The 72,089-nt window shown below is 38.4% G+C and overlaps 2 protein-coding genes across 2 annotated transcripts; one reads left to right on the top strand and one right to left on the bottom strand.

The window, feature by feature from the left end:
• Positions 1–15,278: 15,278 nt before the first annotated feature.
• On the top strand, positions 15,279–17,214 carry LOC149815386 (stem-specific protein TSJT1-like). The gene is made up of 5 exons (XM_089990343.1): positions 15,279–15,626; positions 15,805–16,045; positions 16,225–16,345; positions 16,543–16,652; positions 16,823–17,214. Exons 1-5 carry the CDS (start codon positions 15,424–15,426, stop codon positions 16,856–16,858), a joined length of 711 nt encoding a protein of 236 aa, XP_089846469.1. The 5' UTR covers positions 15,279–15,423; the 3' UTR covers positions 16,859–17,214.
• A 17,434-nt stretch (positions 17,215–34,648) lies between these two features.
• Positions 34,649–68,526, bottom strand: LOC149815385 (RING/U-box superfamily protein). Its single transcript, XM_089989303.1, has 8 exons — positions 68,434–68,526; positions 65,204–65,288; positions 62,441–62,532; positions 38,320–38,399; positions 38,137–38,192; positions 37,895–38,007; positions 36,917–36,978; positions 34,649–34,993 (listed from the first exon to the last, which is right to left on the bottom strand). The coding sequence occupies exons 2-8, from the start codon at positions 65,283–65,285 to the stop codon at positions 34,708–34,710; spliced, it is 771 nt and encodes a 256-aa protein (XP_089845429.1). The 5' UTR covers positions 65,286–65,288; positions 68,434–68,526; the 3' UTR covers positions 34,649–34,707.
• Between the last annotated feature and the right edge of the window lie 3,563 nt (positions 68,527–72,089).

Below are 72,089 nucleotides of genomic sequence, written 5' to 3'. Positions count from 1 at the left end.
ACCAAACTCGCCACAATAATCTCCATTTTTTTTGTGTCGTACAATCCTGGGACCAACAAGAGGTCCCAAATAACGGAGTACGGACGAGTTTGAACAGGTGGCGCACCCCAAGTTTGAAAAAATAAGTCTAGAACGATCGGGCAGAGCCAAAATAGGTGAGTCGTGTCCTCTACAGCCTTCTCGCAAAGAACGCACATGCTTGGAAATTGAATTCCCCGTTTCCTGACATTAATTTGGGTTTGAACACGATCCAGAGCCACAAGCCATGCCAAAGCTTTTGCCCTTGGAACTGGCCCCTTACCCCACATACAATCACTGGGAAACCAATCCATCCCGGACGGCAACAAGGAATGGTAAACTTGCTTAATGGAGAACCTATCTCCGCTCGCCATGGCCCAGTGAAGCCACGGCAGGCCATGGACCGGCCTAAGATCTCTGCCACTGAAGGATCGAAGTGTCTTCCATCTTTCATAGAGCAATGATCATTCATAGCCCAAAGTGTCACCGTCATAACTTGATACTGGCTAGTGCTTTCGGTTGGTTACTAGTGCATCCACAAATTTTGGGTTGTGACAAAATCGATCACTTGCTCACTAAGAATGATTGGTGGCTGTGAGTGAACTAACAATAACATTCATGAGAAGCTTTCCTTTCCTTTTCTTTTGGCTTCCACAATTCCATATTTAGTTTTGTTGTGATTGATCAACTTGACTCTGTGCTGGCAAATAATTAACGCTCAAGGATCTTTTTCAAGCGCATAGCTAGGTTGCAGGTGGGCCACAACAATTCTGTGATTTATGGGCATTATTAAGAGCATGTTTTCTCAATTATCATGTTTGGTATGATCGAGCGAGCACTGATGGTTCTCTAGAGAGAGAGAGAACATTCACCATTCAACATTACCAAAATACATCCAACAGAATATTGGATGGGAGAGACAAAAGAGAAACATAAGAGCAAAACAACCACAATCTAGATGGTGATTGTGCATAGATCAGAGTACAAGCCGATCAGCCTCTCCCCCCTACTATGTAACTTAAGAGCCAGATACACATCAGACATGACCCGTTGTCGAAGCCTTCCGAAATCGAATTTGATGTCCCTGAAAAAGATGTCGTTTCTTTCGGTCCATATGACCCACCATGCTGAAAGCAACCAAACTCGCCACAATAATCTCCATTTTTTTTGTGTCGTACAATCCTGGGACCAACAAGAGGTCCCAAATAACGGAGTACGGACGAGTTTGAACAGGTGGTGCACCCCAAGTTTGAAAAAATAAGTCTAGAACGATCGGGCAGAGCCAAAATAGGTGAGTCGTGTCCTCTACAGCCTTCTCGCAAAGAACGCACATGCTTGGAAATTGAATTCCCCGTTTCCTGACATTAATTTGGGTTTGAACACGATCCAGAGCCACAAGCCATGCCAAAGCTTTTGCCCTTGGAACTGGCCCCTTACCCCACATACAATCACTGGGAAACCAATCCATCCCGGACGGCAACAAGGAATGGTAAACTTGCTTAATGGAGAACCTATCTCCGCTCGCCATGGCCCAGTGAAGCCACGGCAGGCCATGGACCGGCCTAAGATCTCTGCCACTGAAGGATCGAAGTGTCTTCCATCTTTCATAGAGCAATGATCATTCATAGCCCAAAGTGTCACCGTCATAACTTGATACTGGCTAGTGCTTTCGGTTGGTTACTAGTGCATCCACAAATTTTGGGCTGTGACAAAATCGATCACTTGCTCACTAAGAATGATTGGTGGCTGTGAGTGAACTAACAATAACATTCATGAGAAGCTTTCCTTTCCTTTTCTTTTGGCTTCCACAATTCCATATTTAGTTTTGTTGTGATTGATCAACTTGACTCTGTGCTGGCAAATAATTAACGCTCAAGGATCTTTTTCAAGCGCATAGCTAGGTTGCAGGTGGGCCACAACAATTCTGTGATTTATGGGCATTATTAAGAGCATGTTTTCTCAATTATCATGTTTGGTATGATCGAGCGAGCACTGATGGTTCTCTAGAGAGAGAGAGAACATTCACCATTCAACATTACCAAAATACATCCAACAGAATATTGGATGGGAGAGACAAAAGAGAAACATAAGAGCAAAACAACCACAATCTAGATGGTGATTGTGCATAGATCAGAGTACAAGCCGATCAGCCTCTCCCCCCTACTATGTAACTTAAGAGCCAGATACACATCAGACATGACCTGTTGTCGAAGCCTTCCGAAATCGAATTTGATGTCCCTGAAAAAGATGTCGTTTCTTTCGGTCCATATGACCCACCATGCTGAAAGCAACCAAACTCGCCACAATAATCTCCATTTTTTTTGTGTCGTACAATCCTGGGACCAACAAGAGGTCCCAAATAACGGAGTACGGACGAGTTTGAACAGGTGGCGCACCCCAAGTTTGAAAAAATAAGTCTAGAACGATCGGGCAGAGCCAAAATAGGTGAGTCGTGTCCTCTACAGCCTTCTCGCAAAGAACGCACATGCTTGGAAATTGAATTCCCCGTTTCCTGACATTAATTTGGGTTTGAACACGATCCAGAGCCACAAGCCATGCCAAAGCTTTTGCCCTTGGAACTGGCCCCTTACCCCACATACAATCACTGGGAAACCAATCCATCCCGGACGGCAACAAGGAATGGTAAACTTGCTTAATGGAGAACCTATCTCCGCTCGCCATGGCCCAGTGAAGCCACGGCAGGCCATGGACCGGCCTAAGATCTCTGCCACTGAAGGATCGAAGTGTCTTCCATCTTTCATAGAGCAATGATCATTCATAGCCCAAAGTGTCACCGTCATAACTTGATACTGGCTAGTGCTTTCGGTTGGTTACTAGTGCATCCACAAATTTTGGGCTGTGACAAAATCGATCACTTGCTCACTAAGAATGATTGGTGGCTGTGAGTGAACTAACAATAACATTCATGAGAAGCTTTCCTTTCCTTTTCTTTTGGCTTCCACAATTCCATATTTAGTTTTGTTGTGATTGATCAACTTGACTCTGTGCTGGCAAATAATTAACGCTCAAGGATCTTTTTCAAGCGCATAGCTAGGTTGCAGGTGGGCCACAACAATTCTGTGATTTATGGGCATTATTAAGAGCATGTTTTCTCAATTATCATGTTTGGTATGATCGAGCGAGCACTGATGGTTCTCTAGAGAGAGAGAGAACATTCACCATTCAACATTACCAAAATACATCCAACAGAATATTGGATGGGAGAGACAAAAGAGAAACATAAGAGCAAAACAACCACAATCTAGATGGTGATTGTGCATAGATCAGAGTACAAGTCGATCAGCCTCTCCACCCTACTATGTAACTTAAGAGCCAGATACACATCAGACATGACCCGTTGTCGAAGCCTTCCGAAATTGAATTTGATGTCCCTGAAAAAGATGTCGTTTCTTTCGGTCCATATGACCCACCATGCTGAAAGCAACCAAACTCGCCACAATAATCTCCATTTTTTTTGTGTCGTACAATCCTGGGACCAACAAGAGGTCCCAAATAACGGAGTACGGACGAGTTTGAACAGGTGGCGCACCCCAAGTTTGAAAAAATAAGTCTAGAACGATCGGGCAGAGCCAAAATAGGTGAGTCGTGTCCTCTACAGCCTTCTCGCAAAGAACGCACATGCTTGGAAATTGAATTCCCCGTTTCCTGACATTAATTTGGGTTTGAACACGATCCAGAGCCACAAGCCATGCCAAAGCTTTTGCCCTTGGAACTGGACCCTTACCCCACATACAATCACTGGGAAACCAATCCATCCCGGACGGCAACAAGGAATGGTAAACTTGCTTAATGGAGAACCTATCTCCGCTCGCCATGGCCCAGTGAAGCCACGGCAGGCCATGGACCGGCCTAAGATCTCTGCCACTGAAGGATCGAAGTGTCTTCCATCTTTCATAGAGCAATGATCATTCATAGCCCAAAGTGTCACCGTCATAACTTGATACTGGCTAGTGCTTTCGGTTGGTTACTAGTGCATCCACAAATTTTGGGCTGTGACAAAATCGATCACTTGCTCACTAAGAATGATTGGTGGTTGTGAGTGAACTAACAATAACATTCATGAGAAGCTTTCCTTTCCTTTTCTTTTCTTTTGGCTTCCACAATTCCATATTTAGTTTTGTTGTGATTGATCAACTTGACTCTGTGCTGGCAAATAATTAATGCTCAAGGATCTTTTTCAACCGCATAGCTAGGCTGCAGGTGGGCGACAACAATTCTGTGATTTATGGGCATTATTAAGAGCATGTTTTCTCAATTATCATGTTTGGTATGATCGAGCAAGCACTGATGGTTCTCTAGAGAGAGAGAGAACATTCACCATTCAACATTACCAAAATACATCCAACAGAATATTGGATGGGAGAGACAAAAGAGAAACATAAGAGCAAAACAACCACAATCTAGATGGTGATTGTGCATAGATCAGAGTACAAGCCGATCAGCCTCTCCCCCCTACTATGTAACTTAAGAGCCAGATACACATCAGACATGACCCGTTGTCGAAGCCTTCCGAAATCGAATTTGATGTCCCTGAAAAAGATGTCGTTTCTTTCGGTCCATATGACCCACCATGCTGAAAGCAACCAAACTCGCCACAATAATCTCCATTTTTTTGTGTCGTACAATCCTGGGACCAACAAGAGGTCCCAAATAACGGAGTACGGACGAGTTTGAACAGGTGGCGCACCCCAAGTTTGAAAAAATAAGTCTAGAACGATAGGGCAGAGCCAAAATAGGTGAGTCGTGTCCTCTACAGCCTTCTCGCAAAGAACGCACATGCTTGGAAATTGAATTCCCCGTTTCCTGACATTAATTTGGGTTTGAACACGATCCAGAGCCACAAGCCATGCCAAAGCTTTTGTCCTTAGAACTGGCCCCTTACCCCACATACAATCACTAGGAAACCAATCCATCCCGGACGGCAACAAGGAATGGTAAACTTGCTTAATGGAGAACCTATCTCCGCTCGCCATGGCCCAGTGAAGCCACGACAGGCCATGGACCGGCCTAAGATCTCTGCCACTGAAGGATCGAAGTGTCTTCCATCTTTCATAGAGCAATGATCATTCATAGCCCAAAGTGTCACCGTCATAACTTGATACTGGCTAGTGCTTTCGGTTGGTTACTAGTGCATCCACAAATTTTGGGCTGTGACAAAATCGATCACTTGCTCACTAAGAATGATTGGTGGTTGTGAGTGAACTAACAATAACATTCATGAGAAGCTTTCCTTTCCTTTTCTTTTCTTTTGGCTTCCACAATTCCATATTTAGTTTTGTTGTGATTGATCAACTTGACTCTGTGCTGGCAAATAATTAACGCTCAAGGATCTTTTTCAAGCGCATAGCTAGGCTGCAGGTGGGCCACAACAATTCTGTGATTTATGGGCATTATTAAGAGCATGTTTTCTCAATTATCATGTTTGGTATGATCGAGCGAGCACTGATGGTTCTCTAGAGAGAGAGAGAACATTCACCATTCAACATTACCAAAATACATCCAACAGAATATTGGATGGGAGAGACAAAAGAGAAACATAAGAGCAAAACAACCACAATCTAGATGGTGATTGTGCATAGATCAGAGTACAAGCCGATCAGCCTCTCCCCCCTACTATGTAACTTAAGAGCCAGATACACATCAGACATGACCCGTTGTCGAAGCCTTCCGAAATCGAATTTGATGTCCCTGAAAAAGATGTCGTTTCTTTCGGTCCATATGACCCACCATGCTGAAAGCAACCAAACTCGCCACAATAATCTCCATTTTTTTTGTGTCGTACAATCCTGGGACCAACAAGAGGTCCCAAATAACGGAGTACGGACGAGTTTGAACAGGTGGCGCACCCCAAGTTTGAAAAAATAAGTCTAGAACGATCGGGCAGAGCCAAAATAGGTGAGTCGTGTCCTCTACAGCCTTCTCGCAAAGAACGCACATGCTTGAAAATTGAATTCCCCGTTTCCTGACATTAATTTGGGTTTGAACACGATCCAGAGTCACAAAACATGCCAAAGCTTTTGCCCTTGGAACTGGCCCCTTACCCCACATACAATCACTGGGAAACCAGTTCATCCCGGACGGCAACAAGGAATGGTAAACTTGCTTAATGGAGAACCTATCTCCGCTCGCCATGGCCCAGTGAAGCCACGACAGGCCATGGACCGGCCTAAGATCTCTGCCACTGAAGGATCGAAGTGTCTTCCATCTTTCATAGAGCAATGATCATTCATAGCCCAAAGTGTCACCGTCATAACTTGATACTGGCTAGTGCTTTCGGTTGGTTACTAGTGCATCCACAAATTTTGGGCTGTGACAAAATCGATCACTTGCTCACTAAGAATGATTGGTGGTTGTGAGTGAACTAACAATAACATTCATGAGAAGCTTTCCTTTCCTTTTCTTTTCTTTTGGCTTCCACAATTCCATATTTAGTTTTGTTGTGATTGATCAACTTGACTCTGTGCTGGCAAATAATTAACGCTCAAGGATCTTTTTCAAGCGCATAGCCAGGCTGCAGGTGGGCCACAACAATTCTGTGATTTATGGGCATTATTAAGAGCATGTTTTCTCAATTATCATGTTTGGTATGATCGAGCGAGCACTGATGGTTCTCTAGAGAGAGAGAGAGAGACCATCATCTCCATTCAACTGTTAAAAGCACAAATAATGCTAAAAGCAAAATGAAAGTAGGTGTGGCTTTTTTGTGTAACCAAAGCCTTTTTAAAAAATCTGAGCCACAGAGAATTCTAATCCTTCTTAACCACTCACATGGCCGTCGCACCAATTTTCGAGAATATGAATAAAAAGAAGATTATGTCAATGTCTTCCAAACCCAGAACCCACCACTGGATGCAAAAGTCTCATGAAGCGGTCCCCAATTTCTCGATTCTGTGGGTCACGTACCATGTTTTGAACACCAATACCATGGGCTGTCCACGTTGCCCACATTCATTGGTTTTCCCTTCCATTTTTCTTGCTTCGAACAAGTGGGTGTGTTTCCATTAAAATATAGGAAATTGTGTGTTTGGTACAAAGTAAACTTTAGACCTGGGCCCGTGCAGAGTCTAACCCTGATAATATCATGTCTACTCGGTAGGTTTGGCGTGTACAGGATGAGGGCTATTTGAAAATGTATCCATTATTTTATGTGTGGGTGACATATCGCCTTGGTGTTTTTTTTTTTTAAAAAGGCAAGCTAGGGTTAAGCAGACCCTACCGGTTATACAACTATATACCATTAGGGTTTTGAACTTGCAACATTCCAACACAAGGTGACGTTCACTAGCTGCTCGTACCAGACAAGCGGAGCCAGCCCCCGCCCCTTGGTATCCTCAGAGAAAGAGAGTCGTGAAGCCCTTGTAAGCATGATGGTGTTGTGCCTCTGTGTTTTGGATTTAGGTTTTCATAAACTGTTATGTGTCGACACAAGGAGTCTGGGCGTAGTGGGATTAGGCCTAAGTCCGTTGATGGGCAGTCAAGGTTCAAAACCCATGGGTGTCACCACCTGCGAGCTTGGCGACTCCTTGGGGTGGAAGCCCTCAGAGTTTTAACATGAACAGAGACCGTAAATATGGTACGCTGAGCCGGCGGGGCTAGGACTCTGCACCTGGGGTCATTTATGCAAGTAAAAAAACTGTTATGCATCTTTTGGTAGCCTTTCTATCATCAATTTTTTTTTCTACCATTTTCATGCCTTCACGTGAGTTTTGATTAATTAACTTCCACTCAACGTTTACAGCTTGAAAGCGAGTAATATTTCACCGTTTTTTGTGGTGGTGGTGGTGGTGGTGGGTGGTGGGTGGTGGATATGAATTTAATCATGGAACTCATCTGGCCATTTAGGTTGTCAATCACATGGTGAATATTCTTCTCTCTATTATTGAGAGGGAACAATTAGGTTAGGGCCATGGGGAGCAGTTGTGCTTGCCACTACGGACTAGACACGAATTTCATTTGGAAAACAGTAATACACACACATATACCAAGTACCAACCATGGTTAAGAACCCAACGGAACCATGGTTCATCCTTTTGTGATAAATAAAAGACCGCACAGTTAACCATGCCATGCAACCAAGAACATTATCATAATCATAATAATAATCATCATCATTAGGGGTGCCACTGGGTCGACCATTGGACCCATTGCTTGAGATCCGGACCCATTTGTGAAGCTGGTATTGGGTCTGAGTCAGATCCAATTGGACCTACCAAACACAAAACCATACCCTAGTCCTATAAAAGTAACGTAAACTAAAGCTGAACCAGATGCAGTAAAATATTAAAAATTCTTTATACATTTTACATTTTAAAATGCAGAACTTAATTAGGACTTGGGTTGGACCCGGTCTGGTATGTGTATGCTCGCAAGTATGATTTGGATAATTAATTAGATCCCTTTCTTTGTCACAAAACCCTTGGCATATCAGCTCTGATAACACGGGCCAGGATTGGGTCACTCATACCTAGGGGTGTCAACGGGTTGTGTTTGGTTCGAACCTAGGTGGAATGAGACTTGGACCTGGTTTTCGGGTATGGTATCGGGTCTGGACCCGGGTTTAATCAGGTCCACTATAAAAAAAAAAAAAACCATACCCTGACCCGATAATAACTACATGAACCAGACTCTGGCCATACTCGGTACAACCATATTTTTTTTTATCATTTTTACATTGAAAATTTGTGGGTCTTAATCTGAACTCAGGTCAGGTCCGGGTCTTGTATAAAATTTCACAAACTATACACAGGTTCATGTGTTAATCAGACCTTTGGGTCCGGACCCAAGTCTTATTATTTATCACCATACCCAGGACCTATAGGGTTTGGTTCGGGTTGGGTCCGGGTCATACCCCAACCCATTCACTAATCATGACACTGTAAATGTAATCACCATGTTTTAGGGAGCATAGCAATTCCAACGTGCAACTCACTCATCTTTCTCTTCTTTTTCAACAGAGAAAGCTGACGTTAGGTTGACCCCTACCAGTTATATATACAATCATTTGGGGTTTTAACTTGCAACATTCCAACAACAGATGACTCTTCTCATCTTAGGAAACAATATTGGATGAAGAAATAATTTGATGTTAGACCTCGATAGCTCAACTTTTCTTTTCCTCTTGGCTTGTGAATCAGACCACAGATGATATCATAATTGATTATACCTTTTTTTTTGGCAACCTTTGTTATTCTTTCTCCAAGCTTTTGTTATCTTAAGAAGCAAAAGGTTTAAATAGTGGCTAAGGTTTTGCGACAGGGATCCTTTGAGGGATCTTGCTCCACTATATCTTCATTAAATATGGTCTTCAAACTACCATCGATTAAGGATTACATATATAGACGCTTTGTGATGTCCAAACTTATTGCACAAAGCACTTCTCTCATTGGCCCTATCAAGTTTAGCGATCTTGAGAGCGCTAAAAGGTGTGTAGGCCTAGAAAGATTGAAATTGAGATGCTAAATGTGAACTCTCCAAATAATCTGCAGTGTTCCAAGGAGAGGCCGGATCTCAAGATGTGCTTAGTCTTCAATTATAATCTCCATCTTGTTGGATTTTTAATTATTAATTAATGAATGAGTGAGCATATCTTCTCATGTAATCACCATCTCATCACTTAAAATCTTTAAGCGTGATTCTTTCCATCTTGACATCAATGACAGTTAATTCGTAATTATACTTTTCTTTCAAAAAAAAACAAAGTGACGTGCACTAATTAAATGCTTCTGCCAGAGAAGCTAAGCCCCGCCACACACACACACACACACACACACACACACACATTGGTCACTCATCTTTCTCTTCTTTAAAACAAAAAAAAAATGCCCAATAGGGCCATATGGGAGATGTATTCAAAAGACATGTTGCATGACAATTCCAACGTAATTTAATTTGATCAATTAAGTAGGGATTCCATCACCCATACTCACTGGCGCCTGATGCTATAGGGAGTGGCCCTGGGAATTACTATATATGGATCCCCAATGTCCAATACGTCTTATTCTTAATTTCCCCTTTTCTTTTTCTTTTTTTTATCATGTCCTTATGTATCCAAAGGGGAATATCCCCAACTTCAGCCTTGCGTAGCATGATGTCTCCCTCAAACTATATGGATAACCAAAGCCCACCAACTTTTTCTTTTTTCTTCATGATGACCTCACACGGCCACCCACAGAGACTGGACTATACTGTGCAAAGGATGAGAGGTCCAGCCCACATATTCCCACTGCCGGCTGCTGTCGTGATGACAAATATTGTGATATTTTTTTGTTTTTCGATAGGCAAATATTATGATTTTTCCATCAAAAAGGTTTATCTAAAATTAAAACTGTACAATTAATTAAAATGATCAAAACATCTTTAAATTTTAGAATTTGACATTTTTTTTTACTAGGTCAAGTGACAACAGCACTGATTCCTAAAGCCCTTAAGGTGCCCACTAGGAAGTACTTGTTGCAGCAAAGGACGCCCACTACGGATTTCGAACTGCAGATGCCTCATGTGATCAGGTGGCAAAACTATGGTTGCTCTTATCCACGGCCAGCCCTTGTGGAGATAGTCACTTTTGGGGGCTGAAAAAGTTACTGTTATTTTTCTAATTCAAGTATATGATATTTTTTTATTTTTAAAACTTATTTAGCTTTTTGTTTTCTTGTAAAATAAAAAACCAATTCTACTTAAAAGATAATAATGTATTTTAAAAAATACTATTACTTTTAAGAGTATTTTTGGTCATTTTAATCTATTGAGCACAGTTAACATTAATATGTGTAAGATGAATCCTTTCAAAAGTAACTTGAACATGATGAGCTATTTTAGTAAATATTTTAAATCATCATGAATTTTATTTTAAATGAACATATCATGATATATGCATAATTTATCCGAAAAATTGCAGGAAAAAAGTTGACTTGATTTATTTTCAGATGATTCTAGTGTTTGTTCTTTTTTGGTATTTTGAATCCTCAATAGTATCCGTTTTTGTCAAGGTTCCACACCACACATACAAGAAAGATGGAAGTTTTGAAAATTTTCAAAAAAAAAAAAATCATGGCTGATGAGTTGCTTTTGTGGAGTACCTTTGTCACTATCGCTTCTAGCTGCGAGGGTGATCTCCTGGGGGATGGTTTGGGTAATACGTTCATTTGCAACTAGCTATGCTCATCAGGTAGGAGCAGATTGTGCACGCTACCATGTGATGAGACATTGCAACTTCGAAACCCTCTGGTATATGGGTGGTTGAATAACTGGTAAGGGTCTGCCTAACCCCAGCTTGAATTTTGAAACTGGGTCTGGCTTCATAAGCTGCTGCACATCTGTTTGGCTTAAGGGTGCAACTGGAGTGGGTCTTATCAAACTTGATTTCAAATTGGGTCTAAAAGTTAGACCCAAATCCAACCCAATCTTATTTGGTTTCAGGTATGATTAGAAATTGTGGCCCATATTGGTTAACAGGTTTGATCAAGTATGTATCAGTTTGGGCCATCAATAGATATGTTTTTTTAATCAGGTTCAAGAATTAGACTCAGATCCAACCCATTTTAATTCAGGTCCGGGTTCAGGTCTGTGCATGGCAGAAAAATGTAGAATCCATATAGGTTAACGGGTTTGGGTTTCAGCTCGGATCTTGCTATGATCGGTATTTTAGACCTAATTACCCACCATTTAGAAAAATATGTGAACTAATAGAATCAGCTATTAGAAGATTATATGCTAAAAAATAAGAAGTTTATTAAGTATTCTAAATAATGCCAAAAATGTAAATATATATAAAAATAATATCTTGATACCAACCAATCATTTCAAGTTTAAATAAAAAGCATCAATTATATATTGTATTAAAAAATGGGTTCGGGTTCTAATAGTGGGTCGGGTTTTAATGGGTTCAGTTTAGGTCGGTTTATGTATATATCGGTTAAAGAATTAAACGGGTTCAGGTCCGGTCTAATTGTACATTACGTAGAACCATTTGGGTGATCACGTATAAATTGTGAGCCGGTCCAAACGGGTTTGAGTCATCATTTACAATACCCAAGACTTGACCCGTTTTTGTTAAGGGTCTACATTTTAGACTCGACCCAGACCCTTGAGTCTACTAAAATTGGGTCATGTTGGGTACAAACGGTTCGGAATGTTGGGTGAGGTCGTGTATAACCGACCCAGTTACACCCTGCTGTGTCCGTCTTACATACGTGGGCTTATGGAACCTTGATTTGGAGCCTAAACTTTGTTTGGCAAAAACCTGAAAACTGATTCACACGCAATTCCATATTCTAACATAATTGGATGATACTGGATCGTTATACCTGAGTTCGATCCGCAGGGTATCATAACCTCATCTTGTGGTGTGGTGTTTAGACTTAGAGCTGGTGCCCTTAAAACCATTTCTGATAACAAGGAAATTCTTTAATTGAATGCAACAATTGAACGTTGTTTATTCCATGCACTTAGTGGTGTGGGAATGGGGCCTCGCCTTGTTTGGACCGGGGATGGAGGAGGGAACTTGCACTTTTCCCCGTCCCCGATCTTTCTTTAAAGATGGCAGTGCACCGAGGGAAGACGGGGCTTAGCCTCGTCCCGTTTGAACCAGGAATGGAGCAAAGATGAAAGTTAAAATCAAAACCCGTGAAGGGATGGAGGGTAGAATTTTGAGAGGGGACTAAGGTGAAGACCTTGTCACCCTGGTCCATTGCCATCCCTAAGCAGGGCCATGATAATCAATTTAAAGTCAACAGTCAAATAATGCTTGAATCTTGGACCAGGCCAGCCAGCTAAACCATTCAACTCCAAACCCAACTGGCCAAATTTATGTAAAAGGGTCAGACTCGGGTCTGATCTAGGCATTACCGAGTCCAACTAAACTGGATCTAGCTTAATTGGATTTAGAGTCACATTGGATGAGATTAAATCAAATACTGATGCAACTCACTTAAATTAAAACCTGGTAGTTGCATTCGGATCTTAATCAAATTTCAACTCATATTTTGATGCAAAACTTAATGTCGAGTCAGAATCCGAGTATTAATCGGGTTCGCCAATTCGGCTATTGGATTTGGATTTGGATTTGGATTCGGGTTGAATGTTGAATTATATCAGACCCGTTGACATCCCTAGGCCGAAACTCCAAGATAAGATCCAACCTTGAAGGGGTGCCATTTCAGACTCCCGATTCCAATGTGATTGGATGACCTCAAGTAAGGTCCTTTTCAGTGTTTTGAGGGCGTCTTATTATTAGCTCCTCTATCGTATCGAGGGCATCAATCTTTGGAATTTGGATCCTTTTTTTTTTGTGCCTGTGCGTGCCTGTATTTCAATCATTCAAAGGCTGAAAAGATCAGGTGCAATATGATTGTTTACTAAGCACCTAATCACCCTCCATCTTGGGTTAGGCTTCTCAGTCGTGGGGCCCAAGGCCCGATGCAGGGCAATGAGGTGGTTAATGCACAAATTTTGTGCCATGTGATTGCACCATATCGTTTTGCTTCTATCTTCTCTAACAGCGGTCCCAAGAGAAAGAGTGGAGCGAACAAATGGGAAAAGGGCCGCCCACAGAAAAGAAAGTAAATCAGGGGGCTGGCCTTTGGAAGTTTTGAGTGAAAGGGGTCCCACCCCCCCCCCTCTGATATTTAAAAGGACATTCGATTCCTTTTCCCCCACGAAAGAGGATCGGGGTGTCAACCAAACTCTATAAGGTCCGGATATGGTAATAATTAAGAAGACTCGATTAAGATCCGAGTTCAGACCCGAAGGTTCGATTAATATATAGACGCGTTTGTGAAATTTTTATATCAGACCTGGACTCGACTCGGGTTCTGATTAAGACCTACAATTTTCAATGTAAAAATGATAAAAAATATGGTTTAATGGGTATGGTCCGGTTATGATTTTTTTTATAGTGAACCTGATTAGACCCGAGTTCAATCCTGATACCATACCCAAAAATCTGGTTCAAGTCTGATTCCACTAGGTTCTAACCAAACCTGACCTGTTGACACCCTTAATCACACATAAGGGGGTTCCTTTCCCCTTAAAATGACCAACACATCCCAAATCCCATATTCTAGAAAATCGATAAGATACTTAGCTGAATAGGTTATTTTTAATAAATATAAAAAAATAGCTTAAATTTGTTTTTCAATATTTTTATTATTATTTTAATAGTTTTAACACGTGTCACATTTTTAATTGACACGTAATGTTTTTTAACCAATTCGATGCATTTGAGTATCGGTATCGGCTGATACACCTGAATTGTTGGCCAAATAGTACAGGTCTGATTGACATACTGGCAACATTGCTCTAGTAGATTGATAAAAAAGCCTGCTAGTGTGTGGTGCCCCCAGCACCCATTTACTTGGTGGTTTAGACTTTGGAGGCTACCAACCATCCTCCATTGCGGATTGGATACCCGACCTTACTAGATCCGTTTTGTTGGACCATGGAGGCACACACAAAGATTAGGCCATGTAAATACTAATTGGACTTGTAATCTTATAATAGACCCTCCGGAATCCAAGAAGTTGGGTCGTATCGTAACAAGATCCGAATCTGAAGTGATTTGCCAGATCACTTTATCTGCTCTACACTTCACTACTTATGTTGTGGCAGAGCAAGGATAGATCGGTCTATTTGTGTCAGAGTTGAGGGTTTTTAATTAAAAAAAAAAAAGTTGCAGTTTGCAGCGCAAGCGTGGGACCCAGTGGAAGAGACAGAGTGCGTTGGAGCCACGTCAGATGTCTCTCATCCTTATCCGATCTGATCGTGTTTTTAGGTTCATAAATGTAAATAAAATATAAAAGGAAAAACACTTGTAAGTAAATGACGAAAGCAGCCTTATTAGCAGTTTCAACTTTTCAAAACCAGATGTGTTTTAGACTGAAATATGCACATACTATTTACTATGGTTACCCAAGTACTTAAATTCCAATAATTGAAGATAAAAGTAGGTTTGAATTATTATAAAAAAAAATCGGGTATGTTTTTTTTGTCAATAACCTTATCATTATTGAGAAGAGTAGAGAGCCCCCCCTCTTGGAAGTTGGAAGACAAGAGCTAGTCTAGGTTGGTCCTTAAGGGATATTTTCGTCATAAAATAAAATTTTTGGTGGCGTTGGGGTTCGAACTTGCGACGTCCCAACATAACACTCTGCAATAAAATTACAATTTTTTTTTCTGTGACGGAAAAATCGAAGTTATATTTTTTTGTTTCGCTATAAATAGGGAGCAAGGGTGGTTCCTTCTTTCCACTTCGTGTTCGTATTGGTATTGTGTGGGGGTGTTGCTCAGTCTGCGTTTGCTCTTTCGTTTTTTGTTGGTGGGGGGGGGGGACTGGAATTAGAATTATAGAGAGAGGGAAGGGGTTGTTGGTGGTGGTAGATATAGAAAAAGATGTTGGGCGTGTTCAGCAGCTCGATCGTGACGGCCCCCGACGAGTTGGCGGCGGCGGGCAGCCGGACTCCGTCGCCCAAGACGACGGCGTCTCTGCTCGTCGACCGGTTCTTGCGCAACTCCCTCGACGCCGTGTCCCTCCGTCCTGGTAGCGAGGCGTACTTGGCCTACACCCATCACAACCAGGATCCCCTCAGGCCCAGGTACATTCAAACACCTCTTTCTTTTTTTCAAAGAAAATACCACCACCCCTCCAAAGAGCAGAGCAGGTGATCTTCCAAATCACGGATCTTTGGGGAGGGATCATGGTTGATGATTTTATTGGTTCGTTATTATTATTATCATTATCAAGAAATTAAGAAAGAAAAGGGGATATCTTAGGGTGTTCGCGTGCAAGGACGAGATATTCTGCCTGTTCTCGGGGGCGCTGGACAACCTGGCGAGCCTGAGGCAGCAGTACGGGCTGGCAAAGAACGTGAACGAGGCGCTGCTGGTTATCGAGGCCTACAAGGCGCTGCGGGACAGGGCCCCCTACCCTCCCAGCCACGTCGTCGGCCACCTCTCCGGCGACTTCGCCTTCATCGTCTTCGACCACACCACCTCTGCCGTCTTCGTTGCTTCGGTACGTGGTTCCGAGTTCGAATCCCCAACAGTTACCATCTCTTTGAATCTCTCGATCCATCAACGGGGCCGCTATTGCTTGGTCATCGTTTGAGATTCGACCTACTTGTCCTCGTCATATCTAATTTTTACTTTGTTATTGATCATTTCATAAATATTAAAACACGGGTGATTGAACAGGACCAAAACGGCAAGGTTCCCTTGTATTGGGGAATCACGGCAGATGGATTCCTGGCCTTTGCTGACGACTCGGAGCTTCTCAGGGGCTCTTGTGGCAAATCTATCGCTTCTTTCCCTGAAGGTAATCATCATCATCATCGTCTGTCTGTAGATCCATCACATGTATGTATATGAATGATATGATGGTATTGGAGGAACCCATCAAAATCACCAACATGGTGTTGATGGTGATGGGATACTAAGAATGGTTGGTATGACTCTTAGTGGCCCCCGCAGTTGAAAAGAACGAATGAATGGTCTGTGACTTTTTTTGTGTAGGTTGTTTCTTCTCAACACGATGGGGAGACTTGAAGAGCTATGAGCACCCCAAGAACAAGGTCACATGCGTGCCCGCAACAGAGGAGGACATAATGGGCGCCACTTTCACGGTAACCCAATTTCAATCTCCTTTCATAATTCCTTTTAATACACTTACCTAACGTATACCTACTAGTCTCTCATTTTTGCCTCTTTTTGTCAACATATATCTATCGCTAAGCGTGATCTTGTTCGTGTTGTTAATATTTTCTGTCTTCCTTTTTCTTTTTTCCTTTCCCAGGTCGAAAGAGCGCCAGTGTTTGCAGCCATGAAATAAATGATACACCTTTAAATTGATCGATCCCCTGCATCGTCCATCAGGAAGTGAGTGGGTGCATGCATGTGGGGACAGCGGGTGGTTTGTGGTTGTATTGTAGATTGGGTCCTCATGTATCATGATGGCATGGTTCCCACCATTGTAGATATAGTTTGCATAAAGTTGTCCCGAGCAACATCTCTCCTCTCTCTCTCTGGTTGCTGAAAACCATACATCTTGTCCGATCATCTCTGTTGTTTATTTCTCTTTTTTTTTTTTTTTTGCTTGAAGATATGGATGGTTTGGCTAGACCACTATCCATGGCAATGGCGTTCCTGAGTTCCTGAAAATAAGAAGAATACGAAAGCTTAACAAAACATTTCTTCTCTTGTACTTTGAGAATGCAACTTTACCATTTTTACAAATGCCTAAAATCCAGGAGGGAATTACAAAGTTCCGACGTCTACTTCGTTCAATTGTGCTTCTGCGGAGGGTGATATGTATCCTTTTCCATACGGACTAAACATCTAAAATATATGTTGGGCGTGGTTGAAACGCCCATCTCAAAAAGAATACTGAAATTAATTTCTGATGATTTGATGAAATAATAGTGGAGACCCTATTCAGGTCTGGGAAGGATGGAATCTCTCACTGGCGCATGCTAACTTACAATCATGTCTGACCCTTGGATCAAATCTGCCACAGAAAGACAGGAAAATCATGGTTCATTGAAATATAAGCTCGGAGTTTGCATTAATACGAGTAGAGTGGGGATTATGCTGCCCTTTTTTTAATTATGTCACCTTAGGACCCTCCAAATAGGAAGCAGGTTATATGTTCCCCCTTGAAGAGGGGGGTTAGCTACATCTCATGTTCGGGGGCTTAAAGAGCACCACTTATGTAGGCATGTGCGTCTCGTATCCCCATGTCAGCATTAATTAGCGTTGGAGTTTGATGCGATTGCAAAGACTTAAGTACCCTTTGTTGGGTCAAACCACCACGTTGGTGGTGGTTACCCACTATGTGGGTAATGCTTCCCCACATGAAGTGTTCCTTCCGTTAAACCTGCAATCGGAGGGAACGGTTACTCAACCGTTCCCATTTTGTGTTTATAAAAGGGTCTCATGAGCAACCCTTTCAATGAGCGCAATACAGAAATTAGGAGGGAAGAGGTCGACTTACCGTCCGCATATAGTGGCATGCGCTTGTGGTGGCTGCGGACAGGCTAAGTTGAAGAACGCCCTTCTCCGTTAACGTCCTCCGCCCTCCGTCAATGGCAGCCTCAGGTACGTTGTCTACTTTTTTGTTTTGTTTTTGCAGGGCCACCACCATACAGGGAGTCAGGATAGTTTGTCGTCGTCGGAAAACCCCTGTCGAACCCGACATTGGGTTATGGGCCCACACCCCGCTTCCGCACGGGGTGTGCTCCGGTTTGACCAGCAACGCAGGTCACCGTGGGGTGACCCTGCTACTGGTCACCGGCGCCTGTCGCTGGCACCGGCGACTGTCGTCGTTGGGCGACAAATTGATAAAAAAAAAAAAATCTTACCTCTGTTTTGGGGGTTTCTTGTCGGCGAGGACCCCGCCGGTGCTTCACTCCACATCCGCCAGTTAAAGCTCGACTGGGACCGTCGCCGGCGACTATTGAGTCGCCGGATTTCTGAAACATTCACTGGCGGATGAATGGCAGCTTTCGCCGGAGAAGGAGCGCCATCAAGCGGCGGCGTTGGTCGCCGGCGGACGGCGGCATTGATCGTCGGCAGGCGCCGGCGTTGATCGTCGTCAGGTGGTGGTGTTGATCGCCGGCAGGCGGCGACGGCGGTGAGTGAAACTGCGAAATAGGGTTTTTTGAAAAACCCTAATTCGTATTTCATGTGTTTTATTGGGATCCATTTATCGGATCCGGTATGCCCCGGGTCTGACCCGGATCAAGGAACCCTGGGTCAGACCCGGATCCGGTAAGTACTGGGTCCGACCCGGATAAGGGTATTAACCGGGTCTGACCCGGATCCAGACCGTACCGAGTCCGATCCGGATAACCCCGGGTCTGACCCGGATCCAGACCATACCGGGTTAGACCCGGATCCAGACCATATCGGGTCAAACCCGGATCCAGACCATATCGGGTCTGACCCAGATTCAGACCATACCGGGTCTGACCCGGATCCAGACCATACCGGGTCCGACCCGGATCTGGATAACCCCGGGTCTGACCCGGATCCAGTTAGCAGTCGGGTCTGACCCGGATCCGGTCAGTATCGGGTCTGACCCGGATCCAGTTGCCACCGGGTCCGACCCGGATCCAGTTAGCAGTCGGGTCTGACCCGGATCCAGGAGGGTCCAGGCACTATTTGGCCTGAACCGGATCAAGGACTGACTCAGTCCCCTTCCGGAACCGGTTCGGAGCCATTTTTGGCCGGTTCCTTCCAGTTTTTCACTGGTTCTGAGATGCTAAGACTCTGTTTTCTTAAATATAAGAAAATACAGGGGTTTTGGCATACGGTTATAGGGTTTTAATAAACTTTTGTTCATATTTGACCCGGTTCATAAGGTTCAGAACCGGTTCGGACCCTTGGATGACCGGTTCGGGGCTATTTCAGACCGGTTCAGAGTGCTTTAAGATCGGTTCGTAGAATATATGACAGGTTCATTCAGTTTTAGAACCATTTCGAGGGTCATATGTCTAGTCCATTCGGTTTACGGACTATTTTAAGCTATTATATTATATTGGCATTAAGGATAATCAGATAACTTATTGTATTCATGTCACCAAAGTGACTGAATACACGTATGTTGTCAAAATGTTATACTATCATATGGTTTTAGTCAATATTAATGTTGTACTTATATTCATTAAACGATAGACGACCCAAAGGTAGTTTTATCGTGTTTGGAATTTAAGTATGGTAGAATAAGGTAAATATGTCAAGATACATCACACACGAGTATCCAAAGGTACCTTGTGTTGATGGTCTATCTTCACAAGAACCTTAGTTTTACCGAATATGGTCGGTAGGCGAAGTGGTTTCGCGTGTCGGAGCTCCTACCAAAGTAGGACTCTGATGACCCCCTTCACTTGCCTAGAAAGAAGCATATCAAGGGCCTTTATTATTTTGTTTTTTCCACTAAAGTTTTAGTCTCGTATGAATGTTTCCTGATACGTGTCTTTTGTCATGCAGTTTCTAGTTCTGTGATTTTAGATGGCTCTAGCTCTATACATTTTCTAGATGGATCCAATTTTAGTGATTGGAAAGAAACTGTTTTATTTGCATTAGGGTATATGGATTTAGATCTGGCCCTAAGGATAGATGAACCCGCTGCCCTCACTGATCAGAGTACTGCTGATCAAAAGATTGCTTTTGAGAAGTGGGAGCGCTCGAATAGGCTTAGCTTGCTGCTTTTGCAATCTAAAGTAGCTAAGAACATTCGAAGTGCTATCCCACAATGCAGAACAGTGAGGGAATTCATAAATGCCATTGAAGCACAGTTTGTGAGTTTAAACAAGGCCAGAGCCAGTACCCTGATATCAAAACTGATATCTATGAAATATACTAGAGGGGGAAACATTCGCTAGCACATTTTGAAAATGAGAAACATAGTGTCTCAGCTGAATGACATGAAGCTCACCATCTCTGATTCTTTCCTAGTGCATTTAGTCCTAACATCCTTACTTTTGGAATACGGACCTTTCAAAATCTCGTACAACACACATAATGATGAATAGACATTTAATGAACTCATGTCCAAGTGTGTTGAAGAAGAAGAGAGGATGAAAGGTGAGAAGGTGCAGAGTGAACATATGGCTTCTCATACGTCCAAAGTAGTACCAAGGAAGAATGCATTTAAGAGAAATGCTAGGAAGAAGCCAACTGGGGATAAGTCATCCCAAGATAAGCAATCCAACTCTGCTCCCATAAAGTGCTTCTTTTGCAAGAAGAAGGGACACATAAAGGAAGATTGCATAAAGTACAAGAAGTGGTTGGAAAAGAGAGGTAATTTGTCATTTGTTTCTCATGAATGTAATTTATTACAAATTCCTGAAAATAGCTGGTGGATTGATTCTGGTGCTACTGTTCATATTTCCAACTGTCTACAGTTGTTCCTGAGCAGAAGGGAACCAACAATGCATGAGAAAAGCATCTATTCGGGAAACAAGATGCGTTCACATGTGAAGGGTGTTGGAACCTGCAAGATTACTCTAGATACGGGCGTAGTTTTAGATCTTCATGATGTCTTTTATATTCCATCGTATAGTAGAAACTTAATTTCAATTTCAAAGTTGGATAAATTTGGATATTGTTTTAAGTTTAAAAATTCTAAATTGTTCATATTCAGAAATTCAATTGAAATTGTTTCTGCATCAGTTTATGATAGTTTATATAGATTGAATGTGAAGATCCAAACTCAGGAGTCTTTGACTTCTGAATATGCATTAGTTGGAAATAAACGTAGCATGATGAATGATAAATCTTACATGCTTTGGCATCGAAGGTTGGGTCATATCTCTGAAAAGAGAATAAAGAGACTGGTAAATGAAGGGATCTTGTAATCTCTAGATTTTACTGACAATGACCTATGTGTCGATTGCATAAAGTCTAAGCATACAAACACATATAAAGAAGGTGTCAAACGCAGTAGTGAGATATTAGAAATAGTCCATACGGATGTATGTGGATCGTTTTCCCCCTGTTACACAGGCGAAAAATATTTCGTCACCATTATTGATGACTATTCTCGGTATATGTATCTCTACTTGATTTTCGAAAAATCTGATGTTTTTCAGATGTTTAAAGAATTTAAGAAAGAAGTAGAGAAACAAACCGATAAGGTTATTAAAATAGTCAGGTCTGATAGAGGTGGCGAATATTATGGTAGATTTATTGAGATGGGGCAAAGGGAAGGACCATTAGCACGATTTCTTAAAGAGTAAGGCATTGTGCCTCAATATACCATGCCTGGTAGTGCCTATCAGAATGGTGTAGCTGAAAGGAGAAATCGTACGCTTAAAGAAATGGTCAGGGCTATGTTGAATTATTCAACACTTCCCATAAAGTTGTGGGGTGAAGCCTTAAGAACTGCTGTGCATATTTTGAATAATGTTCCTACAAAATCTGTGCCTAAAACTCCTTACGAGTTGTGGACAGGTAGGAAACCATCAATGTCTTATATGCACATATGGGGATGTCCTGCAGAGGCTAAACTGTATAACCCCCACATTAAAGCCTTTGATCCAAGAACAACCAGTGGATATTTCATTGGTTATCCAGAAAGATCAAAAGGGTACAAGTTTTATTGCCATCTCACTCACCACAGATTGTTGAAACGGATAAGGCTAAATTCCTAAAAGTTGGTTCAGTAGGATTAAGTGCACTTCAAAGCATTGGTTTTGAGGAAATACAGGATTCAGTTTCATCACCTGTTAAGGAAACATCGAAAGATACCACATTGTTATTCCTAATGATGGTGTGGTTGATCATTCGATTGTTAATGCACAAATCCAAAGTGAACCTATTGTAGACAATGCGAAAGAGCACGAACAGGATGATCAGGTTCCATCTGAGCCTGAGGAACAACCTGTTTGGAGATCCACAAGGATTAGGAGATCTGCCATACATCCTGATTATGTGATGTACCTTCAGGAGCCTGGTGATTTCATAGATATGGATGATGACCCGTTGACTTTTATGGAAGCTGTTGAAAGCAAACAATCTTTACACTGGATTGAAGCCATGAAAGAAGAGTTAGACTCTATGGCTAAAAATCAAGTGTGGGATCTTGTCACGTTACCTAAAGGAGTAAAGCCCGTAGGGTGTAAATAGGTCTTTAAGACCAAGAAAGACTCCAAAGGTAACATAGAGAGACATAAAGCAAGATTGGTTGCTAAAGGATTCACCCAGATGGAGGGCATTGACTATAATGAGACATTCTCTCATGTTTCAACTAAGGAGTCAATGCGGATTATTTTGGCCCTCGTAGCTCATTATGATTTAGAGCTACATCAGATGGATGTGAAAACAATGTTCCTCAACGAGGATTTGAATGAAGAGGTATACATGGAACAATCTCTTGGTTTCTCTGAAAATGATCGTTTGGTTTGTAAGCTTAACAAATCAATATATAGACTTAAACAGGCCTCCCGAGAGTGGTATATTAAATTTTCCCAAGTCATTGTGACTTTCGGGTTTACAGAAACGTTATTGATCAATGTATATACCTTAAGGAAAGTGGGAGTAAGTTCATTATATTGATGTTGTATGTGGATGACATCTTACTTGCAACCAACGATATAAAGTTGCTTTCAGAGACAAAACAGTTTCTTGCATCACATTTTGATATGAAAGATATGGGTGAGGCTGCTTACGTTCTTGGCATTGAGATTCGTCGAGATCGAGCAAAAGGGTTTCTAGGCCTCTCCCAAAGATCCTATATAGAAAAGGTGTTAAAGCGATATGGGATGGAGAATTGTTCTCCTACTGCTACACCCATATCAAAAGGTGACAAGCTGAGCCTAAAGGATTATCCACAGAACGATATTGACAAAGCACAGATGAGTGCTTATCCATATGCATCAGTTGTTGGCAGCTTGCAGTATGCGCAAACATGTTCTCATCCAAATATTTCTTTTGCAGTAGGGGTACTTGGCAGATTTCAGTCTAATCCAGGTTTACCTCATTGGAAGGCTGCCAAGAAAGTCTTGCGGTATTTGCAAGGGACAAAAGACTATATGTTAATGTATCATAAAGTTGACCACCTCGAGGTCATTGGCTACTCAGATGCGGATTTAGGAGGATGCCTTGATAGTAGAAAGTCTACTACTGGGTATGTCTTCTTACTTGCTGAGGGAGCAATCTCTTGGAGGAGTGGAAAGCAGACGACCACTGTTGCCCACACCATGGAGGCAGAATTCATTGCATTGTACGAGACTACTTCGCAGGCTATATGGTTAAAGAACTTCATATCACAGTTAACGGTGGTCGATTCCATTGGGAAGCCACTGAAGGTCTACTGTGATAATGAAGCTGTGGTGTCCTTTTCGAACAACAACAAAAGTACTACGTCATGCAAGCATATGGAATTGAAGTATTTTGTTGTTAAAGAAAGGACGGAGAATCATTTAGTACATATTGTCAATATTGGTACCAAAGAGATGATCGCTGATCCTCTTACTAAAGGGCTAGCACCGGGATTATATTCCGAATATGTAATGAGGATGGGATTGTTAAACTCTTTTTGACATATGCATATAAATAAAGTGATCATTTTCAGTCTTTTGATTCTCATTATGGTTGTTGTTAATCTCCTAAGGATTAGAGATTCAACTAAGGACCTTTAGAATAGAATATAAAGGTCATTCTATTCATCAAGTTATTCCCATAAGGTTTTCTGGTTAAAGGGTTTATCGTCGGAACAAGTGGGAGAATGTTGGGTTAAACCACCACGTTGGTGGTGGTTACCCACGATGTGGGTAACGTTTCCCCACATGAAGTGTTCCTTCTGTTAAACCTGCAATCAGAGGGAACGGTTACTCAACCGTTCCCATTTTGTGTTTATAAAAGGGTCTCATGAGCAACCCTTTCAATGAGCGCAATACAGAAATTAGGAGGGAAGAGGTCGACTTACCGTCCGCATACAGTGGCCTGCGCTTGTGGTGGCTGCGGACAGGCTAAGTTGAAGAACGCCCTTCTCCGTTAACGTCCTCCGTCCTCCGTCAATGGCAGCCTCAGGTACGCTGTCTACTTTTTTATTTTGTTTTTGCAGGGCCACCGCCATACAGGGAGTCAGGATAGTTTGCCGTCGCCGGAAAACCTCTGTCGAACCCGACACCCTCTCCTCCATTGGTGCAAAAAAAATGGCGATTCTAGAAAAGAAGTGGTTGTAAAGACTTAAGTGCCCCGAAGATGATTATTTAAGACTCAGTCTCTGTACTGTAATATTATCCGAGAAAGAAATCGCCCTTGGAGGAGGTCATGAACATCAACCCTCTCACTCTCTCTCTCTTCTCTTTCTACTTTTGTGCACATCCAGCAGAAGATCCTACATTGCTCCATCAAGCACCGACTGACCTGCACATTGACTGTTCTGGAGCTTGATTCAGAGTTTTTACCCTTACAGGAGGAGGGTTTGGGGGCTCCTCCCAGCATGGGTAGCATCATTCAACTAAATGAGTTGTGGATCCTGATTCAGAGTTTTTATTCTTACAGGAGGGGAGTTTGGGGGTTCCTCCCAGCGTGGGTAGCATAGTTTTTGCCCTTACAGGAGGGGGGTTTGGGGGCTCTTCCCAGCATGGGTAGCATCATTCAATTTGATGAGATGTGGAGCCTGATTCAGAGTTTTTTCCCTTACAGAAGGGGGGTTTGGGGGCTAACTCCTCCAAGTGTGAGTAGCATAGTTTTTGCCCTTACAGAAGGGGGGTATGGGGGCTCTTCCCAGCATGGGTAGCATCATTCAACTTGATGCACTGCAGAATTATCCGAGAAAGGAATCCCCCCTGGAGAAGGCCATGAACATCAACCCTCTCTCTCTCCCTTCTCTTTCTACTTTTGTGCACATCTAGCAGACAATCCTACATTGCTCCATCAAGCATCGACTGACCTGCACACTAACTGTAGCATGGTTCAACTTGATGAGTTGTGGAGCCTGATTCAGAGATTTTGCCCTTACATGAGGGGGGTTTGGGGGCTTCCCCCGGCGCAATAAAGTGTTTTGTTTAATCATGGTGCTCATGTTTCCTTCGGTTGTTTCTTGCTAAAGGTTTTTGTAACACCCTTTCTCACGATTTTTCTATTTTTTTCTGGTTTGAAGATGGTGACTTCTGAAAGTTATTGTTCAATTTCAGGAAATGAACCTGTTACAGAACCTGAAATTCTGTAACCAATTCCGGTTTTTAACAGATTTGAAATATCAAATGAGTTTATAAAGTTATAAAAATTTTCAAATATAAACTAGCTAAGTAAATAAAGAAAACCCTTTTTACATATTTGAAAAATGATCTCTCGTTGGAAAGATATGACTCTTGCAAAATGAACAAAAAACCTGAGTAACTCAAACGATATAGAGTGTGACAGGGTCTTGGTTATTGACCAAAAACAGGTATGAAATGACCATAAAAATTTGTAAAAATTGGCAAAAATAAACTAGACTCAATAACGAAGATGCCGCTTTTTATGGATCGAAAATTCGATCTCTGGTTAGGGAGATACCCCCCCGACAAGTTGGTCTTGCTTCAAATAGCGATTTACGCGTGACGGCTTACTGAATAACACTACATATAGCGATTTGTAGTGTATTTCATGAGTCACTAAAGTGATTTGTGGTGTTGTTCAGTAAATAGTTATGTGTAAATCGCTATTGTGACTTATAGTATTTTCAGTAAATCGTTGTGCGATTTACGGTGTAAATCACTACCTAAATTAGGACCAACTTGTCGGGGGCATATCTCCCTAACCAGAGATCGGCTTTCAAATCCGTAAAAAGCGGTGTCTTTCTTATTGAGTGTAGTTTATTCTTGTCAATTTTTAGCAATTTTTATGGTCATTTGTTTTCTCATTTTGATTAAAAAGTAGACCCCTATTATTCTGCATTATTTAAGTTGCACATATTTTTAGTTCATTTTGCGAGAGTCATATCTCTCCAATGAAATATTATTTTCCAAATCTGTAAAAAGGCTTTTCTTTTTTTATGTGTCTAGTTTATATCTAGAATTTTTTATAACTGTTTATACATATTTGATATTTTAAATTTGTTAAAATTCAGGACTAGATACAAATTAATCTTATTTAACCATGATTAAACAAAATAGTTCCAGTTTTTTATATATTTGAAATATCAAATAAATATATAAAGTTATAAAAATTTTCAGATATAAACTAGATAAATAAAGCAAAAAACTCTTTTTACAGATTTGAAAAATGATCTCCCGTTGGGGAGATATAACTCTTGCAAAATGAACTAAAAACATGAGCAACTCAAACGATATAGAGTGTGACACGGTCTTGGTTTTCAACCAAAAATACGTATAAAATTACCATAAAAATTGCTGAAAATTGATATGAATAAACTAGACTCAATAAGAATAACACCGTTTTTTACGGATTTGAAATCTGATCTCCGGTTAGAGAGATACGCCCTCGACAAGTTGGTCTTGATTCAAATAGTGATTTACGCGTGACGGCTATAGCGATTTGTAGAGTTATTCAGTAAGTCGTCACGCGTAAATCGCTATTTGAATCAAGACCAACTTGTCGGGGACATATCTCCCTAACCGGAGATCGGCTTTCAAATCCGTAAAAAGCGGTGTCTTTCTTATTGAGTGTAGTTTATTCTTGTCAATTTTTAGCATTTTTTATGGTCATTTGTTTTCTCATTTTGATTAAAAAGTAGACCCCTATTATTCTGCATTATTTAAGTTGCACATATTTTTAGTTCATTTTGCGAGAGTCATATCTCTCCAATGAAATATTATTTTCCAAATCTGTAAAAAGGCTTTTCTTTTTTTATGTGTCTAGTTTATATCTAGAATTTTTTATAACTGTTTATACATATTTGATATTTTAAATTTGTTAAAATTCAGGACTGGATACAAATTAATCTTATTTAACCATGATTAAACAAAATAGTTCAAGTTTTTTATATATTTGAAATATCAAATAAATATATAAAGTTATAAAAATTTTCAGATATACACTAGATAAATAAAGCAAAAAACTCTTTTTACAGATTTGAAAAATGATCTCCCGTTGGGGAGATATAACTCTTGCAAAATGAACTAAAAACATGAGCAACTCAAACGATATAGAGTGTGACACGGTCTTGGTTTTCAACCAAAAATACGTATAAAATTACCATAAAAATTGCTGAAAATTGATATGAATAAACTAGACTCAATAAGAATAACACCGTTTTTTACGGATTTGAAATCTGATCTCCGGTTAGAGAGATACGCCCTCGACAAGTTGGTCTTGATTCAAATAGTGATTTACGCGTGACGGCTATAGCGATTTGTAGAGTTATTCAGTAAGTCGTCAAGCGTAAATCGCTATTTGAATCAAGACCAACTTGTCGGGGACATATCTCCCTAACCGAAGATCGGATTTCAAATCCGTAAAAAGCGGTGTCTTTCTTATTGAGTTTAGTTTATTCCTGTCAATTTTCAGCAATTTTTATGGTCATTTGTTTTCTCATTTTTATTAAAAACCATACCCCTATTATTCTGCATTATTTAAGTTGCATATATTTTTAGTTCATTTTGCGAGAGTCATATCTCCCCAATGAAATATCATTTTCCAAATATGTAAAAAGGGTTTTTTTTATTTGTCTAGTTTATATCTGGAAATTTTTATATTTGTTTATACATATTTGATATTTTAAATTTGTTAAAATTTAGGACTGGTTATAAATTAATCTTATTTAACCATGATTAAACAAAATAGTTTCGGTTTTTTATATATTTGAAATATCAAATAAATATATAAAGTTATAAAAAATTTTAGATATAAACTAGACAAATGAAGCAAAAAAACCCTTTTTACAGATTTGAAAAATGATCTCCCGTTGGGGAGATATGACTCTTGCAAAATGAACTAAAAACATGAGTAACTCAAACGATATACAGTGTGATAGGGACTTGGTTTTCGACCAAAAATAACTATGAAATGACAATAAAAATTGCTAAAAATTGACATCAATAAACTAGACTCAATAAGAAAGACACCGCTTTTTACGGATTTGAAATCCGATCTCTGGTTAGGGAGATACGCCCACGACAAGTTGGTCTTGATTCAAATAGCGATTTACGCGTGACGGCTATAGCGATTTTTAGTGTTAATCGCTATAGCCATCATGCGTAAATCGCTATTTGAATCAAGACCAACTTGTTGGGGGCGTATCTCCCTAACCGGAGATCGAATTTCAAATCTGTAAAAAGCGGTGTCTTTCTTATTGAGTCTAGTTTATTCCTGTCAATTTTCAGTAATTTTTATAGTCATTTCATACCTATTTTTGGTCGAAAGCCAAGACCCTATCACACTCTATATCGTTTGAGTTACTCATGTTTTTAGTTCATTTTGCAAGAGTCATATCTCCTCAACGGAAGATCATTTTTCAAATCTGTAAAAAACGTTTTTTTGCTTTATTTGTCTAATTTATATCTGAATTTTTTTATAACTTTATATATTTATTTGATATTTCAAATATATAAAAAACCAGAACTATTTTGTTTAATCATGGTTAAATAAGATTAATCTGTAACCAGTCCTGAATTTTAACAAATTTAAAATATCAAATATGTATAAACAATTATAAATTTTAACAAGTTGGTCCTAATTCGGGTAGCGATTTACAGCGATTTGCTTACTGAATAACACTATAAATCGTTATAGCGATTTGCGGAAGACACTACCAATCGCTATAGTGAGATTCAAAAACACTATAAATCGCTATAGCGATTTGCGAAAGACCAACTTGTCACCCTGTTGTAGTGACATGGTTGTGGTTTTTGACTCAAAATTTGGTATCGTCAACTTAGGATTTAATCACCTTTTATTAGAATGGTGCTTGTGTCATTCGTGTTTCATTATAGTGTTATTGAAAATAAAAATAAAAATGCAACATATTGATTATGAAAAATGAAAAATTAAACTACATGCTCATTCATTCTAATCTAAGCATAAAGTAAACTTCTCATTAATTGATTTATTACAACATTTGAATTGATACAACAATTAAAAAAGAAATAACAAAAATAGAAAATCCTGCAAAATGAGCAAACTTGTTAGAAATAAGTGTAGGCCTTTATGGATTTTTCCTCAATTATTGAAAAATTGAAGAATACATCCAAAATTAGTCTTTCATGCCTCAGAGATAAAGAAAATTAATCAAAATAAACATATATGATGCATGATTTTGTGAAAGCATTTAAAAGATCATTTTTAGATAGATGGGAGTCTTAAACAACCGAAGTTTAGCTTAAAATGAATTCATGGACTCACAGCTCAGCAAGGAAGCACTCCTATTTTACAAAATATCAAAATCATTTCTGAAACTAGAGTTATAATCAAAACATCAGAGCATTAATTTCAGAAACAGAAAATTGGATTTTAACAGACAGGTTTCAGTAAACTGGATGTTGCAGAGGTTAAACAGACCTGATTTCTCTCAAATTTGAGGGAGAAGTTGCTTAACTCAATCAAAAAACCAATCCAATTTAAAGAATTGAAAAATCGATTTTGGTTTGAAAATGGCAACTTCGAGAAGTCACTGTTTCCAAACAGGAAATGAACCTGTTACAGAATTTAAAATTCTGTAACCAGTCTCGGTTTTTAACAGGTTTGAAATATCAAATGAGCATAAAAAGTTATGAAATTTTCTAGATATAAATTAAACACATAGAGGAAGAAAACTCTTTTTACGGATTTGGAAAATGATTTCTCATTAGAGAGATATGACTCTTACAAAATAAACTAAAAATTGTGTCATTCAAATAAGGCAAACTGATAGGGGTCCGGTTTTTTATCCAAATGGGGTATCAAATGACCATAAAAATCGCTGAAAATTTACAGGAATAAACTAGATTTCATAACAAAGACACCACTTTTTACGGATTTGAAATCGGATTTTTGGTTAGAGAGATATGACCCTGAAAAGTTGGTTCTAATTTTGGTAGCAATATACAGCGATTTGTATCGCAAATCGCTGTAGTGTTTAGCGGAAAACACTACAAATCGCTATAGCGAGGTCCAACAATACTATAAATCACTGTGGGTCTCGTTAGAGACCCGAAAACACTATAAATCATAGTTAAAAGACCGGGCAACATTATAAATCGTTGTAGGGGTTGTTGGAGACCTGAAAATACTACAAATTGTAGTTAAAACACCGGACAACACTATAAATTGTTGTAGGGGTCGTTGGAGACCTGAAAATACTATAAATCGTTGTTAAAAAACCGGACAACACTATAAATCATTATAGGGGTCGTTGGATACCCGAAAATACTACAAATCGTAGTAGGGATACATTAGAGACTCAAAAAAATCATAACAATGATTTGCTGAAGAATATTGTCAATCAAATAGCGATTTGTTGAAGGAGGGCTACAACAGTCATGATATGAGGGCCAAAATCAGAACATTTACAAAATCTGGATACAGGGTTCTGGTATTAAATCAAAATAAAATAACAATTGATCATGAAAATTTCTAAAAATTTACAAAGATAAACTAGATACATAAACAAAGAGAACCCGTTTTACAAAATTGAAAAAAGATCTCTCATTAGGGAAATAAAATTCTGACAAAATGGATCAAAATCTGAGTCGTTAAAATGACACAGGGTGACAGGGTTGTGGTTTTTTACCCAAAACTGGTATGAAAACACCATAGAAATCGCTGAAATTTGGTATGGACAAACTAGATTCAATTTAGAAAACAACCCTTTTTACGGATCGAAAAGATCATCCTTGGTTAGGGAGTAATCACTCCCGCAAGTTGGTCCTGATTCTGCTAAAATCCTGACGGTGCAAAATAATAGGTTCTGAAACTCAATTTTTAAAGTGAGACAAACAAACTCAGAATGATCTGATTTTTGGTGGATAGCATGAAGACATATGCATGAAGTTGCAGTAAAAAAAATTCAGATCGAAATGAGCTTCGATTACATATAAATCGATGGATTTAAAATATACTAGAATTAAAAGTATAATCTAAAAAGCAACTGAAAATGATAAGAGCCAATTGCACATTGAAAAAGAAATAACATGTTCCAATGAATCCGAGAAACATCTTTGTATTCTCTTATACATATCAACTCTTCAAGTTGAACGATGCTACAGTCAGTGTGCAGGTCAGTCTGTATTTTTTGGAGCAATGTAGGATCGTTTGTTGGATATGCACAGAAGTAGAGAGAGAAGGGAGAGAGAGTGAGAGGGTTGATGTTCATGGCCTTCTCCAGGGAGAACTCTTTGCCTCCCTTGATTTCTTTTCTAGAAAGAGAGAGAGGGTTTTATAGTGTTTTACGGAGAAATAAGAAAAAGACTTTGAAGAGTCAACATCATCCTCGACTTTCTGGATGGAGGACATGTTTGTCCTTTTTTTGAACGGAGAAAGAAGAAGAAGACTTTGAAGATTCAACATCATCCTCGATTTTCTGAATGGAAGACATGTTTGTCCTTTTTTGAACTGTTTGTTTTTTCTTTTTTGAATGAAGGGCATTTTTGTCATTTTCTCAAACCATCACTTTATAAGAAGAATAGCAAGAAAGGGTACTTAAGTCTTTGCAACAACACCAAAGTCCGATGCAAAGTTATGTCAACATACACGGGAATACGAGCCCCATGTGCTTGTATACGTGGTGCTCATTCAAAGCCCCGAACACAGACGTGGGATTCAGTGAATCATCGGGGGGGGGAACATACACCACCCTCTCCTCCAAATATCACAGTTTTAGGTGTTTTTTGTTAAATATGAACCGTTAGATTGTTTATCATGGCATATTTATTAAAAAATAGACTTTATTTTGAATTCATTTGACGTAAGAAAGTAAAGTGAATATTTTATCATCAAATTTTAGTACAATATCAACCATTGATTTTTTAAACCTCTTTAAAATACACATCTGAGTATGAGTATAAAATAATCAAAAACATGTTTCCTATTGAGTAAACAATGATAACACACGGTTCAGATCTAGCATAAAACACCTAAAATTATGATTTTTTAAAGGTTCTAACGGGAGCAGCATAATCCCCGCTCTCATAAAATCAGCAGGTGTACGAACTCTTTATTCTGAAATAAAGCCATTTAGACAAGTCTGAAGCCTTGGATCAATTTTTCTCTCTGGAAAATTGACTCAAATTTGAGTGGAATATACGCTCGATGTATTCATTGATGTAGGCCAGTCTACACCTAACAAGCAAGTGTACCAGCACTTCGTTTGAAAGGAAGCTATGTAAGTAAAAATGGACACAGCCCCAAAGGAGTTGCCATACTGGGGTTGGGCCTTAGCTGCCAGACGGGTGGTCAGAGTTCGATTCCTGCAGACACCCCCATTCCCCAAGCCAACATTCATCATAGGCCCTGGTGGTGAGGGTCCTAGCCTTATAGTTTTAAGCCATTGGCTATGTCAGGCTGATCCAGCGTGACCAGGTCTTTGATACCAAATGTGATTTCTTTGAGCAATAAATCAAAAAAAAAAAAGTGGAAATGGATGAGCAGCATGTCTTTGAACAATCTGTCATTTTCCTCTTCTTTAAGCCAATCCATCCTGAAAGAGATCTACAGATATCTTAAGTCTTAACTGATGATCTCTTGTGTGCCCTTTGCCGAGCACACAACAGCATTCCACTGGCTCCACAGCAACAGAATGCAGGCCCTACTGAACATGTTGTCATGTGATCAACAGGGAAACATAAAGGAAACGCTATCATCTGATTGGCCCAGGGCATACGAGAGATCAGTTAAGATATTCCTGGATCTTAGGCTCAAACTTCAATCTACCAACCGGGGCTCCGCTTATCTGGTAGGAGCAGCTAGTAGTGCACGTCACCTTCTGTTGGGACGTTGCAGGTTCAAAACCCAAAGGAACAGCTGTATAACTGGTAGGGGTCTGCCTAACCCCAGCTTGCCTTTAAAAAAAAAAAACTTCAATCTGCCCAGACCACACCATACCTTGATTTCTTATTTTGATTTCATTTATTGCGCATTTAATTTTGTTGTCCTGACGAGTTCTGAATGTGGACAATTTCTTAACTTGGGATCCAGAGATCTCTTAATTGACACCTTATGTGGCCCAGCCGATCACATGGCCGCATTGCACTCATCTTGAGTGGGGCTTGCATTCTGTTGCTGTGGGGCCCGTGAAATGCTCTCCAGCACATAAGAAAACTTTTGAAACCTTAGAAAAAGACAAGGCCCTCTCTTATTATGGTGAATAAGATAGTTGTGAGTGGGGGTGGTTGGTAAAAAAGGTAATAAAAGAAATTTTTTGCAGGTTCTCCTACGGAGCTGATGACTAAAATAGTGTGCGAGACAAATAATCAAATTCCATCCTGGCATATGGGAGCTTGGATGTTTGGAGAGAGAGAGAGAGAGAGAGAGAGGTGGGTCAAGCCTCGTGATGGCTGGGATTTAGCCCGTGAGCTGAAAGAGCCTTCTTCCTCAGAGGAACTATTAGACTCCAAAACGGTATAAAACGTTATTACAAAGCTTAGAATCTTCCAAGTTCCAACTGAAACTAGTGAAGGTGATCAAATTTGAAATCTTTCTGCAATCCAAAAACAAGGTTGTGACCAGTTGCATCTCTCTCTCTCTCTCTCTCTCTCTCTCTCTCTCTCTCTCTCTCTCCGGCAACAAGAGTTGATAAAACTGACATCTCGTAGCCGCAACTGTTCTTTCTACCAATTTGATAAAGGGGACTTGACGGCAGAGTAATCAGAGGGACATCGAAAGGCATCCGGGAGAAGATGGCCCGCACCATTCCGGAAATTGGAAGAATGTCCAAGGGAGCCTCGAGGCTCCTGCCATATTGATGGACGACAGAAAGTATACATCCGACCGGGAACATGGCTCAATAGCAAACCAAATCCAACGATATGTCAATACTAGCATACGAAGACTTTGCTTCCTATCGGATAAGCTCTTATTTTTTACCATTCATATAATTTCTGAAAGTATGGAATTTCTCACATACGGCCATGAATATTGAGAGATAGATAACGCTCCACCTGTTCCATGTCTGGAAGACAGGTAATCGTCCCAAGACCTGAATAACTAAAGCCGGACACCCCCATTACCCTTGAAGATCATCAAAAGGAAAAAAGAAAAAAAAATCCATATTGCCTGTAAGCTTCAAACACACATACACAAAGATATAAACATTCAGCTATTACTATCTATCTCTTCCATAAATAAATTCAAGTAAATGTTCTGTGAAGTTTCTTCTAGCCTTTCCATGGTTTCATCCACTGCACCTGAATTCCCCAAAGTTTGCATATAAAGTTCATCATAAGCATCGATATTCAAACCAGAAGCAAGAAAGAGTTCCAACTCATCAACAAAGTGTTCAGCCTTTTCGAACAGAAAAGCCACAGCAGTGCTGTGGATCAGCATCCTGAACTCTCCTTGTTTCTGTTCAGCTGTATCTTTCCTCCGTTCTTGTTGCATCCTGTATAAGATCATTAAAAGAAAGAAATGGAGAGTAGGATAAAACAGATAAAAAACTTGACTGTTCAGAATTGCTGAGAGCAGATTTCAGTGTCGGCAATGCTCAAGGAACAACTATCCATGAAACTTACAACTAGACAATTTAGTTCTCTTTGAATGAGCTGACCAAGTCATCCAGAACGACTCAAGTCCCAAAAACTTGAGATCAAACCCATGTAAATTGAGCAGGAGGCTGCCTAGAGGTTGAGGGGGTGGGGCAGAGTTTATGTCACCGGGATGGCAACCATAGGTATGGCAGGCTAAGACCAGCTCGACCAGGCCTCTGAGTTGGGATGCAGTTTCTCTATTTAATAAAAGAAAAAAAAAACCATGTAAATTAGAGAGAAGTCATCCAGACAAGTTGGATTATGTGGAATAGTTTTCTTGATATCTGGATTTTCTAGGCAAAGGTAAATCTTGCAATAACCACCAGGTTGCACATCTAGAATGCTTAGAACAATAGCTAGAAAGAAGAAAATGTTGTGCAGCTTATTAGATCAATAATTCTTGGATGGAAATTTGGTGAGCAATGTTACCAGGAGATGGCCGTAGGAGGAATGGCCCTTTTCTAATACCTTCCTTTAGCCTTAGGAGAACTACAGAGAGATTATCAAGATGGAAAGTGGTTTCCTTGAATTAGCAGGCCAGGCTGACCAGGTGAGGTAAGTGAGATTATAATTCTGAGGCAGTGAATAGGGGTTGACATTGCAAAGGGCGCCTGACTGGCCATCTGGTACAGGCCAGAAACACGACAATTTCTGATTAGATAAGTGTGGCCTGGCCTGGTTAGAGAGGTCTCAACTAGGGATGGCAGTGGACCGGGGGAAAGCGGGGCCCCACCCCGCCTCGCCCCGTTTGGACCAGGGATGAAGGGTATGAAACGGGGATGGACGTACCCTTTTCCCCACCCCGCCCCGTCCCCGCCTTGTCCCGTCTCTGCCACTTTTCCCCGCCTCATACCCGCCTCGCCCCGTTTGGACCGGGGATGAAGGGTATGAAACGGGGATGGACGTACCCTTTTCCCCACCCCGCCCCGTCCCCGCCCTGTCCCGTCCCTGCCACTTTTCCCCGCCTCATACCCGCCCCACCTCATCCCCGTTTGAACCGGGGATGGAGGACATGAAACGGGGATGAAGGTGGGGGTGGAGGTTAAAATCCATCCCCGTCGGGGATGGAGGTTCTAATCTTGAGGCGGGGCGGGGGTGGAGACCTTGTCCCCCGCCCCGCCCCACTGCCATTCCTAGTCTCAACTGGGATAGCAGCTAATCAGGCCAGGCTTGGCCCTGGGTTAAAAACTTCTCAATGATGCTTGTCCAGCGCAGCCTAAGCCTGACCAAAGAATACATGAAAACAGGCTCAGCTTGGTTGGGTCTTATTAGGCACATGCCCAAATTGAGCCTGATAGAGTTGACACAGGCTAGTTGTGGATCCACGTTTTTCGCCCATGTCTGATGAGCCCTTATGGGGCCAACCAGGTCTGGCCCAACATGGCCCAGTGTCCACCTTATAGGGCTAGCTTTGCTACCAAGATATAGCTAACAGCTACACTAATGACTCTTCTATTGGTATATTCAATTAGAAAAGTCAGAGGGATGCTGGTTCAGGATTGGGAGAGGGTATTCTTGTGACTTAGTAGGCCAGGCTGGCCAGGTGAGATAAAGTGAGGATGGTCCTTGAGCATGCAATGAGCCTGATAGGACAACCCACTTAGTCCCAAGTCTAGTCCATGTTTAGGCCTACAATAGGCTTTACAGGATTTCATTCATGTCAGGTATATGGGTCTTGTTTGTGTAGACCCTTTCCCACACCACATCTGGCAGGTTCGAATGCCTAAATAAACATAAAGGAACCAGAATTCTACAAGAAATTAAACATGAAAATGCACCTTCTTAAGAAAGACTCAAACACGCCAAGAATATGGTGAAAAATTATGTTCACATCTTCCTCCTGTACAAGTAACATAAACAAACATTTAGCTAATTTGAGTTGGTAAAATATGAACCAAGCAAAATAGATGTAAGAGACAGTGAAAGCACATCAACTTTACCATGATTTAACACAAAATCAATCATATATATCATGAAAGTAAAAGAACATTATGGCATCTATCAGCTGCATGGAGGGAGGTGGAAGGTGTGGGCATCAAAGCATGCAGAACTTACAATGGATCAACTGCAGATCCATTCACAGGAGTCATCAAAACAAAATCAAGAACTACTGCATGAGCTACAATTATGCACACAGGAGGATAACAGAGGTATAAGGACACATCAACATATGCCATGAACATTTTGGCCTAGAACATTTGGTCCGTTGCAAAATGAGGAGCAACAAGAGGTAAATTGTGTCAAATTTAGCCTACAGATCATGGGCGGGACTTGTAACATTGCTTTCTCAAATGCAACTGACAGGCACATAGTTTGTTTTGAGACAGTTTGCATGCTCCTGACATTACCTAGGTTGACTCTAGTTCAAGCTCTAAATGCTGACTAGTTTTCCCCTGACCATTGATTGTTTTTAAGACAATGCATTGCTGCAAATTGGCAGTTTTCTCATTGAGAAGTCTCATAATTATTGTATTTGGGTTGCAAAACCAACTCTATCAGTCCAGATTTTACTTATAAATCAATCATGAATTTGAGTTGTCAAGAGCACATTTTTATAATTATTTATCAATGTAGAGCACTTTGTAATTATGTCACAAATTAATTATAGCCGTAAATCAACAATGAAGAAGTATAAAATGTGGAAACAAAGGTAGTATGTAGCAATCTTCCTTCACAAGTCTTAATTAGCAGCATATCAGCCTACCACTTCAAAGATCATATTTGATCCAGCAAATGTATGGACAGGAGTCATAGACCTGAATAAGGGCCTGAAGCTCCCTCCTTAACCAAATGTGAAGCCACTGGTTATGTTTTAGATACTTGTGGGATTTCCAGTATCTCAGAAGATCAAATCTTTGATAGATGGCACCTGTTGGAGTCAAACCCCAGGAGAGAATAAATTTCTGAAATGGATTCTCTTGACCAAAATAACTAGCATAGTTTGAATGAAACATAGAAACCAGAAGTTGCATGATATTTAGCAATTGTATGACATTGCCTGGATCACTCCCATAGCATCGCAATCTATATTTGTGTGCATCCGATAAAGTGAAACTGCCAAAATCATTAATAAAGCAGCAAGTCATTGATAAGAAATTACTCTGCATGTTTGAAACATGTTATATATCATCATCATGCATATTTTTCTGAACAAAATATTGAGAATACTTGGAACTCAAACCTTGTCTCAGGACCTTTGCCAACATAATGTCGTTGAAAAGAGTTCTCCACAAGGCTATGGATTATGGATGAATTCTCAGTCTGCAAATAACCCAAATAAAGTAGCATTTCTAGCTAGGAAGCTTTCCAGTATATCAACAATAAGAAAATAATGTTTTCACCAAATCACAGCAAATTGTTAAGTTACCTTTGCTAAAAGAATAGAATCCCGTAAAGATTAAAAGCCTGAAAAACACTAAACCTAGCAACTGTGCCAAAGTATTAGCAAGAATGATGACAAACTATTACTGAACCTTTCATACATGATGAATTAGTGGAGACCACGGAATACTCCATTTTGCCTCCTTTTTCATGTAGCCTTATATACTAGTCATGTTGAAAACTTCATAAAAATTGGTTATTCCCATATCTGCAGTAGTATCCATGTGAAGGAATTGAGGTTCTCAGAACTTCGTAGCTTTAGGGATAGTATCACACACAGAGTTAGGTGCCTTCATAATTGGTCCTCATCTTAATCAGCATGAAGAACCAAACCAAGCCCATTAACAGACTCAGCACATATCACAAAAGCACAGGAGAATCAACTTTATCAAGGGAAAGAGGTGTAGTTTCAGCAAATATAAATCTTCCAATAACTGATTCCTCTAGTGATAAGCATGAACCTTTTCTTGGTGGAGTCAAAAGCCCGTCAAATATAAAGCATCAAGTGGCCAGCCCATCTAACAAAAAGTCCTGGCTCCACTACTGAATATGACTTATATCACATATTTGTTTTATATATATATATATATATATATATATATATATATATATATATATATATATATATATACATACATATATATATATATGTATGTGTGTGTGTGTGGTTTATTTAGAATGTATTTTAGGTTAAAATGTATTTTTATTTATTTTTATTTCTTGTTTTTATTTTATGTAATTTACTCCTTTTATAAGGGGTATTTTTGTCCACCTAGCTAACCGTTAGGCTAGATCCAACGGCTAGCTAGTTAGCCATTGGGTTAGATCCTATGACACATGGGTGCGGGTGCGGGCGCGGGTGCGGGTGCGGGGATTCGGCACTTCCAAAAAACCCGGGTGCGGGGGTGCGGCAGGGGCAAAAATGTAATAAGTAATATATATATATATATATAAAGGGGGTTGGGGAATAGGCGGGGTTTTTTTTTTAAACTTTGCAGCTGTCAGCTGCTGTCAGCAGCTGACAGACAGCTGCTGCAGTTGTCAGCAGCTGACAGACAGCTGCTGCAGCTGTCAGCAGCTGTGCTGACAGCACAGCTGACAGCTGCTGTCAGCAGCTGTGCTGACAGCTGCTGTCGGCAGCTGTGCGTGAAAAACTTACTTTATGCTAGTCTGTCAGCAGCTGACAGACTAGCATAAAGTTTTTTAAAAAAAAATTTGAAGCCCATTTGGGCAATTTTTTTTTTTAAAAATGGACATTAATGATCCTGGGTGCGGTCAACGCACCCAGGATCGAGTTGACCGCACCCGGTGCGGCACCCGCACCCGCGTCGAGTCGCGTCGACGCGGGTGCGGCACCCTCCTAGCCGAATCCCTGTGACATAGGTTAGATCCAACAGCTAGCTAGCTAGTTAGCCATTGGGAACAGCCCAACAGCTAGCTCTCACAACCTTCTCCTCTCTATTTTGTATAAATAGGGAAAACTCCTCTCTCCATTATGCTTCTCTTGAGCATTTTGTGGATTAATAAAATCATATTTTTTACTTTGTGAGTTTGGCCCTTTAGTGGCTTGTGTGAGCTCTTGAGTGTTGCCCTCTAGCCCTTGGTAACTTATGTCCATGTCCCTTAGTGGACTTGTGTGTGTGCACATTCTTTCCTTGTTTCATTACATGGTATCAGAGCCTATACACTCTTGATTCTATTGGTGATCTACGCGGTGATTGAGCTTTATCTTGGAGAACGTGCCAAAAGTTCAAATCTCTCTCTCTCTCTCTCTCTCTCTCTCTCTTTTACTCATCATGGTGGAGTCCGTGTTCATCATGCCCATCAAATTGAATGACTCGAACTATAGTACTTGGGTCTCTACTATGGAAAATCACATTATATTTAAAGGCCTCATCAAGTACATCGAGGGAGATTGTCCGGAACCTCAACTTTTATTCACAAAGATTGTGGATGGAAATGTGAAGTTCCTCGAAAAGAAGAAAAGATTGTTTCCACTCTTGAGTTTGAAAGAAGACACATGAAATGATGAATGAACAATGCAAAGATTCTTACATGGATTATAAGTAGTGTTGACGCTTTCATTCTTGATAGTGTAGCCCAAGTCAAAATGACCAAGAAAGCATGAAAATTCTTGAGACATGTACACTATGAAAGAAATGGCTCATTTGTAATAACTTTGTTAACCATAGATGCCAGAACAACCTCAAGAAGAAAGAGGAGAGAAGAAGGTAGAGGGGTTGCTACAAAAACGATTCCCAATAGGGAGATCATGTGGGAGGTTTCCTTTATATTGAAAATTAACATACAAGTAACATTACATATCTGCCCACCATCTAACATATTACAAGAAACTAATTACAAGGAACAGTATTAGAAAGAATAAAGAAACATTGAAATGTCATATTATACATATATTAGATCTGGGTATTAAATCCAGATCCAACTAAAATTATCTCTCAATAGCCTCCCTCAAGTTGTTCATGGTAATCACCATGGACAACTTTGATTTTAAATAACTAAACCTTTGCTTTGTCAAACCCTTTGTAAAAAGATCTGCTATTTGATTTTATGAATCGATGAACCTTGCTTCAAATTTCCCGTCTTTAATTTTACTTCTGATGAAGTCTTGATCGATATCTATATGCTTGGTTTTTCCATGATGTACAAGATTCAATGAAATCTTGATGGCACTCTGATTGTCACAAAATAAAACTGATCTAGGGATTGTCTCATCTAGTTCATGCAACAAATTTCTTATCCATGCCAACTTTGAAGCAGTTGATGCCATGGCCCGGTATTCAACTTCAGTACTTGATCGAACTATGGCCCTTTGTTTGCAACTTGACCAAGAAACTAGATTGCCTTCAACAAATATACAATAACCTGAAATTGATCTCTTTTCATTTAGGTCTCTTGCCCAGTCAACATCTGAATACGTCATAACTATGACAAGATCTTCCCTATGATCTCTTTTCTTATAAAACAGTCCATCACCCACGTACCCTTTAAATACATCAGAATTCACTTCATTATTTCCATATAGATAGGTCTTAGTTGATGCATAAATTGAGACACCTGGTTTACTGCATGCACGACATTTAGTCTTGTGCAGATAAGATATTGTAACATTCCTATAATACGCATACTCAATTGGATCACTATACAATTCTCCATCATTAACACTTAATTGATGATGTATTGGACAAGGAGTTAATAAAGGCTTGCAATCACACATACCTATCTTACGCAAGAGATCCATAGTGTACTTATATTGAGTTAAGACTAACTCATCTTTCTTTTTATCAACTTCAAAACTCCCAAGAAGTACTTCAACTAACCAAGATCCTTTATCTTAAAATGTTTGTTCAGCACTTCCTTTATTTCCTGAATATGTTTATCTAAGTTCCATGTAGCAATGATGTCATCCACATATATAAGCAAAACAATCATGTATCTCTTACCTTTGTAGATAAACAACGAATGATCAAGTGAAGATATGTAGAAACCATGTTTCTGTATTTTTAAGGGGAAACTCTCGAACCAAGAATGAGGCTTGCTTTAGCCCATATATTGCCCTCCTAAGTTTACATACATATTCAGCTGGATCATTTCATTGTATCCTTGTGGTTGCTCCATATAAACTTCTTCCTTCAAGTCTCTGTGTAGAAATGCATTCTTGACATCAAGTTGGTTCAGGGCCCAACCATGATCTACCGCTAGAGATAAAATGATTTGTATTGTTCTCATTTTAACTACATGACTACAAGTCTCCTCATAATCCATATTATACTCTTTTGCAACTAGACAAAACTTATACCCTTCAATGGTACCATACAGCTTATTCTTAATCTTATAAACTCATTTTGATCCTGTCGCATTCTTATATGGAGGTCTTTTAACAACTTTCCATGTTTGGCATTCATGCAATGCTCTCATTTCCTCATTCATAGCTTCAATCTATTTCTTATTCCTAATAGCTTGAGAATAAAAAATTGGTTCTTGTTTTTCTATCTGCATGATGAAAATTTAATGGTCTGTGCTGAAATTTTCATATCTCACCCATCTTTCAATTGGATGTTTAACTCTGTTTGATCTTCTGAACTCTGGTTGTGTTATGATTTCATCGCATTGGCTGACTGCATTTTCATGATTGTTCATGTTTTGGGATTGTTGTCCCACTTCAATAATGGTTGTACCTTTACCTCTTCTAGTGTAGACATGACCTTCTTTATATCTCTATCCATAGCTGCATTTTCTTCAACGATAATAGAATTTTCCCTTTGGTGTCCAACATTTTCTGAAGCTCCTTCTTGTTACGAGGAAATATCAATGGGTGTTGAAAACAATTCTACATTTAACCATGGTTGATAATATTTGATACTGCTCCTTTTTTCTTTTTTAACCTGTTCTCCAACAAGATCATACTCAAAAGAAGTCTTATCAAACACCACATTTCTGGAGATTTGAAGACATTTATTTTTGACATAATAGCACCTGAATCCTTTATAATTATCAAGATAACCAATAAATTTACAAACATGAGCTCTAGGTTAAAATTTATTTCTCAGAGACTTATCTATGTGAACATAGCAAATGCATTCATAAGCCTTTAAGAATCATAGTCAGGATGTTTCCCAAACAAAACATAACAAGGAGACTTATAATTTAAAATCTTCATGGGCAATATATTTATAACATGAACAGTTGAATGAAATGCTTTTATCCAAAGATATAAAAGAGCTCTACCAGCATGTAACATTGCTAAGGCACTTTCAATAATATGACAATGCTTCCTTTCAACAAGCCCATTTTGATGAGGGGTGTAATGTCAAAACACTCTTTTGTTGATTCCATTATTTTCAAGATAAGTAATAAATTTCTTTGAAGAATACTCGCCTCCACAGTCACACCAAAAATTAGAATAGGCATAGAAAACTGATTTTTGACCAACATGTGAAACTTTGTGAATATATTAAAGACTTCATGCTTATGCTTCATGAAATATATCCACGGATAACGAGAGAAGTTATCAATGAAAGAAACATAGTAATGACTACCAGAAGAAGAAGCATTAGGTGCTAGACCCCATACATCTCAATGCATAATTTCAAAAGGTTTCGAAATTCTTTCATTCCAAGAATTAAATTGAAATACATATTTGTTTGAAATTTGACAACTTGAACATATAACAATCGCAAACTCACAATCTAAGCTAGATTTAGGAATAAGTTTACTAGAAACCAATCTTTCAATAAAACCTCGACTACAATGAGCAAGACGACTATACCAAACATTCCCTTTATTCAAATAAGTACTAAACAAAACGATTGGACTCGATGACTCCAAACTAAGCATCAAAACGAAACCAACAAATTTGAATGCAGGATCTTTGAGGACATACATGTTTCCTAATCTTTTGCTTTCAACGAATATACTCTTCGTGCGAAGATCCTTGATACAAACAAAAGACAAAGTAAATAACACACACGAATTGGTATTATCAACAAGCTTAGAGATAAAAAAAAAAGATTTTTCTTGATGTTAAGAACAAAAAAGACATTGAAGAGATTCAAAAAACTAGATATGAGCAAGGGAATTGACATATTTCTAGTGTATGTGATAGGATGACAAGTCACATATCTACTAACAATACTATCATTTCCATGATAAGAAATCAATGTCAATAACTTACCATCATCACTTGTGATGTGATTAAGAGCCTCAGAATTAAGATACCACACTCCTTACTCATTATACTTTAAATTGAGACTTGCAAGGGCAGCAAGTAATAATTGTTTATCTATGAGCAGTTATCCTTCACCACTACTTTAACTACTCATTTGACCTCTAGATTGACCTTTGTCTTTGTTTTTGTATTGTGTTGTCTCCTAATTATACCTGGGATCATCTTTGAATCAACAATTTGCTTTAACATGTTATGGTTTCTTGTATATGAAACAAGTAGAAATATAATGTCGTCCTTGTATAACAGTGTTAGGAGAAATATTCGGTGTTGGAAGTATACATCGGTCTTATTACCTCCACAACCACATCTCCTACCTTCTATAAAGTATCCTCCTCTTCCACGACATGTGACACATTAGTAACTAAAACATTTTAAGTATCATTGGAGGTATTAGCATTAACACTGAGAGTCAGCTCATAATGTAATAATTTGACATTTAGATTCTCAAATGTAGGAAGCATCTCCAAATACTGCAAAATAGTAAAGAAGACATGGTAATTAGGACCAAGACTACAAAGAGCATATTGAACCATATCTTTATCTGAAACTTTATATACAGTTATAGCAAGTTGATCAATGATATTTTTCCTCTTATTGAGATACTCCATAATGGACATAAAACCTTTTTTCAAATTATGAAATTCCCTCTTCAAAAACACAATCCTGGACTCTAATATCTGAAGATACGTTTGGACTAACCTAGTCCAAAGTCATAGACGTGTGCAATCATCAGGCACTCCAATAAGGACCTTTTGTGACAAAAAATGAAAATAATATATGCAATCAAAGCATGATCCATTTTCATCCAAAAAATAAATTATAGATTTCTGACAGAAACAGATAAAATAACAACCTCATTCTCATCTGTATCATGCTTGATGACATATTCTGGTGAAGGGACGATAGGCCCATTAAGGTGTCCAAAGAGATCTTGACTCATAATAAAATGAGTTTGTCTTTTCCAAGTTAGAAAATTTGAATTCAATTTTTCAAAAACTAATTGGGGTAAAAAAATAAAGGATAGAGATGGTTGTGGATTTGAATCAATAGGAAAGTAGACCAGAATAATAATGAATACTCAACAGAGAAGGACAAAAATATCAGAACTCAAATGACCAAAGCTTGACCTACCCTTTTTTTTGTCGGTAAACACTACAGGCAAAAAAAAAGGTCTGAATCTGTTTAGAAACCCACAATTTCTTATATGAAACAAAATTTTATATCTAAATTCAATGGAATGACACGATGGTCAAGAGAAAAACGACAAATCAGATTTTTCTGTAAATCTGATTTCAGATATGCAAATCTAAACAGAGAAGGACAAAAATATAAGAAAAGTAATATCAGCAGCAGGTAAGGCAAAATAATGATAACCTCAAATAGGAAGAGAAAATAAAAGAAACAAGATTGACGTCAATCAAGAAACAACAATATAAATCTGAAAATCACATCAAGACAGAGAAATATGCAATCAAATAACAGCAACACAAGTGATGATTGGGGACGAAGGATTAAAGATTAATAGAAGAGATAAGAAAGAAGAAAGAGAAAAGACGAAGGGAAACTTGGAGAAGAAGCAAGGTATAAATACCCAAGATCTCTTAGAACTTACATCGATAGATCAAATTAATCGATCTCCTGCTCTAATACCATAATTAACTTTGGTATTCGTAGATGTCCAAAACAACCTCAAGAAGGGATAGGAGGAGAGAAGGTAGAGGGGTTGTTGCAGAAACGAATCCCAATAAGGAGACCATGTGGGAGGTTTCCTTTATATTGAAAATTAACATACAAGTAACATTACATATTTTTCCCACCATCTAAGACATTACAAGAAACTAATTACAAGGACAATATTGGAAAGAATAAAGAGAAATAAAGAAACAAACTGAAATGTCTGATTATACATATATTGGATCTAGATCCAAAACCTAGATCCAACTAACATTATCTCTCAATAATTGGTGGAACCTCCATAAGAAAATGTTGTCATTAAAATAAAGCGACAAAACCACCTGTGATTACTATAATGAGATGGCCCTTCTATGGATGGAACTTGTCGTCTTAGATCCTAAGTAGGAAACCACCGGAGTATTGAGAAACAACGCTTGTTCGATCTGAGTATTGGATCAAAATCTAATACTCATACCCAATATATAAAATCATGACTTTCTATTTCTGTTTATTTATTTCATTTTTTCCCATAAAGCCCTTTGTATTAAGTTTTATACATTGTATAGATATGGGCAAATATGGGAATATGTAAATTTGTAACTCATGTTTCAATATATATCAAAAGTCTCTCACATGATTTCCCCATTCAAAATCATCGGTACAACAACAACCCCAACTCTTCGTCTCTCAATTTTCTCTCCTTGTGACTGCTTTGGACATCGATTGATACCAAATCTAACATGGTAACGGCTTATCGGATCTATTGAGGTATGCTCTAAGAAATCTTGGGTATTTTATATATATAGATTACGACACATATACATATATATGATATATATATATATATGTCTACGTGTCTATCTATATATATAAATATATATATATATTTATTTTGTAAAACCCGGCAGGGGTATTTCTGTCATTTCACTTGTACACACATATCATTGATATGCTTTTTCTTTTCTTTCTTTTTCCATTATTCTTTTTCCTTTTTATTTTTTAGTTTTTCCTTTTAATCATTTGAGAGGGGTCCACATAGAGTCGTTGGACCCCTCCAACGGTCATAAATATGACCGTTGGAGGGGCTCCAACGACTCTATGGGAGCCCCTCCTTGGGTCCCTTGCTGTGTATAAATAAGGGGCACAGCCCCATGTATTTTCTAAGCTTCTTGTGAAGCATTCTATGAAGTGAAGAATATTTTTTACCTCTTTTTGTGCTTGACCACTTTTGTGGTTTATTTTGCCTCTTTTGTGGCCTCTTGTGTATGTGCGTGCTTCCGTGCTTTCGCTTGAAGACTTTGCCCTTTTCATTAGGCACTTCATTACATGGTATCAGAGCCAAGTTAAGAAGGCTTCATCGGATTCTACCTTGACAAGTAATACCTCTCCTCTCTCTTGTCTTATTAAGTTGTTTTTCTAAATGGCCAACAAAGATGCAAAAATCGATCTCTCATTCAAATTGGATGGGACCAATTAACGCATGTAGGCCGCCGCTATGGAGAATAATCTCAAAGGTAAAAAGCTTTGGGGTTACGTATGTGGAACCATTCCGGAACCACAATTGAAGTTAACTAAATTTGAAGGAAATGAGAAAAAAGCTTTGAATGAAGAAGAAAAGGAAAAGGTTATTCTTGATTATTCTTCTAAAATGGAAGATTGGGAAAGTGAACATGCTAAAATCTTAGCATGGTTCATGAATAATGTCGAGTTGAAGATTTGTGCAAACCTTGCAAAATTCAAAAAGGCTAATGAAGCATGGTTTTTTATGAAAGGCATGTACACCCAAAGAGACCTTGCTAGGCATTTTTTTCTACAAGAAAAAGTAAGAGCTACAAAGCAAGGTGATATGAGCATTAGGGACTACTATAGTGCCTTATCCTCTTTATGGGATGAACTTGTCCTTCTCGAACCACAATGGGAAGGAAAGTGCTATTGCTATGAGACAAGAGCAAATGGAAAAAGAGAGGTTCTTTCAATTTATTCATGGGCTTCGTCCCGAATTTGAACAACTTAGAGGATCTCTACTTCATAGGGCCTCTACCCCTCTAAGTGATATTTTGGCCGATTTATGTCAAGAAGAAACCCGTTTGGCCTTGAAAAGAGATGTTGATGAAGTGCATGCCGTGTCTAGACCCGGCAACAATGTAAGAACATATAAACCACCACATTTTTGGAAGAATAATGGTGGTGGAGGAAGAAAAATTATTTGTCATAATTGTAATGAATCGGGCCATATTCGTCCCGATTGCCCTAGATTCAAGAAGAAGGTGGCTTCCGTGGGGGAAACTCCACCAATCATCAATGAAGATTAAAAGAAGGATGGTGACATAAAGGAGTCCATCGCTCATCTAACCGAAACTCTTCAACAATTTATAAAGATGAACGCCTCTACATCATCCTCCTCACCTTCCACTTCCGGTGCCGCCATCTCCTCTTTTCCAGGTATGACCTCTTGGATTCTTGATTCGGGTGCCTCTTTTCATATGACTCCAAATGCATCACTTTTATCAAAACCAAGTCTAAATAAATTTAAATCATATGTATCCACCGCCAATGGAACATCTTTAAATGTTGAAGGTATTGGAAACCTTGAGAAAACTTATAACCAAAACAAAGAATTTTTTGTTCCCAAAATCCGAATTATTCCAAAACTTAATCTAAATCTTTTTTCCGTCTCTCAAATTACCGATTTTGAATGTAATGTCTCGTTTTCACCAACCCATTGCTATGTGCAGGATCTCTGGTCCGGGAAGCGGATTGGGCAAGGCCATAGAAGAGGGGACCTTTACTATATGGATTTTTTGTCTTTGCCATCTAAATCATTTTGTAATCACGTTCAATCCAAAGATATTGAGACTTGGCATAAGAGACTTGGACACCCTAGTATTTCCAAGTTGTACCTTTTCCCGTTTTTGGAAAAATTTTGTAATACAAATACATTTACATGCAATAATTGTATTCTTGGGAAAATTCACTCTCTTCCATATTCTCATAGCAATTTTGTGTCAAAAAGGCCTTTTGAACTTGTGCATTCCGATGTATTGGGACCGACACCCGTTATGTCCAAAGGGGGCTTCTCTTACTATGTTTCTTTTATTGATGATTTTACTAGATATACATGGGTTTACATTATCAAGAATAAATCAGATGTCTTCATTAATTTTAAAGAATTTCACGCTATTGTTCAAAATCAATCCCAACACAATATAGCCATTTTTAGGTCCGACTCAGGAGGAGAGTACATGTCTAAAGATTTTCAAAATTATTTTAAAACAAATGGAATTTTGCACCAACGATCTTGTCCTAAAACTCCGCAACAAAATGGTTTTGCGGAAAGGAAACATAGACATTTAATCGAAACCACAAGAACTCTTCTTGTGTCTAAAAATGTTCCTAAAAACTTTTGGGCCGAAGCTCTTCTTACCGCAACATATCTTGTGAATCGTATGCCCTCTTCTTCTTTAAAAAATGTTTCACCATTTGAAAAACTTTTTAAAATTACTCCTGATTTTAATAGACTAAGAATCTTTGGATGCAAATGTTTTGTACTTAATCTAGGACAAGATAAGTTGTCACCTAAAGCTATTGAATGTGTGTTCATTGGCTATGGTGAGAATCAAAAAGGCTATAGATGCTATGATATTCAAAACAATAAATTATATGTGTCGAGAAATGTAAACTTTATTGAAGATCAAAATGGTTTCGATATCCACACATCTAAGGAAGACATCGATTATTCTTTTCTATTCGACTTAGTTCCTAGGATTGAGTCTCCTGAGGCAATTACTTGTGATACTAGTTGTGATGGAATTTCACATTATAATGACATACCACAACATGAGAATACTTCCCAAAATGATATCAATGTATATACTCGACGGATCGGAAATGAACATCAACCTGCTATTGACAGATACTCTCAAGACTTCTCTTTAGAAGAATCTATTGATAACAATCCACCTAGGAGATCTTCTCGTACTAGTAGGCCACCACAAAAAATTGTGTCTTATGAATCTTTTTCGCCGAATTATAGGGCATGTCTCATGTTAATACATTCGTATTATGAACCTACCTCATTCAAGGAAGCTAAAGATCACCCACATTGGATTGAAGCTATGAAAATCGAATTAGAGGCTCTTAACAAGGCCCAAACCTGGAGCATTATTCCTCAACCTTTAGGAAAAAAAGCAATTGGGTGTAGATGGGTATATAAGGTCAAAACCAAATGTGATGGGTCTCTTGAAAGATACAAAGCTCGTTTGGTTGCAAAAAGCTACGCCCAAGAATATGGGATTGATTATGAAGAAACCTTTGCTCCCGTAGCCAGAATGACTAGTGTACGAACCCTAATTGCTTTAGCATCCATCAAACAATGACCGATATATCAACTTGATGTTAAAAATGCGTTTTTAAATGGAACTCTGTGTGAAGTTCTTATGGATCCTCCGCCGGGTCTTGAAATTGGGAAAGGTAATATTCTAAAATTAAACAAAGTTCTCTATGGTTTAAAACAAGCACCAAAAGCTTGGTATGATCTTTTTAGCAAAGTAGTTCTTGATAATGGTTTCTCCTCATGTTACACAGATACTGCTTTGTTTGTTAAATCTTCTAATGAATACATAACAATTTTGTTATTATATGTTGATGACATGATTATCACAGGTAATGATAAGAAAGGTATTGATCTTATTAAAAACATTCTTAAGAAAAATTTTGATATGTCTGATCTGGGTTTTCTAAGATATTTCTTAGGAATTGAAGTTGCATACTCCCCCAAGGGGTGTAATGAAAAGAGGCGGAAGCACCAATAGGGCCAAGAACACAAACACCAAATGTGCACACACAAAAACTCAAGAATATAGAAAATGACTTAAAGTCATAAGTTGGATTTATTGAAGAAAGGAAGAGAGGGGTGTAAAAACCCATACATTTACAAGGGGGAACCTCCTCCTTTTATAGAGGAGGAGAGCACTTTAGAAGGACCATAAAGGGGGCTCCCTTCTAGTCGTTGGGAGCCCCAACGGTCATAAATATGACTGTTGGGGCCCCAACGACTAGATGGGTGGGGCCCCTTTATGGTTCCAAAAAGCAAAAAACAGAAAATAAAAAAGGAAAAAGAAAAAGGGGAAAAAAGAAAGAAAAGTAAAAAACAAAAAATACATATGAAATTACCAAAACACCCCTATCGGGTTTTTGGTTTATATAAAACAGGAAAAAGCTATATAATTATGTATATATACATATATACGTATATATACTTATATATATATACTAATGTATATATATAAGTATATGTATATAGATATATATTTATATATACATAATTTAACATGCCCCCTCAAACTTTACGGGGAAAAGACCGAAAGTTTGCCAAGAAAAAACATGAATCATGGAGTTGGGAGTGCCTTGGTGAAGAAGTCAGCTAGTTGATACTCTGAAGTGACATATGGCAATGTGATGGTCCCTTTGAGATATTCGTCTCAAACATAATGGCAATCCATTTCGATATGCTTGGTCCGCTCATGAAAGGTGTGATTGCTGGCAATGTATATCGCACTCTTGTTATCACAACAGAGCTTCGTGGGAGTGGAAATGGGAACGCCCATGTCACCAAGAAGACTTCTGAGCCACACAATCTCCATAGTTGTCATCGCCATAGCCCGATATTCAGCTTCAGTAGATGATAAGGAAACCTTCTGCTGCTTCTTGCATCTCCACGAGATGAGAGATTCACCTAAAAAAATGCAAAGACCCGTAATTGAGATCCGATCATTGGGATTTCCTCCCCAGTCAGCATCAGTAAAAGCAGTCAATTCAAGAGATGAGGAAGAGGATAAGAAGAGTCCCTTGGAGATGGTATTTTTGATATATCGCACAATTCTCATTACGGTCGCCATATGAACCGTAGTAGGAGCGTGCTGAAATTGGCTCGCTGCATGAACCGCATGAGCTATGTCTGGACGTGTGATGGATAGATAGGTGAGAGATCCAATTAATTGACGGTAGGGGGTTGGATCTTCAAGAAGAACACCATCTTCAAGTCTTAGTTTCGCATTGATAACTTCAGGAGTCTCCACTTTCTTTTCATCATATATTCCTGATTTGGTACAAATTTCTGCAGCTAACTTCATTTGAGATAAGATGTACCCACGTGCTGAATAAGCCACTTCGATTCCTAAAAAATATCTCAAATAACCAAGGTCAGACATATCAAAAGTATCTTTTAACATAGACTTAACATCATTTACTCCCTTTTTGTCATTCCCAGTGATGATCATATCATCAACGTACAGCAGAAGCATAATAATGGAGTCATCTGTCCTTTTGACAAAAAGAGCAGTGTCAGTATAACAAGAAGAAAAACCTAAATTGATTAATACATTACTAAACCTGTCATACCAAGCTTTAGGAGCTTGCTTAAGTCCATATAAAGCCTTTTTTAATTTTAAAACTTTTCCATTTAAATTCATACCTGGAGGTGGTTTCATATAAACTTCTTCATTTAAATTACCATTCAAGAAGGCATTTTTAACATCAAGTTGAAAGATGGGCCATTTTTTAACAGAAGCTATAGCAATAAGGGCTCGAACACTAGTCATTCGAGCAACTGGAGCAAAAGTTTCATCATAGTCTATCCCATACTCTTGGGCATAACCTTTGGCTACCAACCTAGCCTTATATCTTTCTAATGAACCATCACTCTTAGTTTTTACTTTAAACACCCATCTACATCCAATGGGTTTCTTGCCATTGGGAGGATCAATGATTTCCCAAGTTTGTGTCTTTTTAAGGGCATTAAGTTCAAGCTCCATAGCTTCATTCCAATGAGCATATTGTTTAGCATCATTGTAATGAGATGGTTCATGAAAGGAGTGAAGAGCAAGAAGACATGCTCGATAATTAGGGGAAAAATAGTCATAAGAAACAAATCTATTTGGAATCTTAGGAATGCGATTTGATCTTCTTTGAGAGGTTTCTTCTATCGACTCACTTTGAGAAAATCTTTCAAGGGCACAAGGAGGATTTCTTTCATTCCTTCTAGAGTAGACTTGTATTTGTCTTGAAGCATTTTCTTCTAAGTTTTGGTCATTATTTGGATGTTCAACAAGATCTTCATTAAGAGGTTCATTAAGATCAATATGATCATCTATGATGTTTTCTTGAGGTAACAAGTCAAATAAAAAGGAATAGTCAATATTTTCATTTGGTTGATGCGAAAAACCATTTTCTTCTTCGAGGAATGTGACATCTTTTGAGATATAAAGTTTATTCTTAATTATGTCAAAACATATATATCCTTTTTGTTTTTCGCCATATCCCAAAAAAATACATTCAATAGCCCTAGGAGAAAGTTTATCATTTTTGCGAGTTAAAACAAAGCATTTACATCCAAAAATTCTTAATCTTTTATAATCGGGAGACATTGTAAAGTTTTTCAAATGGAGAAAGATTTTTCAAAGAGAATGAAGGGATTCTATTGATGAGATATGTTGAAGTTAGAACCGCTTCGGCCCAAAAGGATTTTGGGATATTTTTTGAAATCAATAATGTTCTTGTAGTTTCTATTATGTGTCTATGATTTTTTTCCGCAAGACCATTTTGTTGCGGAGTGTTGGGACAAGAACGTTGATGACAAATTCCATTTTCTTTTAAGTAATTTTGAAAATCATTAGACATATATTCACCTCCCGAATCGGACCTAAGAATAGATAGATTTCCCAAAAATTGATTTTTAACCATTGCATGAAATTCTTTAAAGAAAGAGAAAACTTCAGATTTGCGACTTAGGAAGTATATCCACGTAAATCTAGTGAAGTCATCAATAAAGACCACATAATACGAAAAACCTCCTTTAGATAAAATTGGGGAAGGTCCCCACACATCGGAATGAACAAGTTCAAATGGCCGAGTGGTAAAATAACTTCTTTGAGGAAACGGAGTAACTTTAGATTTCCCAAAAATGCAATCTTTACAAGTCATGTGATTGTCTTTACAAGTATTGTTCAAAAAAGGGAAGAGAGACATTTTTACAAAATTTGGATGACCAAGTCTCTCATGCCAAATTCCAATACTTTTGTCTTTAACAAGATTGCAAGATGATTTAGATGGAAGCGTCAAAAAGTCCATAAAATAGAGATCACCCCTTCTATGGCCTTGCCCAATCAGCTTCCCTGACTGGAGATCCTGCACGATGCAATCTTTAGGTGAGAAAGAGACTTGGCATCCATGGTCGGTGATTTGGGAAACGGAAAAGAGATTTAAATTAATTTTTGGAACAACTCTTACTTTAGGAACAAAAAAGTTTTGAGAATTTTTGAAATCAAGTCTTCCAATACTTTCAATTTTTAATGACGTTCCATCGGCCGTTGAAACATAGGAGGACATGGGTTCGGAAAAAACATTTGAAAGGGAGTTTTTATGAGATGTCATATGAAAAGAAGCACCAGAATCTAGTATCCACATACCTGGAGGTGATGAAGAGTAGGCGATGGCGGCTCCAGATGTTGAAGGAGAAGACTTGAGAAGGTGTTGGAGAACTTCGGAGATATGATTAAGAGTTTCTTTGATATCTCCTTCTTTGGTACTTTCCTCCTTCTTTGGAGAATTTTCTCCAACCGCGGCAACCTTTCCTTTAAGCTTTGGACAAACCGGTCTAATGTGTCCCGGTTCATTACAATAGTGGCATATGATTCCCTTTCTAGGCCCATTGATATTTTTGTTAAAGTGGGGAGGTCTATATGCTTTAACATTTGATCTGGGCCTATTAACGGCCAAAACCTCATCATTCCTAATGCTCAAGCCAAGTCGAGTTTCTTCTTGACATACCTCGGCAAGAGCATCTTCAATAGGTAGGGCTTTGCTTCTATGGAGAAGAGATGCCCTCACTTGTTCAAATTTCGGGCGAAGTCCATGAAAGAATTGAAAAAAGTGTTCCTTTTCAATTTGTTCCCTTCTAAGTTCAATATCTTGTGGAGCAACCCATTTGGGCTCAAGAAGGGCAAGCTCATCCCAAAGAGGGGTTAGAGAGCTAAAATAGTCCCGGACACTCATATCCATTTGTTTGGTGGAACGAATTTTTTCTTGACAAAAGAATTGCCGAGCAAGATCCTTTTGGGTATACATACCCTTAAGGAAAAATCAAGCCTCATTGGCCCTTCTAAACTTGGCAATATTAGCACAATTTTTAAGATCTACATTATTCATAAACCATGCCAAAATTTTGGCATGGTTATTTTCCCAATCCTCGATTTTGGATTGATGTTCATTAATGGCTTTGATGCGCTCATCGCCATCTAAAGCATTTTCAACTTCATTTTCAATTTTGGTAAGAACAAGAGAGGGTTCGGGAGTAGTTCCCATAACAAAGCCCCAAAGTTTCTTACCTCTTAGATGATTTTCCATAGCGAAGGCCCACATGAGATAGTTGGACTCATTTAGCTTGAAAGAGAGTTCCACTTTAGAGTCACGTTCCATCGGCACCAAATATACTTCCTTTCTTCAAAACTTTGAGAGGCACGCTTTCCAAGATGACAAAAGAGAAGCCCAATCACCAACCGAGCTCTGATACCATATAATGAAAAGAGGCGGAAGCACCAATAGGGCAAAAGTCATTCTTTAAGAGTGACTACAAGAGCCAAGAACACAAACACCAAATGTGCACACACAAAAACTCAAGAATATAGAAAATCACTTAAAGTCATAAGTTGGATTTATTGAAGAAAGGAAGAGAGGGGTGTAAAAACCCATACATTTACAAGGGGGAACCTCCTCCTTTTATAGAGGAGGAGAGCACTTTAGAAGGACCATAAAGGGGGCTCCCTTCTAGTCGTTGGGAGCCCCAACGGTCATAAATATGACTGTTGGGGCCCCAACGACTAGATGGGTGGGGCCCCTTTATGGTTCCAAAAAGCAAAAAACAGAAAATAAAAAAGGAAAAAGAAAAAGGGGAAAAAAGAAAGAAAAGTAAAAAACAAAAAATACATATGGAATTACCAAAACACCCCTATCGGGTTTTTGGTTTATACAAAACAGGAAAAAGCTATATAATTATGTATATATACATATATACTTATATATATACTAATGTATATATATATATAAGTATATGTATATATATATATTTATATATACATAATTTAACAAGGGGTATGTCCTATCTCAAATGAAGCTTGCCTCTGACATTATTGCTAAGTCTGGGTTGACAGATGACAAAAGGGTGGAGACTCCAGAAGTGATCAATGTCAAGATGAGAGCCAATGATGGCACTGCTTTAGCATATCCCACGCCTTATCGTCAATTAATTGGATCCTTAACATATTTATCTATCACCAGGCCTGACATTTCACATGCAGTTCATAGTGCAAGCCAATTTCAGACTGCTCCTACTACTACTCACATGGCAGCAGTAATGAGGATTATCAGATACTTGAAAAATTCCATAACTAAGGGAGTATTCTTCTCCTCTTCTTCACCTCTCACTTTACTTGCGTATACTGACTCTGATTGGGGGGGTAACCTCGATGATCGTATTTCTACCACAGGTTATTGTGTGTTTCTTGGGGAGTCACTTATCTCCTGGAGGTGTAAGAAGCAGCGTAAAGTTTCTCTCTCGTCTACCGAAGCAGAATATCGTGTGATGGCCACTACCACAACTGAGATTATATGGTTAAGAAGCTTACTTAAAGATATGGGTGTCTCCTTCTCAACTCCTTCAAAGTTGTGTTGTGACAACAATAGCTCCATCTATATTGCTAGCAATCACACTTTTCATGAACGAACGAAGCATATTGAGATGGACTGTCATTATGTTCGAGATGAGTTCCTACGCGGCACCATTCAACTCCCATATGTTCCTACCGAATATCAGTTGGCGGACTTCTTCACCAAAGCCCTGCCTTCGCCTCGCTTTTACTTCCTCCTTAGCAAACTCTCGGTGATTTCACCATGTGTTTGAGGGGGGGTGTTAAAATTTGATGTATATTTATATATATATATATATATATATATAGATAGATTACGACACATATACATATATATATGATATATATATGTCTACGTGTCTATCTATATATATAAATATATATATTTATTTTGTAAAACCCGACAGGGGTATTTCTGTCATTTCACCTGTACACGCATATCATTGATATACTTTTTCTTTTCTTTCTTTTTCCTTTTTATTTTTTAGTTTTTCCTTTTAATCATTTGAGAGGGGTCCACATAGAGTCGTTGGACCCCTCCAACGCTCATAAATATGACCGTTGGAGGGGCTCCAACGACTCTATGGGAGCCCCTCCTTGGGTCCCTTGCTGTGTATAAATAAGGGGCACAGCCCCATGTATTTTCTAAGCTTCTTGTGAAGCATTCTATGAAGTGAAGAATATTTTTTACCTCTTTTTGTGCTTGACCACTTTTGTGGTTTATTTTGCCCCTTTTGTGGCCTCTTGTGTATGTGCGTGCTTCCGTGCTTTCGCTCGAAGACTTTGCCTTTTTCATTAGGCACTTCATTACATTCTCTTGTTTATCTCTTTTCCAAGTTTCCTTATCTTTCTCCCTTCTTTCTTCTTCTCTAACTCTCTCTCTACTAGCCTTAAATTCAATTGTTCCCAATCTTTTCTGGTGCTGCTATTATCGGGTTACACTAAATTGTTCTATCTTAACGTGATTTTCAATCTTTGCATAATATTTTGTTGGACGTCAATTTCTTTATCTATTTTCTTCTCTTATTTTCCTCAGTTTTGATGTCACATATTCTTTTGGTTATCTCTGCTATCAACCTCACCCAACTTGAATCTTGTTCTCCCTTCTTACCCCTAAATTTAGATTTGCAACTATACCCAATTTATTGTTGTTTCTTCACCATCACGTCACATCATCCAATTTGTGCATCAAAATATTATTTCATATAAAAAATTGTAAGTTTCTCATCAGACTCTAATGTGTGCTTGTCAGCAGTGAAATACCAACAAAAAAAAGGTTTGTTAAGTTTTGAGTTACATAGTTTTTTATATTGATGTGATTGGTCGTATACTCTTGTTTATCTTATATTTTTTATTATTCTTGTTGCCCTTCTTATTTATGAATTCAAAATCCTCAACCATTCATGTCATTTACCTTTTTGCCCCAATTGGTTTCTAAAAAACTAAACTCCAATTTTCTAACTTGAAATGCGCAAATAACTCATTTTATTTAGAGTCAAGATTTCTCTTGGCATCTTGATGGGCCAATCGTTCCTCCACCAGAGTATGTTATCAAAGAGAAAAATGATGGTAAATGAATTATAATTTCAACTATTTCTGTTTAGAAATCCAACATTTATTTCATGAATGAAAATGAATCAAGTTTTCGTTGCATACATCATTTTCACTTTGTCGCAAGAGGTTCTTATTGAAGTGTCTGATGATTGCACAACTCTATAACTTTGGACTAAATTAGTCCAAACATATTCTCATATTTCAGAATTTAGGGTCATATTTTTAATAAGAAATTTCAGAATCTGAAGAAGGGTTTCATGTCTATCATGAAATATCTTAATAAAATGAAAAACATCACTAATCAACTTGTCATGGTTGGTTATGAAGTATCAAATAAGGATATGGTGCAGTAGGCTCTCAGTGGTCTTGGCCTTGATTATCGCGTCCTCTCTACTACCTTGCAGTATTCGGAGTTGCTTCCTACATTTGAGAATCTAAGGGTCAAATTGTTACATTATGAGATGACTTTTCCTACCGATATTAATGTCTCCAATGATATGCAGAAAGTTTTGGTCACTAATGTATCACAAGGTAGTGAAAGAGGTGGATATTTTAAAGAAGGCAGGAGACGTAATCGTAGAGGTAATCAGGAAAGTTGAGGTATACTTTCCACACTGAACATTCTCCCTAACACTACTACATAAGAACAATATCCTATTCCTATTTGTTTCATATGCAAGAAACCAGGGCATGTTAAAGAAAATTGTTGGTTCAAAAGATGATCTTAGGTATAATCACATAACAAAATAAAAAAAGAATCAATCCAAAAGCCAATTTGGAGGTCAGGTCAGTAGACAAAGTAGTGGTGAAGGACAACTCCTTATAGATAAGGAGTTATTACTTGTTGCCCTTGCAAGACTCAATTTAACGTAGAATGAACAAGGAGTATGGTATCTTGATTCTGGAGCTGCTAATCACATAACAGGTGATGAGGATAAGTTATTGACGTTGTTGGTTCATTATCACGACAAAGATAGTATTGTTACTGAATATGGGACTCATCACCCCATCATACATACTGAAATGTGTCAATTCCCTTGTCCAAGTCTAGTTCTTTGAATCTTTATAATCTCTAGGATTACAAGGAGATTATATTGGTTTCATTGGCAACCTCAAATGATAGGATCAGAGTCAGTGGCACTACTCATATGGGATCTTGTCTAGGTGGGTCATTGTCAAGATCCATTAGAGATTCCACCAATTTTTGAAACCTGTTATTATTTGTGAACTATGATACCTTCATATGCCATGACTTTCAACCCTTCATTGTTTGCCATGAATTGTAAGTGATGTTTTTAACAGGGTCAACCTTGTTAGACATTCATTGGCACATGCCATTCTTATGGTCATGGTTCGTAAACTCGGCGAGTCAACTCGTGACTCGGCTGAGTTGTCTTGTATTGGCAAGGAACTGAGTAAAAAAATCAAGTTAGCTTGGTTATGATTAAACTCGGCCTAGTCTTAACATTGACTCGACCGAGTTTGTCAACTGAGTTTCCCAATGACTTGGCTGAGTCAAGCAAAAAAATAAAGTAAAAAAAATAAATCATGGATTTCTTAAAAATCACAAAAAAGAATAAGTAAAATAAATTTTTTTTCTTGGATTCCATCTTTAGTTTTTTCCATCATGGAAGCTTTTTACTTCCCCCAAGATAGAAAGCTGCCCCTCATCTTTACTTTTTCAAAGATGGATGGCATAAAGGCTGTCCACCCACGTGATGTAGGTAGACCCTTGTGAGATGTGAAGTGTGAAGGGAGAACCTCTTTTATATAGATTGTAGGAGGGCCATCCTTCTACTTCATCTTCAGTGTGGGACTATTCTCATGAGTCATGATATGCCTCCTCCTCCCCACATCTCTATTTACCTATTCAATTTGATATTTCATGCCATCTCTCTCTCATATTATATGATTATGTCATTTTTTTATTGTTTAACTTATCAATATTTTTTCAAAAATACACTTTTTTGAAATATTTATTTACTGAGAATACCTAAAAAAAGAGATTTGTGATTATGAACACATATATATTATATTATATATTTATTCATATTTTTATTTTATGTATAAATACATACATATGAGAAATCCATGTTTCAAATGAATACTCTTTGAAAAATGGTTTCATATTATAAAATATATGCCTATCTATTTATTTCAATAAATTAAATGAAAAAACATGACCCACTGAGTCACTGAGTTGACTTGCTCGAGTCATCGAGTTAGATGTGGCCGATCCAATAACAAGTTCCGAGAATACCAACCATGCCTATGGTATGTTGAACCCATAACATACAGATTGTTACAAAGGATTCATGTTGTACACATTGTTGTATGCTTCCTCGATTCTCAAATAAAGTTGATTGGGACATCCAAACACAACTTGACAAACAGACTTCCAATAAATTGATCGACTACAATGAGTTCTACTCAGAGAAAGTGAACCGCACTTCTAATGAAATCATGCATCCATAACTTTGCTGACAACTCTGGCAACCGAACCCAAAACCTAACTATCTGAGGGAGTTAAAGCTTCCATTCTTGTCCTGGCCGAATTGATTAACAACTAATGTGTGGACTACAACTTTCCAAGGGCCTTGACACATAATTTTGTGCATGACTTCCTCGCGCTCCACTTTGATTAAAAGCAAACCCTCATATCCAGATGAGAAACAAAGGTTGGAAATATTCGACCAAATCTTTCCCAATTGATCATAAACAAAATTGAATCCCAATCGTCGATAATTCTCAATACTCACAAACCCAGCCAACATTGTCCATGTCAAAAGTCGAAGCATCTCTTGATATTGACTGTTGAGGATAAGTAACAATTCTTATCAGCTATTAAGATCAGTTTTAGTGTGGGATGATTCAATCCTTCCATGGTTGATTCACATTCCACAATTTATGCCCAAGATCACTGATTTATGTGTGGCTGATTACCCTCATACATGTGGCCTTCCATCAGCTCTTGAACTGAGTGATTTACAGGATACTCCAAACCCTGATGGATGTGACCAGGAAGCTCTCCATGGTCACGGCCCTTGCATTCCATCTCATCATTCATTTCTTCTTAATAGCACAGACTTGAGAGAGAGAGAGAGGTTTGTTTATAAAAACTAATTTTTATACTTAATTGCCATTGAAACATCAAATTAAACCATCCATATAATAAAATGACTTTAGAAAATTTGTGTTTTCACAAAATGACTCCCAAAATTAATTTTACACCAAAACCACTTTTTGAAAAGTACCATCCAAATGAGGCCTAAATAATTTAGATATATTTTTAGTCTTCTTTACTTTCCAACATAGCTCAAGAACCTAGTGACTTGGAACTGAACTCGTTTGGTCTTGACTCGGAACTTTGCTGGTCAACCAAATGACTCGGTTGTACATAATGGAAAAAATAGCATATAAGTAACAATTAGGTAACATTTAGTGATGTAACTAATATCTAAGTATCAAAAATATGAATTACAGAAAGTAAGTTCATTATTTTTATGACTCACTAAACTAGTATATCAAACATTGCAATCATTATGATGTATAAGCTATCCAATTTCAATCATAAAGATAGCTTAGTTGTGAAATTATGATATAGACAAAATCAAGATTTGCAATATAAAAATAATATAGAAAAAATTTAAAGAGTAAATAACAGAAATTAAAAAAGCTAGAATATTTAATTTAGTACAATTAGTATGACAAAAGGTCCATGTACAAAATGGAACAAATAAAATTCCATTTTCTATCATCATACTTCATCTATACTATGTTAAACATTAAAGCCAACAAAATTTGAAGATATGAAAGTAGATATGTATGGATAGGATCAATTAACTAAGTTGACCTAGTAGAAGGGTTGACGTGATTGACTTAGATGAGCCACTAAGTCAGTCCTTCGGGTTTTTAAAACATGCTTTCCTCTTTTAACTGTCCTAACTTTCAATACCATCGCACTTTATTGAGCCTAGGCTAAAATACTTGATAACTTGTATGAGACAATTATGAAAAAAGATGTAAATAACTTAGCTATACATTATTGTACCTCTACTAAGCATTAAATGAAAAGACATTATTATCTTGAGCAGTTTGGATGAACCAAGAAGATGTACCTAATACAGTCAAGAACAAGAATCACATATCTGTACAAATAAAAACATTCAGTAAAGAAGGGAAAGAGAAAATGCACGCAATTGAGGCTAACATGAAACTAGATGTTTGTCTGTGAAGAAAGACACCTTGCACAAAGGACAACGTAGAGGTGCATGTATACCACTTCGGTTGCTGGAAGCCTCTAGCCAACGAGTTATGCATTGGTAGCAAAATTTGTCTGCAATAGTGACAAATAACCAAAAAAGTGTCAACAGTATAGAGGTTATTGCAAAAGTTGATCCTTAAAAGGATGATCTTTCAAGGTTTGTAATGAATAGTATTAATTGAATAAGAAAAACCATAAACTAAAAGTAGATCATTATGCAGTTTTATGGTAAAATAAGAATGTGTGTGCATGTGTGTGTGTTTGTAGGGATTGTTAATTTCCATGACCACACATGGATCTTAACAATTTCACAAATTTGTACTCCAAGGAAATTTAAAATGACCACAGTTTTTGTGCATTAATTATCACCATCATGAAATGCTTATACACAGAGATAATGGTTTGTGTGGACTGGCAAGAACAGGGAGGTTGGAAGATCGATGAGGAAAGAGAATTCTAGGTGATCCTTAACATGGAGGGGTCAGAAGGAGATTGTAGTAAGAGGTAGTGCAATTGTAAAAGACAAGGAGATGGTTGAAATACAAGGGGTTTCAGAGATGGGAATCATAGGCAAGATCATAATCTTGTTGGGTGAATCTAGGCAAAAATCAAGGGTTTGTGGGTGACCAGAAATAGCCCTCATGGAAAAGCCTTAAGACCGGAAAAGATGATTGAGGAAGATGGAGGTTTGGTCCCTATAACATCTAAAAGGAAGACAGATTATGATGATCCTTATTAGGGACCACGACTTATGGACCAAAATGAAGAGGGGGAGTTTGACCCTAAACTCTGCAGACAAACCATGTGCATCTAGTGTGATTTTCCTAGATACAGAACACCCAAATCTTATAGTTTATAGATCCCAGAGAAAAAGAGAGCCTTTTGAGGGTCCTAAATTTGATTAATCAACAATCCCTATGTGTCAGACAATCTGTTAGGAAATATGTAATTTTGATGTATTTGATATTAAGTATGCTTAGCTATAGTTGTAGGATTTGTTCATTGTATTTTTATTTGTTTTGTATTCTAGGTATACTAGATGTATACTATGTGCATTGCATTGTGTATATTAGGTTTGGTATACTCATGGTATACCCCATTAGGTTTAGACTAAGTATACTAAGTGTATACTTTTAGGCTAGTGTTAGTTTTTTTTTCTTATTTATTTACTTTATTTATTTTTCTATTATGTTTTTGGTCATTATTAAGATGAACAATTGTCTTTTTTTTATTCTATTTGACCAACTGCTGTAGGGATATAGCCTAACGGCTAGTTAGACCTCCAACTAGCCGTTGGGCTAGTCCCCTTACATGTGTGTGTGTGTGTGCTATGTGAAGGTTGAGAGTGATGGGGTGTGTGAGCATAGTGTATGTATGTATGATGTGTGTGTCTGGATAGCACTCATTTGATGCACTGAATCTCATATGAACTACTTAGTTAAGCATGCTGATGAATAACCTCCTGGGAAGTTCACTTCCAACCTATTCTCTGGTATGTTTATTGATTTCTGCTTTTTTTGTCGATGTCTCGTGTATTGTGCATGAGAATACACTACCTTTTTTATGCATTATTTATTTATTTTTAAATTAAATAAAATTCCTTAGTTCTTGTGTTTTATGTTCTCTTTAGCCTTTTTTTTTATAATTCATGGGAGCCCCCCCCCCCCTTCCCAAATTACCGACTGTACATTGGCTGGCCTCCAATTGGTAAAACCCTTGAGGTCCTCCCTGCCCACCAGGGACTACATCCAGCTTCAACCTTGCGGCAAGGGATGCCACCCATGGGTTTCGAACTTGTGACATCCCGTTAGCTTGGTGACATTCACAAGTCGCCCCTACCAAATGAGCGGACTCTTTAACCTTGTTTAAGCTCTTTGAGCTTTATGTATTTTTGGCTTCTATTGCTTGATATATGTGTGTTTGTGCTTTTGTTCTCATGAATTGTGCAATGAAAAACATTTTTATGTTTCTCAAGGCCATTTTGGAATTTCCTTTTATTTGAATATTTTGATGAGCACATTTTTTTGTTTTGAAAAATGTCTTTGTGGCATTCATTTTTCGTGGATTTCAGAAATATTTTTCGAGATCCTTGCTATTATGTGTGTCCCCTTTTGTTAGGGTTGCAAACGGGTCAGATAGAGGATGGGGCTTTTGCAAATTTTGGTTGTTCCAGATCAGATCCAATCCAACCCCCCAATGCTTTTTGTGATCCGAAATCTGAACCGTTTGCATCCTTACTTTCTGGGTTCAAATCCAACACAACTTATTTTATTGCCTATCTATAGAAACCATAGACATCCAAATATGTCATTTTCTTGTCAAGGAATTAAGCAAAAAAAACGAGTTAAGAAACAAATCAAATATTAATTTCAGTCAACTCCCAACACATACAACTAATGATAAGCATGGTCTTGGAATAACACTCTTAGATAATCAAAGTTCACATAAAAAGTTTTAAATTTTCATTACTTCTGGTAAAAAAATTAGGTTCCAAACACTCTTTAAAAATTACTTCTAGATAATCAAAGATATAGAACATAATATTCATGAACAGAACAACAGCATGTCTAGAGAGTAGGGAACTGAAGAAAGCTTAAAGCATGATGAGGGAAAAGTTCAACAATTTCACAAAGGTATCAGCAATGTATCAAACAAATTCTAAGACATTAGGTGTATGCATGTGTACATGAATATGTGCACACATCAATGTGTATGAGAGAGAGAGAGAGAGTCGTGAAGTTACGGAAACATCGATCCAGATAAGATTCCTGCTTGATGGAATCAAGGCAGATAGAGCAGCAATTAGAGACTTCAGGGTTCATCATATACTGCATAATCCCCACATGTAAGAGCATTAGAAACTAAAAAGAGAGAACATTTGGAACAAAGACAAATGATCCAGCAAGCCCATGCACTTCATGAGAAAAGAATGAGAAATGACAAAACATTGGCAGACCAAAGTCAGAATAAAGAGCTTACTGATTTTTTGGCTATTAAATGTCTCAATGTCATGTTTCATGCATTGCAAATCATCATTTACATCTCCATAAGCATTTCCATACTTTTCTGAAATACATAGGCACTCCAAAATGCCCAGCAATGCCCATGTAGAATATGGTACTTCTGGGTTTTTGTGCTGGGTTTTGCCACATGTAGACATACCATATCATATGCAGGATGCATGCACATTTCTATGAATTTTTTGTACTTACACATTTTTTTCTTTATATTTAGTGGAGTTCTTTGTGTGTCTGCTCCGCACAAGTACACACACACAAATGTCTGTATGTATATGTACACGCATGCATGCATGCACACACACAACCCAGATGCACCCTTGTATCCTTCTTTTGGAAAACAACTGTGTTGTACCACATACCAGCAACCATGTTCATATGTTACACACCTTTTTTAAACCATTAAGTTATCAGTGTGGACTAAATTGGTTCCTATCCCAACTTGGTTTGGCATCATGGATAGCAAACTGGTTTGAAGTTTGAACCCTTCTCAAAACTTTTTTGACCAAAATCACAATAAGTCAAATGAAACAAGATCCAGGAGCCCTAGGGCCAGCACAAATAAATCTTTGCAATGGTACCTTGTTCTTGGAAGAATTCCTAAAAGATCTAGCATTTTAGTTGTACTACTGGAAGTTTTTTTTTTCTTCTCTGAAAACGAAAAGAAACTTATAGGAAAATGACACAGAACATGGTGCACAGCCGACCTAAGTATAGCCTAAGTGTGTTAATTTTCTCCAGTTTTATGTGAATATAACAAGTAAACTTCCAAGATACTCATTAAATGTGTGAAAATAGCTCAAAAATGTTTTAAAGCTCTTCACAACAGTAAAAATAACTTAAGTTCATTATTCATAGGTGCTTATTCTTTTCGTTGGAAAGCAGACAAAAGAAAACTTGCATTAATATCACAAAGGGTACATAGAAGAGGACTGAAGAAGTCGGCAAGATGGAAAAAGAAAATATTAAAATTTGTTCTTATCCATGAATTGCCAGAATCTCCTAGTGGTTACTAAATCGCTTGGGCATAATTACAATTTCCATATTTTTCAAAGCTTACAATAAATCTTACCATTTGCATTTTATGCATGTTGAGAAACAGAGATGCTTTCTTATGGTTTTGGAAAAGAAAATAGGAAAATGACTAGCGGGATTTTCTTTTTCAATAGGACTCGTCAAAAGGAACAACAATTATTCTAAGAAATGATGTAAGGTCACTACTGTCACCAATATAATCAAATCCTATGTCAGCTCTTTCAACCAGCTACTAGGATAAGCACTTGGTAGAAATGAATTGTCAAATACCAAGTCTACAACTTGGATGTCCAAGATCAGGAAAGTCAGAGATTTCTATGAACAATGAGCTAGAACACAAAGCTGCCTATTATGGTATACTAGCTAACAAGGTCAATCCTAACATAGACATAGGGCTTGAGGACAATTGGATGAATGGTGATGAAGCTGGCGGAGTAGAAGAGAGTGATGGTATAGAGAGCCTCATAGGATGATCAATTATGGTGCATCAAATCCCTATGGGGTGGATATTTTGGCAGGGTTGGCAAGGCTTGCATGGAGCCTGGCCAAGTCCTACTCGGGTCACTATTAAGCCAAGTACTAATCATGCCCATGCCAAGAAATCTGGCTGAAAAACATATGCAATTGAATTGGGCCCATGTCAATAACTTTGCATTAAAATCCAATCTTGGACTGATAAACTAGCAGTCAGGCCTAGGCCCAGTTAATCGGGATGGGGCACAAAATTTGGGCCTACGCATATCTCAAGCCAGCTGCCAAGAAATTCCATCAGTTGCCTGGTCCCATGCTCGCTCTAGACAAAATAAACAATAGCAATGGTGATAGCCCACAAGAACCTGCGGCAAAAAAAAACAAAGCTCACGGCAAAAATTTACATGTTTGAGCACGCATCGGACTACAATCAAAATGGGCATCTTTCCATCTTCAAGAGGCTACATAAATTTAATTTTCCAAACAGCAATCTCTTTTCCTCTTACAACTTCTTTCGGGGACAATTCAAATAAATAGAGGTGATATTGAACCAAATGCACCACACGTTTTTACCAATTTTATTCAATAAGAAAGGAAGCACTAACCAGATTCTAGATTTTTTCCCCATCTCAAGGGGTCTGCTGGTGTCCAAGATAAAAGCGTTACATCTAACAACTTCCTATCATCACTCACGCTATTATTTCATGAACTTATCTGCGACTCACAACAGAAGAATTATCTCCCCGATCAAATGTGATAGCTGGATGCCAAAAAGTATCGACATCATAATAAGGGGATCTTGGTGCCAAATGAATCCCAGTGGGATACAATCCCCAACCTGGCAAGCCCTCTCACATTTTCGGCCTGGAAGCAAGTTCTCACATTACATTGATCTTCAAGCAAGAAATAGAAATGGGAACGAATTCACGAACTTCCGATTCAAACAGGCAAGCAAAGACTCCCATACCTCCACAGAAGGTCCCCTTAACAATTTCTAGGTATCACCCACGTATAAGATGCTAAACGCTCACTGAGCTTCCTCAACATGTGGATGACACGTAATCCACTGTTTGCAATCAATCGCACTTAAAGAACATAGCAAAAGCGTGGCAAGACGCGGAGCTAACCCTCTATATAAAATCAAAAGATAAGGTTCATCATGCCTGATTGGAATCAATCTAAAAAAAATCCAACCCTTGAATAGACTTAGAGCAGCAAATTAGGGCACGCTATAACTCACTCTCCAAAATATCCAGAAATCGTTTCACCGGTTAAGACAAAAAAAAATCGTATGTGAAATCTAGAATTGCTTGAAATCATAACAAATGCAATTGGAGGGGGGAAAGAGAAAAGGAACAAACAAGACAAAATTAAGCAACAAAAATGGAACTAAACAAAAACCCTCACGAGAGAACAAAATAAAAATAAACAAATGTCTTTCGAACCTCACCTTCTTCTTCTTCTAAAATAAAGGGCTCCATTCAAAAGAGCAGGGGAAGGGGGGCGCTTGGGTTCCACCATGACTTGGAGCGGTCGCAGGAACAAATAAGGGGTTACGTAAGTAAACATGCCGAGATTCTTTTGTAATTCAGATTGATACCTAATAAAAATCTTAAACATTCTAAACTTTCTCTCATTTATCCAAAAGCATGCTCGTCCAGTCGTCAGTGGTAAGGTTGTTAAATGCGATGAGGCCTAGGCGTTGAGCAAGGCGTAAGCCTCGAGGCATTGAAGCCTAAGCTTTATGATCAAAATAATAAAATATATAATATTAATAAAATAATAAAAATTTTAAATAAAAATTACTAATAAATGACAGTATAAAATAAATTGTGTCATCACAGTATCAATTAAGTTCTAAATCCTCGTAGTGAAACTTTGAGAAACCAGAGTTTGAACCTAAGCTTTCCTCTACATTGGTCTAAACTAGAGTTTTAACCACATTTTTACTCGAAATTACAAAAATTAAGAAGAAAAACTATAAAATCAAATCGACCATCATGCCTAAAACTCATCCGAATCCATCTAAGAACGAAGAAATAAAGAAAGGAGATGAGCAAACAGGGGAGGAAGAGTGATGGAGCTACCTCAGGCCATGCCAATCTGGAGCTTTATCCTTCCAGATTAATTGGTAACCGTCCTTGAAAATACAATACAGGATTAAGCGTATAAGTCTGGATTTCGAGCAACCATCTGATGTTTAATGGCTAAAAATTAAGGCAAACCTTATTAGTTATCAGGCAAAGACATTATAACAAACCCCATGCAGATGCATAACCCAAAACCGACGGGTGCATAAAATTTTCAAGAAATTATTTTTTCATCTTGCCCATTATTGACTTCTTTTTTTCCTTTTTAATCAGTTGAGTTGTGAATTGGACAGAGGAAATAGGACAAGCTCCAGTTCAATGAAGCCAACAGATGAGATCGGATGGCTACGACAAGCAACACACGAGAAGCATTTTCCCAGTCGTCCAACCAAGGAAGTGCAAAGCAAGGAGCAGAACTCCATGGATGCGTTGAAGGCCCAGAATCCAAGTTACAGGAGAAGAGTCAAAAAACCGTTAGCAAGCACAGAAACGAGAGAAAAAGGCTGACAGGAACTGGCCCTACAGGCGATGGTTTGCTTTCGGGTGCTGATAACCCTTGCCGACTGCTAGTCTTGTGTATCGGCTTCATAAATTAAGTAAACAACAGGATAAAACTGAGAATGCCTCATTGCAACGCCTCAGTACCTTAAGCGTGGGCTTCGCCTCTCAAGTGTACGCTTCAGGTACTGAGGCCTACGCCTCTCACAACACTGGTCAGTCGTCGTGGTAACTATTAAAGTAATTTGCAAAAAGCTGACTAGTAAAACAGATATTTACAAAAACCGGCTCAACATTTCCTTGACTACTTTTAACTGCTTACGTTTGTAATTTATGTATCCAAGACATAGGGATGTCATTGGGTTGGATGTAACCCCATATCCGACTCGAATGGGTATTCATATTGCATTGAATCAGAGATTCAGAATATCAATCTCATTGAGTGTAAATATTGGATTTTATACTTAGTCAGATCAGGATTTGGTTTTATCTTTTTTTATCCAACTTGAATCCGATTAGGTCGGATCTGATTCTGTTTTATCTTTTTCATGTGTGTTCAATAAAAGAAATGCTAAGAATAAAAGCAAAAGTACTAACTTTAACTATCATATTATCACATAATTTCAGCATGTATAGCTATAGCAGTGGGTCGATGTCTAAAGCAACTTGTAAAAGCAAAACATTAACCAAATAAAGAAAATGATTGTATTCTCCTTGCAAAATGGTATATTTCTCGAAATACTTAGCAAAATTGAAAAAAAAAATCTGCATATCCAAAATTTTGATTCTCAGTTTTTTAGGACATTTTTACTCCTCTACAAATATAACACAACCGTCTCAAGTCTTTACTTGTGAATGTCCTCAAAATGTGCAAATATCTCCAAAAGGTTGTATAGTATTTGTGAATATCCTCTTGCATAAAAAAAAATGATAAAGGTAGAAGAACATTATTAAAAACAAAATGTGCTAACCAAAATATGTGAATGTCTCCAAAAATGTCATATTATATTTGCAAAAGTGTTTCTGGATGAGTTATTTTTTGTAGGTAGAAGGACATTTATAAATAAATGTAAGACTCGCAACTCATGGTTTCAAATATCCCCAAAATGTGTGAAACCTCCTTTTATTAAATACTCACACATTTGCAAATGTCATCAGGCATTTGTGAACGTCCGCATGTCTGTGCTCCTTATGTGATTTTAGTAAAAAAAGATTTGTACATTTTTTGGACCTTCTCAACTCATGGTTGTGAATGTCATACTGAATTTACTAATGTCAGGCAAAGATTCTCCCAACTAGTATATGCAAAAGTGTTGCTAAAGGTAGAAAAACCTTTAGCAATGCTTCAAAAGTGTTGTTAAGGTCATTTTCCCTTTAGCGTGAGCTGAATATTTTGAAAACATTCACAACCATGAGTTGTGAAGGTCATACTCTGTTTGCGAATGTCCTCCTACTTGTGTCATTTTTTTTTTACAGAGGTTTGCACATTTTGAGGAGATTCTCAAGTAAAGTGTTATATTTGCATAGGGCAAATCTCAAAGCTTCCAAATCCTAGATTTAACATATTGTTGATGTTCTATTGTTTCCTAGACATGTACTCACACTCAAACTGTGTGTACGCATGTGCGCATCCGCATGCTTGTCAATTTTCTAGCTTATTACAAACAGGGCATTACACATACCCTACACAAACTTACATAGCTTTAATTTTATCAAACAACATTTCACAATAATCCAAGTAGGTAATTATATATAACAATTCATCATTACAGAAAATGGATTTTGTGCAATTACACTACAGTGTTTGTGCATGTACTGCTGTAACTGACCAATACCCATCCTTTAGACAAGCTTGTGAGCACAGTTGATGGGTGGCCATCAAATGCCGTACCACGTGCACTTAGTGCAATGTCATTGCACCTGATCCAGCCTCATTATTATATTATATGACTCGCCTTAAACTTTTCTCAAGATTTCAATTTACTTGTTTGAGTTTATGGCTATATACAATGGTGTATTCGACCTTGTTACAGGCACACTCTCATGTGTCATCACCAGTTGCTATATCCATTCCAGCTTTATACCAACTGCACATAAGAAAAGAGAGCAAGGGGGCTGGGGTTTTCATCCCTCGTTCAACGTGGCCAAGGAAGAAATGCCTATCTGGTAGAACTGTGTCCTATGGCAGCACATCACACAAACAAATGACTAAACCAGAAGGAACAACCCCCTTTGCAATAAATCAAGATGCTTTCATTCATTGCAATCAAAGGGCCTTCCCGAGATGCCCCTAATTAATGTGTTGTCTTTTGCAATTTTAACTCTCATTTGATTTTGAACTATTATTTTCACGTGTTAATGATGCAATAAAAGTTATGCTAAACGATCTCAATTCTCAAGCTAGGGTTTTACAAGACGGACTGGAGGGTTCAGATCCCTATGGCCATCTCAGACCAACAGCTCTTAAGATCTAGACCTGGATCTGTGGGAAAGTTTTGTCTTATGATTAGCGGGTGTC

The sequence above is a fragment of the Nuphar pumila genome, chromosome 15, assembly GCF_984573655.1.
Source record: "Nuphar pumila chromosome 15, dmNupPumi1.hap1.1, whole genome shotgun sequence".
NCBI classification, from domain to species: Eukaryota; Viridiplantae; Streptophyta; class Magnoliopsida; order Nymphaeales; family Nymphaeaceae; genus Nuphar; species Nuphar pumila.
This window is presented reverse-complemented; position numbering and strand designations above follow the sequence as displayed.

What these genes read in the sequence shown, in the direction of transcription:
- LOC149815386 (XM_089990343.1), top strand. Translation starts at nt 15,424, where the DNA reads ATGTTGGGCGTGTTCAGCAGCTCGATCGTGACGGCCCCCGACGAGTTG. An exon ending in CTGCCGTCTTCGTTGCTTCG is followed by an intron (nt 16,046 to 16,224) that starts GTACGTGGTTCC and finishes GTGATTGAACAG; the next exon opens with GACCAAAACGGCAAGGTTCC. An exon ending in TAATGGGCGCCACTTTCACG is followed by an intron (nt 16,653 to 16,822) that starts GTAACCCAATTT and finishes TTCCTTTCCCAG; the next exon opens with GTCGAAAGAGCGCCAGTGTT.
- LOC149815385 (XM_089989303.1), bottom strand. Translation starts at nt 65,285, where the DNA reads ATGATGAACCCTGAAGTCTCTAATTGCTGCTCTATCTGCCTTGATTCC. An exon ending in GGCAAAGGTCCTGAGACAAG is followed by an intron (nt 38,193 to 38,319) that starts GTTTGAGTTCCA and finishes TGATTTTGGCAG; the next exon opens with TTTCACTTTATCGGATGCAC. An exon ending in TTTGAGTCTTTCTTAAGAAG is followed by an intron (nt 34,994 to 36,916) that starts GTGCATTTTCAT and finishes GATCTTATACAG; the next exon opens with GATGCAACAAGAACGGAGGA.